Source organism: Rhinolophus sinicus, linkage group LG04 (assembly GCF_036562045.2).
Source record: "Rhinolophus sinicus isolate RSC01 linkage group LG04, ASM3656204v1, whole genome shotgun sequence".
Lineage (NCBI taxonomy): Eukaryota > Metazoa > Chordata > Mammalia > Chiroptera > Rhinolophidae > Rhinolophus > Rhinolophus sinicus.
Window position 1 is genome coordinate 56029895 of NC_133754.1, and position 72089 is coordinate 56101983.

The 72089-nt window shown below is 38.5% G+C and overlaps 1 protein-coding gene across 4 annotated transcripts; it reads left to right on the plus strand.

The window, feature by feature from the left end:
- The first annotated feature begins 7488 nt into the window (after positions 1-7488).
- Positions 7489-48986, plus strand: LOC109452793 (arylamine N-acetyltransferase 1). Of its 4 annotated transcripts, XM_074329575.1 has the most exons (6): positions 7489-7703; positions 9980-10077; positions 26994-27231; positions 31322-31458; positions 38307-39162; positions 48488-48986. In XM_074329575.1, the coding sequence occupies exons 4-6, from the start codon at positions 31456-31458 to the stop codon at positions 48532-48534; spliced, it is 906 nt and encodes a 301-aa protein (XP_074185676.1). In that variant the 5' UTR covers positions 7489-7703; positions 9980-10077; positions 26994-27231; positions 31322-31455; the 3' UTR covers positions 48535-48986. The 4 variants fall into 4 exon arrangements, with proteins under 4 accessions (XP_074185676.1, XP_019597576.2, XP_074185677.1 ...); XM_019742017.2 differs by lacking the exons at positions 7489-7703; positions 9980-10077; positions 26994-27231 and adding an exon at positions 29625-29701; XM_074329576.1 differs by lacking the exons at positions 7489-7703; positions 9980-10077; positions 26994-27231; positions 48488-48986 and adding an exon at positions 29625-29701 and having other exon boundaries at positions 38307-43266.
- The last annotated feature ends 23103 nt before the right edge of the window (positions 48987-72089 follow it).

Genomic DNA, 72089 nt, shown 5'->3' on the forward strand with positions numbered 1-72089 from the left:
AATCAACAGGGTGAAAAGGCAACCTAGGAAGTGGGAGAAAATATTTGCACATACTATATCTAATAAGGATTAATATCCAGAATCTATAAAGAATTCCTACGACTCAATAATAGAAAAACCAAAAGGCAAGATTATGTCATAAAAATGGCGGGGTGAGGTGAGCCTCTTGAAATCTCCCTAGGAATTTACAACAAATTGAGCAACTATAATTCCACAAAGGATTCCCTGCACAGAAGACAGGCAAGACTAAGAGGCACGCAACAGAAATCATCTAAAGGTGGGCAATTTGGGTGAGGAGGGGAGGAGGGTAGGGTGAAGTGTGGAGACATGGGCCGCCAAGGCGAAGGAGCAGACCAGAGCTTGGAGATCCCAGTTCCCTGCATTCTGGAGCTACCACAGGAGAGGGAAGAATTTGGATTGCTAGTGCTCAGCTTATGGCCCACAGTCTTGTCTGAGGGATCAGCATATAATACCACTGAACCCAACGCTCATGGCAGAGACCTTGGAGCAAAGACTGAGAGAAGAAGGCTGAAAACGGTGGTTTAAGCCCTCACTGCCAAGCAAAGGATGGAAGGCATAGCATGGAGCCTAGATGCCTCCTCCCCCTTCCCAGAGCTTGCCCCACCCTTACCCTCCCAGTGCTAGAAGCAGTGTCAGATCAAAAGAACAGAATACTTGCACTTCTGAGAACTACAGCCTGCAGCCACAGACTTGCAGCCCAACTAGTTCTGGCGAAGGGGAGGAAGCCTTGGCTGTGCTGGTAGTCACCACCACTGCTCTGGGCCACCTCTCACAACTCACCATGTCCCTGTCCTCACCTATCTTGGCGGATCCCTGTAGGAGTAAACATAGCCACTGAAACACATAGGCTCTGAAACTGGTGCTTGAAGAGCTTTGGAACTGAAATAATAGACAGCAACAAAAAAGGTAAAGAAACAATGGAGACACCATCCTACCAGAAAACCAGAGATAGAATGATAGAATATTATCATATATCAATAATTACCCTAAATGTAAGTGGACTGAACTCACCAATAAAAAGGCACAGAGCAGCAGATTTGGATCAAAAAACTAAACCCAACCATATGCTACCTCCAAGAGACACATCTCAGCTACAAGGAAAATATAGACTCAAAGTGAAAGGGTGGAAATTGACACTCCAAGCAAATGGTATCCAGAGAAAATCAGGTGTATCCAGACTGATATCAGATAAAACAGACTTCAGGGTGAAAAAGGTAACAAGAGACAAAGATGGACATTTCATAATGGTAAAGGGGACTATACAACAAGAACATAACAGTCATCAATATTTATGCCCCAATCAGGGAGCACTGAAATATACTAAGCAACTACTAACAGAACTAAAGGGAGAAATTGACCAAATCACAATTATAGTAGGGGACATAAATACATCATTGACAGCTATGGATAGATCATCCAAACAGAAAATAAATAACGAAATAGCAGCCCTAAATGACACATTAGATGAAATGGACATAATTGACATTTATAGAGCACGTCATCTTAGAACATCAGACTACATGTTCTTTTCTAGTGTACATGGAACATTCTCAAGGATAGACCATATATTGGGACATAAAACTAGCCTCAGCAAATTTAAGAAGATTGAAATCATCCCAAGCATATTCTCTGATCACAAGGCTTTGAAATTGGACATCAACTGCAAAAAGAAAGAAGGAAAACCCACAAATATGTGGAGATTGAACAACATACTTTTAAAGAATGACTGGGTCAAAAAAGAAATAAGAGGAGAGATAAAAAAAAATACATAGAAACAAATGACAATGAAAATACATCCTACCAAAATTTTTGGGATGCCACAAAAGCAGTTTTAAGAAGGAAATTTATATCATTACTCGCCTATCTCAAGAAAGAAGAAAAATTCCAGATAAATAACCTCACGGTACACCTCAAAAAACTAGAAAAAGATGAACAAATGAAACCCAAAATTGGCAGAAGGAAGGAAATAATAAAAATCAGAGCAGCACTAAATGAAATAGAGAACAAAACGACAATAGAAAAAAATTAGGGGTGGCCCAGTGGCTCAGGTGGTTGGAGCTCTGTGCTCCTAACTTCGAAGGCTGCTGGTTCGATTCCCACATGAGCCAATGGGCTCTCAACCATAAGGTTGCCAGTTCAACTCCTTGAGTCCTGCAAGTGATGGTGGGCTCCGCCCCCTGCAACTAAGATTGAACACGGCACCTTGAGCTGAGCTGCCTCCTGGATGGCTCAGTTGGTTGGAGCATGGGCTCTCAACCACAAGGCTGCCAGTTTGATTCCTCGAGTCCCACAAGGGATGTTGGGCTGCATCCCCTGCAACTAGCAACGGCAACTGGACCTGGAGCTGAGCTGCGCCCTCCACAACTAAGACTGAAAGGACAACAACTTGAAGCTGAATGGCACCCTCCACAACTAAGATAGAAAGGACAACAACTTGACTTGGAAAAAAAGTCCTGGAAGTACACACTGTTCCCCAATAAAGTCCTGTTCCCCCTCCCCTATAAAATATTAAAAAAAAAAAATTAATGCAACAAAGAGCTGGTTCTTTGAAAAAATTAATAAAATTGACAAACCCTTGGCTAGATTCACTAAGATAAAAAGAGAAAAGAAACAAATAAACAAAATCAGAAATGAAAGAGAGGAAGTTACCACAGATGCCACAGAAATACAAGGGATCATCCAAGAATACTATGAAGGACTATATGCCACCAAATTTAATAACCTAGAAGAAATGGACAAGTTCTTAGAAACGTATAGCCTTCCTAGGCTGAATCACAAAGAACTGGAAAATCTAAATAGACCAATCACCAGTAAGGAAATTGAATCAGTCATCCAAAACCTTCCTAAAAACAAAAGTCCAGGACCAAATGGTTTCACTAGTGAACACTACCAAACATTCAAAGAGGCTCTAATACCTGTCCTACTCAAACTCTTCCAAAAAATTGAAGAAGAGACAATAGTCTCTAACTCATTTTATGAGGCCAATATTACCCTGATACCGAAAACTGGTAAGGATAACACACAAAAAAGAAAATTATAGACCAATATCTCTGATGAAAACAGATGCAAAAATCCTAAACAAAATTCTAGCAAATCGAATGGAACAATGCATTAAAAAGATTATACATCACGACCAAGTGGGGTTCATCCCAGGGGCACAAGGATGGTTCAACATAGGCAAATCAATCAATGTGATACACCACATAAACAAAATAAATGACAAAAATCATATGATTATATGAATTGATGCAGAAAAAGTGTTTGACAAATACAACATCCATTTATGATTAAAACACTTACTAAAATAGTTATAGAAGGAAAACACCTTTACATAATAAAGGCCAAATATGACAAACCCTCAGCTAATCATAATTAAAGGTGAAAAACCGAAGCCCTTTGCTCTATGTTCAGGAACACGACAGGGCTGTCCCCTATTCACCTCTGCTTTTCAACATAGTATTGGAAGTCCTTGCCAGAACAGTCAGGCAAGAGAAAGAAATAAAAGGCATCCAAATTGGGAATGAAGAAGTTAAATTGTCACTTTTTGTCGATGACATGATGCTATATATAGAAAACTCTAAAGACTCCACCAAAAAGTTATTAGAAACAATAAACAAATACAGTAAAGTTGCAGGCTACAAAATCAATGTACAAAAGTCCATTGCATTCCTATATACTAACAATGAAATATCAGAAAAAGAAATCAAACAAACAATTCCTCTTGCAATTTTAACAAAAAAGATTTTAAAACCTAGGAATAAACTTTACTAAGAATGTAAAAGACTTACATAATGAAAACCATAAGATATTTTTCAAAGAAATTGAAGAAGACACAAAGAAATGGAAAGACATTCCATGCTCATGTATTGGAAGAATCAACATAGTTAAAATGGCCATATTACTCAAAGCAATATACAGATTTAATGCAATCCCCATCAAAATCCCAATGGCCTTTTTTAAAGAAATAGAACAAAAAATCATCAGATTTGTTTGGAACCACAAAAGACCCCTAATAGCCAAAGCAATTCTAAGAAAAAAGAACAATACTGGAGGTATCACACTCCCTGACTTTAGCTTGTACTACTGGGCAACAATAATCAAAACAGCAGGGTACTGGCAGAAAAACAGACACACAGACAAATGGAATAAAATTGAGAACTCAGAAATAAACCCACATAAATATGGACAGATAAATTTTGACAAAGAAGCCAAAAACATACAATAGAAAAAAGATAGCCTCGGGCCGACCCGGTGGCTCAGGGGGTTAGAGCTCCATGCTCCTAACTTCGAAGGCTGCCGGTTCGATTCCCACATGGGCCAGTGGGCTCTCAACCACAAGGTTGCCAGTTCAATTCCTCAAGTCCCGCAAGGGATGGTGGGCTGTGCCCCCTGCAACTAGCAACGGCAAATGGACCTGGAGCTGAGCTGCGCCCTCCACAACTAAGACTGAAAGGACAACAACTTGACTTGGGAAAAAGTCCTGGAAGTACACACTGTTCCCCAATAAACTCCTGTTCCCCTTCCCCAATAAAATCTTAAAAAAAAAAAAAAAAAAAAAAGATAGCCTCTTCAATAAATGGTGCTGGGAGAATTGGAAAGTCACATGCAAAAAAATGAAATTAGGCTGCTATCTGTCATCATGTACCAAAATTAACTAAAAATGGATCAAAGACCTAAGCATACGATCTGAAACAATAAACTACATAGAAGAAAACATAGGTACTAAACTTATGGACCTTGGGTTCAAAGAGCATTTTATGAATTTGACCTCAAATGCAAAGGAAGTAAAAGCTAAAATAAATGAATGGGACTACATCAAACTAAAAAGCTTCTGCACAGCAAAAGAAACCATCTACAAAATAAAGAGGCAACCAACAGAATGGGAGAAGATTTTTGCAAATAACGCCTCCGATAAAGGGCTAATATCAAAAATATATAAGGAACTCATACAACTCAACAACAAAAAAACAAACAATCCAATTAAACAATGGGCAGAGGACCTGAAGAGACATTTCTTCAAAGAGGACATACAAATGGCCAACAGACATATGAAAAGAAACTCAACATCACTAATCATCAGAGAAATGCAAATAAAAACCACAATGAGATATCACCTCACCCCAGTCAGAATGGCTATCATCAACAAGACAAACAGTAACAAGTGTTGGGGTGGCTGTGGAGAAAAAGGAACCCTCATACACTGTTGGTGGGAATGCAGACTGATGCAGCCGTTATGGAAGGCAGTGTGGAGGGTCCTCAAAAAATTACAAATAGAATTACCATATAACCCAGCAATCCCTTTCCTGGGTATCTACCCAAAAAATCTGAAACATACATTTATCCATAAAGACATATGTGCTCCAATGTTCATTGCAGCTTTATTTACTATGGCCAAGACATGGAAACAACAAAAGTATCCTTCAATAGATGAATGGATAAAAAAGCTGTTTATATATACACAATGGAATACTATTCTGTTATAAGAAAAGATGAAATAGTACCATTTGTGACAACATGGATGGATCTTGAGATTATTATGCTCAGTGAAATAAGTCAGACAGAAAAAGTAGAGCACCATATGATATGTGGTATATAAAACAAAACAACAAAAGAAAAAGACAAATAAAGAAACAAAAACTCATAGACACAGACAATAGTTTAGTGGTTACCAGAGGGTAAGGGGGAGGAAGGTGGTAGATGAGGGTAAAGGGGATCCAAGATACCGTGATGGAAACAGAACTGACTCTAGGTGATGAAAACACAGTGTGATATATAGATGATGTATTACAGAACTGTACACCTGAAATCTATGTAACTTTACTAACAATTGTCACCCCAATAAACTTTAATTTAAAACAAAAAACAAACAAACAAAAAATAATAGAAAAACCAAATAACTCAATTAAAAGGTCAACAAAGGATTTGAATATATATTTCTCCAGAGATGATATATATACAAACGGCCAAGAAGCATATGAAAAGATGCTCAACATCATTAATCATTAGGAAAATCAAAATCAAAACTACAATGATATTATTTCATACCCATTAGAATGGCTACTATAAGAAAAACAAAACAGAAAATATGTGTTGGCAAGAATGAGAAATTGGAACCCTGTGCATTGTCGGTGAGAAAGTACATTGTGCAGCTGCTATGGAAAACAGTATAGAGGTTTCTCAAAAATTAGAAATAAAATTACCATATGATCTAGCCATTGCACTCCTGGGTATCTACTCAAAAGAATTGAAAACAGGGTCTCCAAGAGCTATTTGCATCCCCATGTTCACAGCAGCACTATTCAACATGTCCATCACTGATGAATGGATAAATAAAATATGACATATACATAGAACGGAATATTACTCAGCCTTGAAAAGGAAGGGAATTCTGACACATGCTACTATATTGATAAACCTTGTGGGCATTATGCTAAGTGAAACAAGCTGATCACAGACACACACACAAAGTACTGTATCATTTCCCTTAAATGAGGTATCTGGAGCAGTCAAATTTATAAAAACAAAAAGTAGGATGGCAGTTGCCAGGGGCTGGGAGTGGGGAAGGGAATGGGGAGTCATTGTTTAATGTGTACAGGCTTCAGGAGATTTGTTGTCCAACAGTGTGAGTATACTGAACACTACTGAACTGTACACTTAGAAATGGTTACGATGGCAAACTTCATGTTATATGTACTTGGTCACAATTTCTAAAAAAGTTTATAGCGACTAAGATGCTCTCATTTTGTTATATTTTTCACATCCCCCTCCCATACAACTCCTTCCTTACCATAGTAATCCTCAACCTTTTATAACAAGTAGAGAACAATTTTCATGAGAGGGAACAGCGTGAGCTTTGGCATTTGCCTGTGTGACCTCACCTAGTGATCTGGAGGACACTTGATAAAGTACACAGGAAAGTCCAATCTTGATGCTCAGGATATATAGTCCCTAAATACCAAGATTACAAAAACCCCACATGAGCATACTTAGGAAGGGTGTAGGACCCAGTTCTAATTATATCCCAGTCACACAGAAAAGCTGAGAAACATGCAAAAGTTCAATCCAGAATGCAGGCTGACATCTGGTGGAGTGTTACCATTCCCCAAAGCATTTCACATCAGTGGAAAAGACTCTTAGCAACAAAAGGGAAAATGAATGAACTCCATGTCCACTGGAAGACCTCTGCCCATTGAACTAAGGACCCATACAAGCCCCCGATTCTGTCTGAATGTGCCCCGTCCCCAGCCCAGCCCTGCTTAGTCCCTCCAACAATTGCCCTGTAGTACTACCTGAGCTTATAGCACTAAGTGCAAGGTCAACCAGTTACTGGCAGAGCCAGGACTAAAGGGTTCCTGACTTAGGGAGGGTAAATGACATGTCTCTAGAGGGCCTTAAATAAATTCCTTCTAAGTATTGTCCCATGGAAGGGAGGTGCAGTAAACTACCTGACCCTGGAAACTGCATAAGGGAATGTGCTAGAACTGCCTTCAGAGGAAATCCAAGGTAGACATGAGAATAGAGAATTGATACCTTGGAGAAAAAAACCATGACGAACTGACACTCACTTTGAGGAACAAGTTACTGACCATAAGCACCGTAGCAGCTGCTGCAGTAAAATTTCAGGAAACTGAAACTATGCACGGAGAAACTTCAGAGAGTCACTGGAAACTTTGAATCCAAGGGTAAGTGGGTAGGTAAGTAAACACAATGGTATGAGACAGATATTCCGAAGCCTCTATGCCTAACATTCCCACGCTGGAATAACTAATTATCCTAGTATTTGGGGAACAGTTTGATGTTGGGTTTTTTAATTCAGGGGGATTTTGGGTTGTTTGCATTTTGTTTTTTGCACAGACCAAAACCTGAGTTGAATGAGAACGCCAAAATCAAGGAATATGGGACAATGGTATCCTGAACATAGCTGAGGCCTTAAAACATATAATGTGGCCTGAGCTGCCTGTGACCTACTTAATGAGAGAGCCAACTATGTATTAGGCATTGTGGCAAGTGGGGAATTTTTTGGGTCAAATACACTGTTCAGGTATGGTCAGGAAGGACTGTGAGAAAGTACCCCAGGGCGTACTGACCATGGAAAGCCCCAGGCATTTTTGCTGTATTTTAGTCAAATCATACAGCCGTAGGGAGCTTTCCCCCTTGCCCTGGAATCCTCATAGAGATGAAGGGAAGCTGGGACCCTTGGTGGATGCTGATGTGATGAGCCTTGGGCCTGGATGCATAGAGACCTCACAGGACTTTTCCAACCTCTCCTCTTAGTCCCCTCCAGTCCTGAAGCAGAAGGACGAACACAAACCTAGATGCTCAGCCAAGTGTTCAAATGCTCTCCACCCACCAAGAGTCACAATTCTCAACTGTGGCTGCACATTAAGACACATCTGAGAAACTTTGAGAATATATCAGTGCAAACTGAAAGCAAGATGGTGGCAATAGAGGCATCATTTTTTCATCTCTCTGAATCCCCTCACATTCCCTCAACAAAAAAGGCAACTAGAAGGAACAACTAGGATAGCAAAAACAAACCAACGAAAAACCATGGACAACATCTTAAAGTGACGAGATATTCCAAATAACCCAAAATATGATTAGGGAGGGTCAAACAACCGGCAGTAGCAATATCCGCATAGTATAAGAAATGGTGCGGGAGGAAGAAAAGGCAAAGGAATTTTTGATGGCCCTGAGAACTTGGAAAACAAGAAATTGGTAATGAGCCTTTACCCAAAAGAAGGAGTCCAAATCAGAATACAAGGTTGGCAGGCCAATCTAAAAACAACAGCCAATTTGAGAGGGAGCTTAACAGGCTTGACTTATGGGATAAGTACAAAGGTTACAGGAAGGTTGGATGGAGTGAGTTGGGCCACAAGAATTCACAAAACACATTTTCCGGGGTATCAGCCAGTCACCTGGTGACAGATATAGTAGTATTAACCATCATAGTAGGCGCAGCACTTTGTTCTCACTGGAATAGACACTGAACTCTGAATACAGATTTGCCTTCCCTATCTGCAAAGTTTCTGCTAGAACCACTATCCACTGACTGCCTTATTTATCTTTATGTTATTTTATATAGAATTACTTCTTCCCAAGAAACTCATTTTACAGCAAATGAAGTGCACCTGTTGGCTGTTGCTCATAGAACTTACTGGCCTTACCATGTTCTTTATTACCCTGAAGCATATGGCCTGATAGATTTGGAGAATAGACCTTTAAAGACATAGCACTAACTGACAGAAACACCTTGTGAGGCTAGAGAAATATCTTCTAGGATGCAGTATAGCCTCTAAATCAATAACCAGTATATGGTGCTACTTCATCTGCCATTAGGATTCCGGACCTAAGATCCAAGAGGTGGCTTCTAAGAGAGGGGATCCTCTGACTACTGCCTGTAGTGATCCATTAGCATCTTTCCCAACTCCATGACCTTGGGCTACGCAGGTCCACAAGTCTTAGTTCTCAAGGGAGAAATGCTTCCAAAAGGGGATGCAGCAGTGGTAGTTGAGACTATTTACCACCAGAAATTCAAGAGTTTGAAACAGATAGGAAACAAATAATTACAAACATGAGTGTTACAAAAAAGTAAAGTATTGGCTATTTCATTAGATCACTTAATTCTCTGACTGAGATTAGGAACCTGAAGGAGGAGAAGCGTGATTAAGAGTGATGAACTGTTCTTCTCCACGGGGAAGACTTTGGGGCAGGCATGCCACAGGGGCCTGAGCACCCTGGGAGCAGACAGATGTAAAGGATGCATTACTGGAAACGTGACAAGATGGAGGAAGTTAACGCTACTAGAATTCCTCAAGAGAGTTGAAAGTAATTACCTGATAAACTGCTTAGGCTGGGTACCAGGTTGGAAATCTCTAAGGGGAATGCTCAGATACGCAAACTTCTACTTAAGGAGGGTGGCTCTGGTTCATAGCAGGAATCTTGTCTTGCTGAATAGGTTTTCCTATTGGGGCCAGAATGGAATAGTGATGGACAGTAGAGGACAGGCTGATGTGGTTCCTGATGGCTGTCCTCTACCCTTCCACATGGAGCACAGTAAGTCTCTCTGTTAAATAAGTATTGAATGACTTCACACACACACACACACACACACACACACACACACGCACACACACACGCACTTGTACACACTTTAAAGTACCTGAAGTTATTGGTCTGGTCTGGGTGTGAACTTACTTCAGTCTGATCCTGTTTGGGAGAGAGGGACATCAAAAGAGAAAAGGCACAGGCAAGAGAGTGAAACAGGTCAATAACTTGGAAGACTTATAGTACTCCAAATTATTGCACAGAACAGTGATCTGTCAGTGGAATTTTCAGAGGCATCAAGAATCTCCTTGATCAGTAATTGTATGGAAATCCCTATGGGCCTAAATTTGGAGACAATTTCTCAATAAATGTGTGAGTGACTCCACAGTGGGAGGCTCCCCATTGAAGAAACATAAATGCTAAGTAAGGAAAATTTGTTATAAATTATTCCATTAATAGCAAAGAAAATTTAAGGAGTTTTTAGGAAGGGTAAGTTGTAGTTATAGGCCTATAGAAGGATACACAAAACATATGCTAAGCAACTTACACTGTTTGGTAGTTACTCAACATAAAGAAGTGGTAAGTTCTCTTAGCTATATAATCTTGGGCACGTGACAACCTCCACAGGCCACCAGCACACGAGTAAAATGAAGGGTTGATTTCTGCAGCCAGTGGTGGCTGTGAAATCCATGGGGCAGTGATTTTCTCATCAGGTAAAGGTTAATTTTAAATTTGCTGTCACATTCCTTTTTTCTCTTTGATGTTGTCTAGGCTCTTTCCTATTGTAGGTCATTTCAGTGAGAAACAGGAACCATTTGCCCTCTAGATAAAGTATCTTTACTTCTTCTACACATTCAAGGCACTCCTGCAATCTAGTTCCAAGGCTCCAGCCCAGACTTGCTTCTGCTCCTGGTGCCACATGGCAGCCTCCCACTCTCAGAAATCTGGGGTCATTTTGGACTTCCCTCTCTCCCTCCCTCGTCACCCAAATTAAAACACTTTGTAGATGTTTTCAAAATAGGTCTCTATATCAACAGCCACCACCAAGTACAAAACATAATTATTGTCCAAGAAAAAATTATGAACAAGTTTGGTTAAAATTTTACTTGTGTTGCATGGGAGCCAGACCTTCAGAAAAAGTGGCTTCCTGAATAGAGAAAAGAAGCAACACTCCCAGCTCAATTCTTATATGGTAGGCTATAATCCTGTTTGCATAAATGATTGTGTGAGTTTTAATAAAATTTACCTTGGGATGCAGAACTTCTAATCTATGACACATGGTGTTCATTACCCAAAATGATGGATGAGGTTAATTTAAGGGCAGGGTGTCAATTTTCCTTTTATCATAATTTTTCACTTGAGCAATTATAATAGTCTCCTAACTGGTCTCCCAGCATCCATTTTGGCCCCCTCCAATCTGTTCTCTATTCTTCAGGCAGAATAAACTGCATAAAATTGTGCTTCAGGCCACATAATGGCCCTAGAATTCCCTCTTCCTGGAATACTCCATCCTCATCCCATCTCCTGTTTAAATCCCATTCTTTCTTCAGGTTGCAACTTAGTCATGTCTCCCTTGGGAAACCTTTCCTGATCACCCCCCACCCACACCACCCATCCACCCACACACACTTAGATCCCCTCTTAGGAGCTTTAACCACATCTTCTTATTTAGCCCTTTTGTAGTTCACACTTGTTTATTTGAATTTGACGTGTTACTTTGCCATTTCCACTAAACTGTGAGTCCCACGGGAGCAAAGATGGGGATGATCTTATCCATTGCTCTATTCCAGCAACTAGCACAGTGCTCAGTCCATAGTGAGCACTCAGTAAACATTTTGCTTCTATCTTAGACTCCCTTCTGGGAGGGGCCCCACCATTCTTTCCAGTAGAGATGTTGATGCTGAAGTCATGAATGACGCATAGCGCTGTCCCCACAGTTCCCAACAGTCCCCCATTCTGCCAACCCCAAGGATGCTCAGGGTCCTTCTGTCTCTCTCCCACAAGGTGCTTCTAGGCACAACAGTATTAATAATAAGATATTGATCATTCTTTCCTTGATAAAGGCTTCTCTTCCTCTGACACCCACACAGCAATTTTAATCATTCCTTCAGGCTGCTTTCTCTGTGTGACAGGATGTCTCCATCTTCCAGTATTGGGATAACTGCCTTCACAAAAAACAATCAGAGGCAGCTATGCACTGCCAAAGGGAGCCTGAATTTCAATGAAGTGCACTCTCTCTTTTCACATGTTGCTGTTTCCGTTTTTCCATTATTAATAGAGTAATTTCTACTCATAAATATTTCAGATATTTCATTTACCTAGTGCCTGAAGATAGAGATGAGGCAGGGCAACTGCCTACAGGGCAATTATGTATCTGTTGTAGGGAGTAGCTTTTGTGTTTATCACTCAACTGCAGCCCCAGAATTGAGTTATGAGAGCAGAATTCAGGGGTACCAGGAAGTATGCAACCCATTCCTACTATCCCAGTGTCAACAACCTGATTTAGATTGCTTAAACTCTAGGTAGAAGTTTACAAAGCCATTTCCCACTGGCATCAGGGGACCAGTCACCCACACAGTACTGAAAAACTCCAGGTAAAAAATACCTATCTCCACATTCTCCTTATTACTCCTTTAAGCAGAATCCTGCCTCTTTACCAAATACATTTGGCACCCATTTTTGCTCAATATGGAATTTTTACTGTTCCTACTGTCAAAGAAAAACCAGAGGTGGATAGTATTAAAGCAGTGAAAACAGATTTTATTCAGGTCTATAGCTGCAGGGGAAAAAATACCTCCGTATAGAACCAGGCTCAGTACTGAATACAGGATGGGCAAGTGGGAATCTGCAGCCAAGGGGCAGGGTGGGCTTAGAAAATAGGAAATTGCTAAGAGGAAACATTAAGAGTACGGGAGATTCTGGTTAAACTGGTCTAATAGGATCTCTGCAGAAGGTAGGCCAGGGTGAGGAAACGTCCTCTGGCGGCTGGTGGAGGATGAGGAACCCAATTAGATGTTGAGGGTAATCAGACATGGAGAATGGGAAACTGGCAAACTGACTCAGCAGGGTTCTTGCTAAAACTGAATTGTATAAGGAAGCACACACATGGGCCTAAAATTCAAGGACCCTGACTAAGGTTTTGTCAAGCAAAGAATCTTTGTCACTCTGTGGCCCCTACGGCCCATTCCAGGCAAGATCTGGCTGACATGGATGCTTTGCATTAGCTGCGAGAAGGGTCAGAGCTAAGGCGTGGCCCACGTCTCCCAAATATACTGCAGCTCATTACGCAATGTGTACTGACCTCGCCCCTGACTTTCCCTTCTCTTTTCTAGTCTTATTTTTCTTTTGTCCTTCTCCATTCATTTTACATTTTATTTTATTTCATGTGTATTTAGAGAAGCCAAATTAAAACTTTCCTGGAACAAAGCTATATGTATAAGAAAATAATAAATACATGATATGATCTCAATGTTTTAGTGGCAAAAAAATGTCGTACCAGGGATGTCCCCTATCACCTCTGCTTTTCAACATAGTGTTGGGAGTCCTTGCCAGAGCAATCAGGCAAGAGAAAGAAATAAAAGGCATCCAAATTGGGAATGAAGAAGTTAAATTGTCACTCTTTGCAGATGACATGATGCTATATATAGAAAACCCTAAAGACTCCACCAAAAAGCTATTAGAAACAATAAACGAATACAGTAAAGTTGCCGGCTACAAAATCAACGCACAAAAGTCCATTGCCTTCCTATATACTAACAATGAAATCTCAGAAAAAGAAATACAAAAAACAATTCCTTTTGCAATTGCAGCAAAAAGAATAAAATACCTAGGAATAAACTTAACCAAGGATGTGAAAGACCTATGTGCTGAAAACTATAAGATATTTTTGCAAGAAATTGAAGAAGACACAAAGAAATGGAAAGACATTCCATGCTCATGGATTGGAAGAATCAACATAGTTAAAATGGCCATATTACCCAAAGCAATATATAGACTTAATGCAATCCCCATCAGAATCCCAATGGCCTTTTAAAGAAATAGAACAAAAAATCATCAGATTTGTTTGGAACCACAAAAGACCCCGAATAGCCAAAGCAATCCTAAGAAAAAAGATTAGTGCTGGAGGTATCACACTCCCTGACTTTAGTTTATACTACAGGGCAACTATAATCAAAACAGCATGGCATTGGCAGAAAAACAGACACATAGACCAATGGAATAGAATTGAGAACCCAGAAATAAAACCACATAAATATGGACAGATAATTTTTGACAAAGAAGCTAAAAACATACAATGGAGCAAAGACAGCCTCTTCAATAAATGGTGCTGGGAGAACTGGATAGCCACGTGCAAAAGAATGAAACTGGACTGCTATTTGTCACCATGTACCAAAGTTAATTCAAAATGGATCAAAGACTTAAGCATAAGACCTGACACAATAAACTGCATAGAAGAAAACATAGGTACTAAACTTATGGACCTTGGGTTCAAAGAGCATTTTATGAATTTGACTCCAAAGGCAAGGGAAGTAAAAGCTAAAATAAACGAATGGGACTATATGAAACTTAAAAGCTTCTGCACAGCAAAAGAAACCATTGACAAAATAAAGAGGCCACCAACTGAATGGGAGAAGATTTTTGCAAACAGTGCCTCCGATAAGGGGCTAGTATCCAGAATATACAAGGAACTCATGCAACTCAACAACAAAAAAACAAACAACCCAATTGAAAAATGGGCAGAGGACTTGAAGAGACATTTCTCCAAAGAGGACATACAAATGGCAAATAGACATATGAAAAAATGCTCAACATCATTAATCATCAGAGAAATGCAAATCAAAACCACAATGAGATATCACCTCACCCCAGTCAGAATGGCTATCATCAACAAGACAAATAGTAACAAATGTTGGAGAGGCTGTGGAGAAAAAGGAACCTTCATACACTGTTGGTGGGAATGCAGACTGGTGCAGCCGTTATGGAAGGCAGTGTGGAGGTTCCTCAAAAAATTACGAATAGAATTGCCATATGACCCAGCAATCCCTCTCCTGGGTATCTACCCAAAAAATCTGAAAACATTTAGAGATAAAGAAACGTGTGCTCCAATGTTCATTGCAGCTTTGTTTACGGTGGCCAAGACATGGAAACAACCAAAATGTCCTTCGATAGATGAATGGATAAAGAAGTTGTGGTATACATACACAATGGAATACTATTCGGTGGTAAGAAAAGATAATATAGGAACATTTGTGACAACATGGATGGATCTAGAGAGTGTAATGCTGAGCGAGATAAGTCAGACAGAAAAAGCAGAGAACCATGTGATTTCACTGATATGTGGTATATAAACCAAAAGCAACAAAAGAACAAGACAAACAAATGAGAAACAGAAACTCATAGACTCAGACAATGGTTTAGTGGTTGCCAGAGGGTAAGGGGGGTGGGGGGTGGGAGATGAGGGTAAGGGGGATTTTATATATGGTGATGGAAGGAGAACTTACTCTGGGTGATGAACACACAATGGGATTTATAGATGATGTAATACAGAATTGTACACCTGAAATCCATGTAATTTTACTAACAATTGTCACCCCAATAAATTAAAAAAAAAAAAAAAAAGTCGTACATATTCATCAAATGTTGAAAGTAGCTGCCTTGAATGGCGAGATTATGGGTAACTTTTTTGTTTTCTATATTTTTTTCTACATTTTCTGCAACAAGGAGGACATTACTTTTGTAATTTTAAAAACAAACTTTAAGCCAGTTTAATAAGAAATTTAGACAATTGCTTAGCATGATGTATAAGTGAGATTAGCAGGAATGATATCAGCATCATGGCAGAATAAAATGCCCCTTGCCTTTGTCGCCTCCTCATCCTACCACAGGCAAAGTGCTTTGTGGGAGCTATACGCCAAAGGACCCAGAAAGAGTCTCACCCACCTCTGTGTCAGGTAATACCTGGGTCCTGGCTGTGGACCCAGTGATGGCCTGGGAACCAGCTCAACCACCCCTGGTCCGCAGTCCAGGAGCCTTGGGGAACAGTGTTTTACACAATGACCCAGGCCGTTGTAGAAGTGCAGGTTTTCAGAGAACTTTCAGCACACCACTGGAGGGAGAGAGAGAGAGAGAGAGAGAGAGAGAGAGAGAGATTGGACACATTAGAGGGTAAATAGAACAGCTTGACTTGACCCACATCATCCCTCCCTCAGAACAGCACAGCTTATGGTCAAGAAAGTACAATGTTCACGTTTTAGGAACAGTGGTTGCAACCACACATTATAAGAAAAATTATGGCACATCGAACACTTCATTGTTTTTTGAGAATTTTAAAAGTGATTTCTTTAAAATTACATAATAAAAGAAAACAGATTTGTGAAATGCTGTAGTTTGGGTCTTGATTCTAGAGGTCCTCCACTGGAAATGCTGTAATCTACCCCAGGTTGTTATAGAATTAATGTGCTGACATGGTAGCATAACAAATTCTGTAAGTATTGTCTGCATAGCGATATAGTAACTCTGTGTTGCATGCATGCTATGTAGAACATTCATTCTCTTTCCTCTCCTTGTTTCTCATCTGTCTGGACAGGTTTACAGACACCTTGAAAACAGAAATGCGAGTCCAATTTTTTATCTAGGACCAATAAACAGAGGCTCTATTGACTGCTATCTTCTAGAGTACACTGCAACCAGACTCCTCCAGAGGAGACCGGGGAGGGCTCTCTAAGGCCAAGCACTCATAAATCCCCCTTTAAAACTATATAGCTTTCCTTTTAAATGGCTGGGTTTTATGTCTAAAAAACTTTAGAAATCAAATGTTTATTGTTGGTTTGTGTGAACATATTTCACACAAACTTACTTAAATGGATCTCCTGTTTTTATACTTTTTCACTTAACACAATCGTTTTTGAATTCTAATCTCTACGGCTTTGTGTACATCTATTCATTACTACTGACTCTATGGTATGCAAGCACCCATTTTATCCACCTATTCTCTTTGGCTGTTTCCAACTCTATCACTTCACCATTACTGTAAACAAATGTCTTCATTATCCTTTATGGACCTGGTGAGTATTTATACTGTATCTCAGGAGCAGAATCTATAATCTATTATATGTTATATGAAATGATCAGAAATTCTGCTTCTGAAACATGTTTTAAATGAATTCTCACCCAGTTTCCTAAGTGTGTGTGTAGCTTAGTCTCCAGAATGACTGTCCTAGTCTAGCCTCACACATGTAATTTCCTCCCACCTTTATTTAAAGATAAATAGGTAAGGAATCCTGTGGCCTTACCCAACTCACCTAATTGCTGTTTTAATTAGTAATTATTCGATTACTAGTGAATTAGAGTATCTCTTCACATGCTTTTAGCCATTTACAGTTTCTCTTCTGTAAACTTTCTGCTCATAATCTTGCCTTTTTCTGCTAAGATTCATATCTCATTCTTGGTGATGTGAAAGAATATAGTACATATTACACAAGACAGTCCCTTATCAATTCTGGACATTGTAGATATTGTCCCCCACTCCATTTCTTGGTCTTCTTTGTCCCTGGTGTGCTTAATTAAATACATGTCCAGATATCTTTAATTTTGAAGGAACCCAAATTCTTCAAATGTTTTGTTCTAAATGTTGTAGGGTGAGAACATTGTGGGATGAGATTTGGAGACAGATTACCTTTAAGAGGATGTTGTTCATTGGTCTTATCTTCACTGAGACGCTGAAAGGGCTTGCCCAAGATCACACAAGTAGTCAAGGCCAGTGTCCATGCCTTATGGCCCAATGAAGAAAGGGAAAGAAGGTCGGGGTAGAAGTAGAGAAGTGCTATCAAAGGCAATCTACAGTAGCAGTCTCTAGATTTCACAAGTGTTTGAGGAGAGGAAGTCCCACTATTAACAGAGGTAGTTGTCTGAGAGCAGTTGAAATCCCTAACACTACAGTTCTTATTCTCTCATTTCATCCCCCCCACCGCCACACCCATGTCTTCCTGCTTCAGATACTTTATTGCTCCTTCTCACCATCTCATCAACCATCTCTCTGTCTTTTTTTATTCCCTCCTTCAACTTTATTCTGCAAGTCCTGGCTAATGCAAAAACCTAGGGAAAAGAAAAATAAATACAGAGATATAAACATCACAATCCTCCTCTAAAGAGAGATAGATACATTTATATACATACAGCTGTGGACAAAAAAGGCACGCTGTAATAAATCTGACCGAAAGTAACCTCACAGGGTGATCTGATCATAAATTCCTAACTGGGCAGGTCATGGTGGGGCAGTCAGACCCCAGATATACAATTTATTTAGTAAAAGTTTCAATCTTTGCCTTAAGCAAGCTCTGTTCATTATTTCTGTATATATACACCTTTGAAATGACTCTTTTCAGATCCCTCAGAAGTGTAAACACCCTCAAGAGAGAACATAATCTTGTTTAACGATCCTGTAATCAGATCCCCACCCACTTGTTATCTTCCACCTCCCAGTAATATTCCTTACGTTCCAGTCCTTAACTCTAAGTGCATAAAACAAGCAGCAAACTGCCATTCTGAGAAGCATTTTCTGTTTGTTGAGATCTTGCTTCCAGGCATATCCTCTGAGTTCCTCAAGGGAATTTTTATAAAAACTCTCTACAGGTTTGGACATTCTTATGTCGATAGAATACAGTTGATTTTTATTATGTATCCTATAAAGGGAGAAATAAAGGGATTTTATACAATAAACATCTTATGGAAAACTTTCCAAATATCCATTTTAGACATTGTTTCCTCTACCCAATGTTCCACACTCAGGGTAGCTAATAAACATTTCCTCTGCTCTGTCATCTACTGAAGTTCTGTTTCAGTACTACTCTCCTCATTCAACTCCTTCCCTCTCCGTCTCCTCTGCCACTTGCTGCAACCACAAGTTCTGCCTGCCTGGCAGAAGAAAGCACTGGGACTTCCATTCCTACTAGTAGGTACTGTATGCACTAAATTCCCTAAAATGGTTGAGGGCCACATGACTCCTTTTCACAAAGAACCTTTGGAAAGAATAGTTCTTTTCTCACCCTGAAATCACCTATAGGATGAAACTTTCAGTGAAAGCACATTCTTCATGTATTAAAAATAAGTTTTAGAACCGAATCTGGCATTTAACACTATATTTCTTGATATTTTAATAGGATGTTTACACAAATACACATGCTGGGTACTTCATATAACCAGCATGTACACTTTTTACATTAATGGTCAGTGTCTGTTGTTTCTTGGTGAATAGTGTGAGAACTGCTGTGTAGATACTCAATAACAGGACTGTAGATATACTCAACTATCCAAATCTGTCAGAATAGGCTTATAAATCCCTCAACCCCAAACATTTAACCATAGATGCTCTGAAATTTAGGGAGAAAAAGAATATGAAATAACATAATCATCTCTGGAGGTTGTGTGTGTGTATATTCTGACACATCAGTGTTTTATGTCCTCCTCCTGACTGAAATAGAATGATGAGAGTTGACGACTCATGTTGGCAGTTATTTTATAGCACTCCCAAATATGTTCTTTTATCCCACATCATTTTCCAAATATAAATGTTAATTTACTTCCCTTTAAAATGGCTTTTAAATATTAAGTGAAAAACATTAATTTTGAGATGTCCCTGAAGGATACTGTGCTAGGTGCCTTAGCTTTCAGGAGACAGGAGAAGGCCATAGAATAAAGCAAAAATTCAAAGGGCAACACGATATGGCTTATGTAATTTTTAGGGCTGATTTCTATGTTCTTTAATTCTATCCAAACTCAAATAGGCAAAAAACAGAGGACTCTGTTTGATTTCCTATGTAAAAATGAGAAGCACCAAACAGAAGCCATATTTCAGAATCTATAAATCCATTCTCTCTATGACTGAGAGCCACACTTACCAAACATCTAGATGGATCTCAAATATCAATCAATGAAAAGGAAGAACTTCATTTTACAAAACTGATGAATATAAACTAGAACGTAGAAACATCTATTTTTACCGGGCATGAATAACTACATGAAATCAGTCTTTTCCTTCAAAATGATATATGTTTTCTGTATGTCCCATGAGTTTCTTATAATTCTTATTATTCTTAGAATGCCTTAAATCAATCATTCCCAGACACAATAGTTTTTGTAGTGGGTCATTATATCAAAATGTTTTATAATTAATATTTAAAGATATGAGTTATTAAATAATAAATTATTGATTTAAAAATATAAGAAGAGACAAAATTGTTGGTAAACTAAAACAACTACTTTTGAAAAATGAGTTTTGAAAGTACACTGGTGAGGTCTTCTTCAACTGATCCTTTAGCCTATCAGGTTTTCTTTGTTCTTCACCATTTTAGTCTCATTCTTATCTTCCATTAACACTCTGAGCTACTAATCCAGACCCAAGAATTTAAATAAAATGTGTAGAGCAAAACTAAAAGTACGTTCTTCAGTTTAAGGGAAAAAATAATCTTTGAGGAAGATCAATTTCATATTGTATTTCCTAAAATCTGAGCATGAATAAAAGGGTAACATCAGCCAAAAACTCATCAGGAAGGGAAACATAGCCTGACTGCGATGACAAGCCTCACAATATGCTAGCACTTTGTCTCCCTGGAGGACATCTGCCTTCTCCTCCTGCTTGCTAGGCAGCATTTGTGTAAGCCAGGATGTGAGGTGTGTTTGAGACAATGTACGTGTAAATAGAATTCCCTTTCACCCTGTGGGAGAAACACATTTTTCAATTTAAAAATTAAAAAGGTGGCATTTTTCCATTACCTCATTCTTCCAAACCAGCAAGCTCCAGTCTACTCCAGGTTTAAAGAGCAGTCCCCACATACAAGAGTTTGTCCTTGTACTGATTTAGAGTAATTTATTATAGCAGTTCTGTTAATTCCCAAGTGATCCACAGGTTATCAATCAAGGCAAAGATAATAGTTTGAATTATAAGTGCTGTCAAAATCCACATTATGATTAAGAGTATGACTCCTACAACAAGAAATACTTGTGAATATGTCTCCTATCTGTTTGGCTCAATAGAATGAGTTTGTTTTGGCCTCTTTTTGGATATTTGGTATTTTTAATCATAAATATTTTTTGAGCATCTTTTTTGGTTCTAAGATTAAAAATAAAACAAAATAAAATAAAATAAAATAAAAAGCAAGATAGTTCCTGACCTCTAAGAGTTCAGACTGGGTGAGGGCAAAGAAAGGATACATACACATACATACACACACACACACACACACACACACATATATGCACACACACACACACACACACACACACACACACATTTCAGCATGATATATGCTCTGACAGAGGCCACGATAAAATTTAAAAGTCATTGCTCTGAAGTTCTAAGTACGTAAGGGCCCTAACCTTCATTTCATATGGATCCTAACCTCCTAGAACCAAAAAAGGAAAGCCCATTAGATTATCACTAGATTTTTCAGCAGAAACTCTATAAACTAATCAGAGATATAGAGGAAAAATTGAGGGTTGCTAGATGGGATGGCGGGTGGGGATAAGGGGGAAGGTGAGGGGATTAGAAAGCACAGTCAGTAACCACAAGATTGCCAAGGGGTTACAAAAGTCAATTTGGGGAATGCAATCAATAATGTTGTAAAAATCCTGTAGGGTATCTGATGGACACTTGTCCCATTAGGGAGACCACCTCAGGGAAGATGTAGATGCCTGATCACTGCACTGTACACCTGAAGCTGAAGCTGAGCAACAATGAATGTCAACTATAATTATATATATTTACAAGAAGCAGAGTACAGCATTAGGAATAGAGACAGTGGAAATATAATGGCTGAGCGCAATGTCAGAGGGATAGTGGATGGGGGGAGGGGGGTTGACATAGTGTGAGGGATATAAATGATAAATGTCTCATTATTACATTGTTTTATGCACCTGAAACTAATAAAAAAATACATAGAAACAAATGAGAATGAAAATACAACATATCAAAATTATGGGATGCTGCCAAAGCAGTAATAAGAGAGAAATCTATGTCATTACAGGCTGATCTCAAGAAACAAACAAACAAACAAAATCCCAAATAAACAACCTGACATTACATCTTAAAGAACTAGAAAAAGAAGAACAAATGAAACCCAAAGTCAGCAAAAGGAAGGAAATAATGAAAATCAGAGCAGAATTAAATGAAATAGAGAACAAAAAGAGAATAGAACAAATTGATGCAACAGGGAGCTGGAGCATTGAAAACATTAATAAAATTGACAAACCCCTGGCAAGACTCACTGAGGAAAAAAAGAGAAAAGACACAAATAAACAAATCAGAAATGAAAAGTTAGGATGGATACCATAGAAATACAAAGGATCATACAAGAATACTACGAAAGGCAATATGCCACCAAATTCAATGACCTAGAAGAAATGGACAAGTTCTTAGAAATATATCACATTCCTAGACTAACTCACAAAGAACTGGAAAATCTAAATAGGCTGATCAACAGCAAGGAAATTGAAACAATCATCCAAAACCTCCCCAAAAGCAAAAGTCCAGGACCAGATGGCTTCACTAGTGAATGCTAACAAACATTCAAAGATGACTTAATACTACTAATCCTTCTCAAATAATTCCAAAAAAATTTAAAGAAGAAGTAATACTTCCTAACTCATTTTATGAGGCCAACATTACCCTGATACCAAAACCTGGTAAGGATAACAGAAAAAAAGAAAAGAAAACTACAGACCAATATCTCTGATGAATACAAATGCAAAAATCCTAAAGAAAATGCTAGCAAATCGAATATGACAATACATTAAAAAGACTGTATACCATGATCAAGTGGCGTTCATTCCAGGGGCACAAGGATGGCTCTTCATACACATATCAATCACTGTGATACCACATAAACAAAATAAAGGATAAAAATCATATGATCATATCAATAGATACAAAAAAACATTTCACAAGATTCAACATCTATTTGTAATTAAAAAAACATAATAAAATGGGTACAGAAGGAAAGTACTTGAACATAATAAAGGCCATATATGACAAACCCTCAGCTAATATCATATTTAATGGTGAAAAACTGTAAGATTTTCCTCTATGATCAGAATCAAGACAAGGATGTTCCCTCTCACTACTGTTATTCAACATAGTATTGAAATTTCTAGGCAGAGTCAGGCAAAGAAAGAAATAAAAAGCATCCAAATTGGAAATGAAGAAGTTAAATTGTCACTTTTTGCAGATGACATGATTCTTTATGTGGAAAAACCTAAAGATTACACCAAAAAAAAAAGAAAAAGAAAAAAAACTATTAGAAACAATCAATAAACTAAACACTGCAACACTAAAGTTGTAGGATACAAAATCAATGTTCAAAATCCATTGCATTTCTATATACTAACAATGAAATTTCAGAAAAAGGAAAAAACACACACATTTATTTTGCAATTTAATGGAAAAGAATAAAGTATCTAGGAATAAACATAACAAAGGATATGAAGGACCTATACACGGAAAACTACAAGACATTATTAAAAGAAATAGAAGAAGACACAAAGAAATGGAAAGATATTCTGTATTCAGTAATTGGAAAATCAACATAGTTAAAATAGTCATATTAGCTAGAGCAATATACAGATTTAATGCAATTCCCATCAAAATTCCAATGGCATTATTAATAAATAGAATTTAAAAAATCAGATTTGTATGGAATCACAAAAGACCCCAAAGAGCCAAAGCAATCCCGAGAAACAAGAACAAGGCCAAAGGTATCAGACTCTCTGAATTCAAATTATATTACAAAGCAAAAATAATCAAAACAGCATGGTATTGGCAGAAAAACAGACACAAAGACCAATGGAATAGAATTGAACCCAGAAATAATCCCATATATATATATAGGCAGATAATTTTTGACAATGGAGCCAAAAACATACAATGGAGAAAAGAAAGCTTCTTCAATAAATGGTGCTGGGAAAATTGGAAAGTCATGTGCGAAAGAATGAAACTAGACTGCTCTCTGTTATCATACACCAATGAAGTCAAAACGGATCAAATACCTAAATATAAAGACCTAAAACCAAAAATTCCATAGAAGAAAGCATAGGTACTAAACTTATGGACTTTGGTCTTAGAGAGGATTTTTGAATTTGACCTCAAAGGCAAGGGAAGTAAAAGCAAAAATAAATGAACAGGACGATATCAAATTAAGAAGCTTCTGCACAGCAAAAGAAACCATCAACAAAACAAAGAGGCAACCAACTGAAAGGGAGAAAATATTTACAAACAACACTGCTGATAAGGGGCTCATATCCAAAATATATAAAGAATTCACCCACTCAACAACAACAAAAAACAATCCACTGAAAAAATGGGCAGAAGACCTGAACAGACTCTTCTCCCAAGAAGACGTATAAACAACCAACAGATATATGAAAAGATGCACAACTTCAATAGCTATTAGGGAAATGCAAATCAAAACCACAATGAGACACCACCACATACCTGTTAGGGTGGCTATTGTCAATAAGACAAGTAGTAAAAAGTGTTAGAGAGGTTGTGGAAGAAAAGGAACCCTCATACACTGCTGTTCAGAATGTAAATTGGTACAGTCACTATGGAAAACAGTATGGAGTTTCCTCAAAAAATTAAGACTACTATTACCGTACGGCCCAGCAATTCCTCTTCTGGGTATCTACTCAAAAAATCTAAAATATTTATCTGTAAAGATATGGTTAACTCTATATTCATTGCAGCATTATTCAAGGTGGCCAGGACATGGAAACAACCAAAGTGTCCTTCAATAGATGATTGGATAATGAAGATGAGGTATATATATACAATGGACTATTACTCGGCCATAAGAAAAGATGAAACACTGTCATTTGCGACAACATGGATGGATCTTGAGATTATCGTACTAAATGAAATAAGTCAGACAGAAAAAGTTGAGAACCATATGACTTCAGTCACATGTGGGATGTAAAACTGGAAGCAACAAAAGAACAAGACAAACAAACAAACAAAAACTCATAGACACAGACAACAGTCTAGTGGTTACCAGAGGCTAAGGGGGAGTGAGGATGGTCAAAGAGAGTAAAGGCGGTCAAACATATGGTGATGGAAGGAGAACTGACTTTGGGTAAACACACAATGCAATATATAGATGATGTATGATAGAATTGTACACTTGAAATCTATATAATTCTAATCACCAATGTCACCCCAATAAATATAATTTTTTTAAAAAAGAATGCAGCGATAAGAATTCAGGGGAAAAGGAAAATTAGGGAGGGAAAGAATACTTTAACTTACACATCTACTCAATAGTATTATGGAAGTTACTAAGGTAAAATGAACTAACTAAATTTTTGAAAATATTCACAGATTTCCCATTAGTGCCTTTAACTGAGCCTATACATTCCAGAAGTATAGAATTGAGGCCCAGTCCACCCTCACTACAATCTCCACCTCTTGTAGCTGCAGCGTAATCCCAGCTGCCAATCTGAAAGAAACCAGCAATCAGAGCAGACACAGCCAACAGAAACAAATGTCACTCAGTGATGGTCAGTGGCACTGTGTTCCTGGATAATTTCAAACAGTGTCTCTGTCTAGGCCAGGGGTGTCCAAACTTTTTCCAACGTTTTTCACCAAGGGCCATATGTGGTAAAATACACAAACAGCCGGGCCACTCACTCGAGGTGAAGTACGTATTGCCTCACCTGGTTTATTTAAGTAAACTAAATATAGTTTTGGAATTTGCTGCGGGCCAATTAACAATGGATTGCGAGCCGCAGTTGGCCCGCGGGCCGCAGTTTGGACTCCCCTGGTCTAGACCATGGATGTGCTCACTGAAAACACCTCCATGTCTAGCTACTGGAAATGAGTAAATGAAGCAGTCTGTCTAGAAAAACAAGTGGAATGTTGCTTCAAAGAGCTTTCCAATGGTAAGAGGTAAACATAGTGGAAAGTTCTTAAAGACAAAAAATAATCAGGGGAGTTAATTTACTGCATTCATCAGTTTAAATTCTTTTTCAACACCAGACAAATATGCTTAAACTGTCGGGATGGTTTTTTCTCTGGCAGGCCCCCGCTAAGAGCTCCATCCCCCTTATCGGAGCTGTTTCCCAAATACTAACACAATTTCAGTTGCTTTTTTGTACCAATAATTAAACCTAAACACAGTGATTATATTCTAAGTAAACTTCCTCATCTTTGGTAGAAACAAAAGAAAGTAAAGTTGTTATTCTGAACATTTAGAAAACTGTCATATTTGCAAATAACCTTATATAGATTTTTTCAAGTCTATGCAATGTTTCTTCATCTTAATCTTTCTATAAGCTTGTATATAGTTTAAAATTTGGAGAACAAAATTCAGTCACTTGATTTGAAACAACTTTTCACATACTCGATTTAAAATGAAGATGGTGCCAGGAGGAAGCAGGGATTCATGACAGAAGTCGTCAGTGTAATAGAATAGTTCAGGATTCCTTGGATAGTTGGCAGAGGAAAAAAAATAATAAAAATACTAATACTTTGCTTTATGTCCTTGGAAGTACAATTTAGCTACACCTATTTAACTAAGAAGTCTGCAACTTGCATAACAACTAGCAAAATCGAAAGATTAGCTTTACTGACATCTTTGATGCTCATTTAATTGACAAAGGGAAACTTTGATTACAGTGGTTTTGATACACAAGAAAATCTGGCATAATTTCAAGGTATTTGTAATATAGGTTTTCAGTTAAAACTTGACTATCCTTTAAAAAAAAAAGTATTTCCCAATGTTTTCCCCCTAAGGTGAGGAAGAAATGCTAGAGAGGTTAGAGATGGGTATTTTCCTTACCTCACTTCAACTAGGTTCTTATAATTTCCCTTGAGGGAAGGGAGAGAAGAGAATGTTCAGAATTTACTTCAAAATGATTATATTTTTCTCTTTCTATCGTAGGCACCAAAAGCCTTTTCTCTGGTCCTCGATTCAGAACATGGTGGGGTTCCTGTAGATAACACTCAAAACAGGGTGGAAGCCTCCCTGACTCTGCGCCCCCACAGTTTTTAACTTTCAAACGAGTCTACACTGAATCTCCAGGAAATCATCAAATAAAGGTTTTCAGTGTTCCGAATTATGAGCTTCAGCAATGGTCTTCTAACCCTGAGCTTCAGTTGCTGGTAACCTGTGATTCTATGTATGTATCCGTTTGTCTCTCCAGTTTTTCAAGAAAGCAGTTTGATTCATGACCTTGATACTCTTATGGATCTGTATTATTTTAATGAGTTGTTGATTTTCTGTGGGAATGTGAGTGTTGACTTCAAAATCTTACCTGTTGGAGCAGAAACTGAAAGTCTTGGCAACCAAATATTAAAACAGATTTATTTGGCAAGAAAATCTTGAATTAGAGGCCAGTGTCTTCCATGGATTCCATCATCAAACAGGAAAGTTTTACTTCAATCTTCCTATCTTTGCAACAATAAAGCTCTCTTTTTAAAATTTTTTTCAAGGAAATAATGACCTCACATACTTTAATCTTTAAAATAAAAAGATTTAGCACATATTGTAAATATTATAATACATGAACTAATTCTATTACTTTATATTTAGTTTTTAAAAAGCAGTATGCTTCTAACCTTTGCCACTTCCACATGTTGGAATTGAGGGAGTTCACCTTCATGTTGTCACTATCACTAGTCTTAGCCCACTTCCGTTTCTGTTCCTTCTACTGTGAGGAGAGTGCTCAGTGACAGTTCAAGTATTTGCCAGTTCTGCTCTGGAAAAAGAAGGAAGCACTGAGATGTTGGCTTGATGGTTCAGACAGACATTCTGCTGGTGGTTCAAAGTCCTCCAGCCCACTGACATCCCAGCCCTGTAACCTCACGGATTACGGCCATCAGACAGCAGGACACACACCCTTAGTCACAAGCCTCCTGATCTCAGATTCCTGTAACAGTTCTTGCTGGAGATCCTCAAGGGACTCTGTTACTTTAGCTGAAATGATAGAATTCTAAAACTTATCAATTTGCCATGCGGATTTTAATTCCAAGTGTCAAATTTCCATCAGTCAAGAGGACAATAGCCTTGTTCTATTGAACAATTCCTCTTGCATACTTCATGGCAAAATAGCCCACAACCAAAGTTGCATTCTGGCGTTATATCTTTCTCGAACAATGCTTTTCTAGCAAGATCTGCTCTGCAATCCATCCTTCATCTCTGCCATGTCCTGCTTACTGTATCAGAGGAGTGCTTGCTCAATACCTTGCCATTTAATTCACAAACAAGAAATTGGAAGAGTCAATATGAATGTGAAGAGCTGCTTAAAATCATTAGTAGTCAGAGCAGTGCAAATTAAAACAACACTGAGCTATCACCTTAGACACATAAGATCCATAGACATTGGAAGGTAGTAACAGAAAGTGTCCATCAGATATGAGGAGAACAGAAAACTTTCTACACAAGAGGACAGCAATGTTAGGGAAATTGAGTACACATATATCCCCCAGCATATACCATTCCTGATATATATCCATATAAAGTTCTCATGTCCACATACAGGGCATGTGTAGGAAAATATTCACCACAGTGGTGTTTGTAGTAACCAACAGTTGGAGGTCACCTAAATGTTCTTCATTAGTGGAATTGGTAAGTGAAATGGTCTTAGGTTGGTTTCCTTTAAAACCAGATTTTGAGATGAAGATTTGCATTCAAGTGGCGTACTTGGGAGGTGATTTAAGGAAACACCAGAATGAGAGTGGAAACGGCAGGGGCAGTTCGAGAGTCCATTAAGGGTAATTTATTGGCAGTTCACCTCTGCAGACAGGGGGAGCTTAACTCATTGGAGGACATTAGGAGGCAGTGTTGTCGATGCCCCGTGAATAATCCCACTTGAGTGGTAGAACACGGCGGTATTTATTCTCCAACTCTCATCATGCTGGGCTGAGTGGTGGTCCCAGGTCCATCTAGCCTACCCAAGCACAGGCCAAGAGAAAGACTTCCCAAGTTTATGCAGCAGACCAGAAGTATGAACTAGAACTTGTCCCTGAGCGAGTGCATGAGGCAATGCTTGTGTCATGTAGACAAGTTTTAAAATATAGTGTAGATGGAAATGCATAAGAAACAGCAAGAGTTATAGACCAATGTCATAACTATCAATTAAAGACACAAGCAGAAAAGCAACACTACATTACTGTACATGTATCATATTCGTACCATATACATGCACTCGTTACACAGGACCTTTGGTAGAGTGGAGTGGTGAATGGGACTGAAAATTGATTTAAAACATCCATCTTCTTCTGCCTCTTCTTTCTTGATGGATCCTCTTTTCCTGGAACCCTCAAAACCCTCACCTGCCACATTACATATAGGACATTTGGCTTCAGGTTCCTAAGGCAGGAACTGTGTCAAATGCAAGGTCATACCCTCCACAGGCTCATCAGATAATATAGATCTCTACTGTTTTTCTGTGAATAGATTTGAAAAAGAGGTACACAAGGAAAACGTAAAGCCCAACAACTACATTTCCCAGAGATCTCTGGGTGATTCTAACTAGACTCCAGGGGAGGAGCAGTTAGGAAAGTCAGTGAGGGCACTTCCTGTGCTGGCCTTTGAAGTGGGAGGAGTGAAATCAGCCTGGTTCCTGGTGTGGGTCCTAGTGAAACTCGGTGAGTGAACTCACTTCTGTTTTGAAATCGGGGCTTAATCCTATGTCAAATGTAAGTCCAGGAGACTGGGTACTACACTGTGCCTGAATCTCAAGTCCAAAGGTGATTCAGAAAGTTTGGCTGGCATATACTTTGAAAACTTATGCTGTAAGGACTATACAGTGCAGTGGTGAGGATAACAGACCCTTGATTCAAACTGTCTGGGTTAGAGTCACAATCACACCACATCCTAGCTGTGTGGACTTGGGCGGGTCACTTAGCACATCTGAAAGTCTGTTTATCTGTCAGTAAAATGAAACCGACCAGAGAGCTTATTTAAAAGGGTTGTTGTTAGGATTATAGAAGTGTAGAAAAGATAGCTAATGTGTATAATGTATGTTTCAGGGAACTAGATTTCCCTCTTGGATAGCTGAAACAGGAGGTCCAGCTCCTCTGTCCAGTAAGGTGTGTCCCAATGGGTCCGGTTAGTCGTGCCAGCAGCAGGTTCATAACCTTTCCTGCTCCTTCCACATTAGCTGACCAGAATGTCGCTACTCATCCCAAATGGTCAGGGATGTCTGCAATGTTTGAGTGAATTACTGGGGCAAGTTTCATACTGTTTGAAGGAGACTTAATGGGGAGGGTCTCCAGAAGCTATAAAGGACAAGAATTAAGTGCTTCCCTGTCAGGCAGACTGAGGACTCTGCTTCCTGAGCACAGATGTGTAGAATGCCATAGGAGCAGGGGGCTGCAGATGCAGACAGCGCCAGCAGGAAGGGCCCTAAGGGCTCTCTGCTCCAGGCCTTGCCCCTGGCTCTGGCATGATGCCCACAACAGCACCCAGGTGGGCTCTTTTTTTGATAAACTGCTCTTTCCTTTCCCCAGGGCCCTCATTTTAGTTTCTTACTCACAAAATGGCTGACTTCATTCTCTCTCACTGAAAAGGAAGGAACAAATTCCTGTCAGCTTTTTAGGTGCCCCCCGACTATATACTCATTTGTTTGCCTTTTATGGGTTTAAAAAGTTTAGAGCCTATTTGAAAAATAGACAGACATTACCTGCATGTGTGAGTTTCTGCTTCTCCTGAGGAGGGGGAAAATAAAATGAAACAAACAAACAAAAGCACTCAGAACTTGTCAGTTGCGGTAACAGCTGATTTCCATGCATGGGGCTTTCTGGGCTTGCTCCACAGGCTTTCACTGCACTCAGCACTATTGAAGGATGGTGTGTGGGTGAGGCTTGCCTGGCAACTTCTTTGCCATCTGGAAAAATCACTGGATGGGCCACTTGCTCCTGGAAGTAGGCTGGGTTGTAGTGTCCTTGCAGTGGGCCTCAGAACCAAAATGAAAGCAATGGGAGGGGAATGGAAAGAAAGGAAAGGGAAGAGAGAGTAAAGAAAATAAAAGCACACACACACACACACACACACACACAAAGCCACTCAGAAACACTCCTTAAAATTCCTCCAATATGGTGATGGAAGGAGAACTGACTCTGGGTGGTGAGCACACAATGTGATATATAGATGATGTGTTACAGAATTGTACACTTGAAACCTATGTAGTTTTACTAACCAATGTCACCCCAGTAAATTTAATTAAAAGAAAACCCTTTTATTCAACTTGGCAATTCTATTCCTAGGTATGTGCCCCAAAGAGTTGAAAGCAGATACTGAAAAATGTACTTGAGCACAAACCTTCACAGCCTCATTAGTCACAATAGCCAAAGGTGAAAACAACCCAGATGCTCACCAAGGAAGGAAGAGGTAAACAAAAATGGTATGTATCCATACCATGAAATATTATTCAGTCATTAAAAGGAATGAAAGATTGATATATGTTAAAATGTATATAAACCTTGAAAACATTGTGCTAAATGAAAGGAGCCAGCTACAAAAGTCCCCGTTTTATATGATTACATTTACAGGAAATAATCAGTATAGTTAAATCCATAGACAGAAAGTAGAGTGGTGGTTGCCAAAGGCTGGAGGAAATGGGGAGTAACTACTTCACAGGTATGAAGTTTTATTTTGTGGTAGAGCTATTTTGGCACTACATCGAAGGGGTGATTGCACAGAATTGTGAATGTACTAAATGACACTGAATTGTTCCCTTTAAAATGGTTAATTTTGTGTTGTGCGAATTTCACCTCAATTTTAAGAAATCTATTCAGTAATACCAGCAATCCTGGCGTAGCGTTTAAAGGTTCCACCTCAGTCGAAAAGTGTACTTGCACTGTTTGTAGCCTTGAATATGATGGTAGCGCTTATTTCCTTCCCCAGGGCCCTCATTTTCATTCCACAAGCACAAAACAGGAGACGCCACTCCTTCCTTCAAAAGGAAATTGTTAGCTCTCAACCCCTGTTGCTCCTGAGACTTATTTTGTTTGTCCTTTACCATTTTCAGCTGAGCAGCTGTTTCCCCTGTTAGACTGGCTCTCCGGGCCTGCTCTGTGTACCTGCAGTACCTCCCTGACCTCTGCAGGCATTAATTCAGAGCGCGGGCTGAGGTGCAGGCTCTCGGTACACTAAGGTCTGTTGAACCATGGCTTTAAAGAGAGCTAGCCTAGCAACTTCCATTCCATCCAGGAAGTCACACCTGCCCCTGTGTTGTCCACCTGCCCCTGTGAGAGGGGAAGGGTTGTAGAGCCAATCCAGCGGGGTGCCGTGGCTCTAACTGGGACAGAGAAAAGAAAAGAGAAGGAAAGGGATGAAGAAGGAAATAAAAAAGCACCCACAGAGAAAACCACTCACTATTGCTCCTCAAAATTGCTCTGTTCTGCAATGCCAGCAATCTAGGCAGTCGGTATAGAAGATTCCATTTAGTCCGTAATTGTACTAGTGCTGCTTTGTAGCCTTGAGGTGTGACAGCAGACTCCCATGGGTGGACTAACTCTGGATCAATCTGTTTTTAATTCTTCTAGTTAGGCTCTTGCTTACAACTTCATTTGGGGAAAAAGAACAAGGGTTTCTTTAGCCAAAAAAATAAATAAATAAATAAAATTGAAAACCACTGCTGTATATGAAAGATGTAGAGATCCTAGATACTGGGAACTGATCAATGAGTTCTGCATAGCAACCTGTTTTCCAAGGGTACATCCCAAAAAGGAGTTTGTAATTGAAGTACCGTGTCACGTAAGGATAAATTGACCATTCAGCAAAAGAACAAGCATCTTTTGATCTAGAGAAAAAGGCAAGTCTCTTTTGCCTGACATTCAAGGCCGTCTGGAAGTTGCCTCATCCCGTGTATCTTACGTTTCTTTCACACAACTCTCCAGAATGACCACCAATATAACTTAAATCAGGTTCCCCAGAATCAGTCACGGAGGCAAAGATCCTCGAGCAAGTGACTGATTAAGGAAGTGCTCCTGGGAGAAACCCAATTTCAGCCTAGAGGTGAATTCTAAGTCAAAGTGTGTTCAGGCTCCAGGCATGGCCCTGGGCTTTCAACACCTCCCACCAGTAATTCATTGATTCAAAGCTGCCCTGGCAGGACATGAGTTCCCTGGCTCCTTCAGCTCTCTGCATAGAAGGCAAAGCAGCTCCCGTCGCTTTCAAGGCATGCTCCAAAGAGAGTCTAGGGTACAGGTCCTTAAGCATAAGAACAGGAAGGCAGGCCAGGGGCACAGTGAAATGGTGAAAGACATCAGAAGGGATCTGGGTGATACTAGCCTTAATCCTGAACCCTCACGAATCCCATGTACACTCAAGGGATTTGCCCTCTCTAGGTACACTGAGCATGCTCTGTTCCTTCCCTCTCCGGACCTATGGTGGAGGCCTATATGTCTAATGGGTACCATTTGAGTCACATTTTAAAAATGGTTTTTAATTTCTTTAGCCATAATTCTCATAACTTTTCTACTCTTTGTTCTATAGCAAATGGAATCAATGTTACCCGTGAATCCTTTATTTTGGCCCCTCTCTTCCTCCTTTTTTCATTTTGATTTACATCTTCACTGGCCAATGGAGAGGTAACACTTTATCAGGGTAGCTCATTATTGCATTGCTCAAATTCTTTCATGTTTGAGATTATCTTTACATCCACGATGCTTTTATGATTAATTGACATACTAGCTGAGAATAGTATTTGGGGACCAGACTTTCCTCTTAACTTTGCAGAAATATTACTGCGGAGTATTCTGGTGCCAGCCTGATGTTTTCTCCTTTAAAAATTGTTTGGTTTTGTGCCAGATACTTGAGTAGTTTTCTTTGATTTTGAGTTTCAATGTTTTAATGAGAGTGTATTCCAGTGTTGAGTATGTTGAATCAAACTTTCCTGAAATCCTGTTCTATTTCCCAGATTCCTTTTTTGCTTCATTTCAGGAAAACGTTTGTTTTGCTATTTCTTTACATACATTTTCCCTTATACTTTTTGAGTTCTCTTCATCAGAAGCACTAATTGCCTTCATAATGGATTGTATGTGGTATGTGAAATGGACATGGAACATGGTTCACCCATCCTTGTCAGAATATATTCCAATGTTGAATATGTTGAATCAAACTTTCCCAGAATCTTGCTGTTTTTCAGATTCATTCTTTGCTTCATTTCAGGAAAGTGTTTTTGTTGTTTTTTAAAGTGCATTTTTCTGTTGTGCCTTTTTGAGTTTTCTTCTTCAGAAGTACCAATTGCCTTGATATTGGATTGTCTTGACTGCTTGCTATGTCTATTAGCTTCTCTCTAAGTGTTTAGTGGCTTTGCCTTTTTATTAACTTTTATTATGAGTGTCAAGTTTCTCTTCTTCATACGTGATTTGATATGATGCTGTATCTATATTGTCCTTTTCTGTTTATAATCAATTATACATCAGCTTTGTTTTTGTTCTTAGTTTCCTAAGGTCTGAAATCCTTCTAACCATAATCCTGTGGTATTTTATCACCTCATTTTTTTGGCTCTGTGTTGTAAGTGCATTTTAAACGTTCTTTTGCTCTAAGTACCTACAAAAGTTTCTTTCCAGTCTTCAATTAATTTTTCTCTTTGAGTTGGTTGTCTTTTTTTGTCTCTTTTTTGTACATTATGTCATTTTCTTGTTATCCCAATCTCATAGTATATTTGCATTCAGTTTTTTCATTATAGTCATGCATATATAGCTTTGTTTTCCCCTTTTTTTTCTTGAACCTAATGTGACTGGTGAGATTTCTAGCCGGGATCAGGCTTGGACTCACTCTTTTCAGTGGAGATGAATATGACAGGAGGTATTTTGATGGCTGATCTTCCCTGTATAGATGGTTCTTCTTCTTTTCTGGTGATACTATACATTAAGAACATTATGCCTTGTTTTTCTGCCTTAGTAGCCCTAATAATGCTTTACACCTAAAGGAAGAACAGGGGCTACCACCATTACTTACTGGGCTTTGCTGTGTTTGGTTAAGTCTGGTAATAGCAATTAGGGGCATGAAACAAGGCTCACTGCATCTTGCTGATCCCATGGCAACTAACTGTCTGGCTGCTTGCTTCTGAGCCCTCTCCTGATGGCTTCCCAACCTCCGTGTCAGTGCTGCTCCAGCTCCTGTGGTTATACTTTCTGCATTCTCTCCTATGCAACTCAGGTGTTCACGTTACTCTTCAGTCTGATCCCTCTGTTTTGTGATTTTCAGGGATTTTTTTTTCCATAATTTAGGCTCTCCCAAACTACCTTTTTGTTTTCAAGGGAGGTCACATTATGTTTCACTATCTTTTCTATTATTTTTAGAGTTTGGGCCAGGAAGAAGAAATTTCTTCTAAGTGTTCTGAATTAAAACTGAAAACCAACCTACATCCAATTTACTTAGAAAGATATTAAGCGCCTTTCTGAGAGTTCTCAGTAGGCTTTCTGTGTTCACTCTGTCTAACCTTGAGTTTTTTCTTCTATTTATCATCAAGCTGAAAGGAAAGGGTAGTGTTCTTGGTCCTCTATTTCCCTGGCAACTACATTCTAAGTGTTACCAGTATTTCACCTTGAATCCCAACTTTAGTAATATACAATCGCTTATGTTTAGTCACAGAACATTCAAGTATTAATTGGTTACAATGTGTTGCTTGCATGCAGGCCATTAACAGAAACTGGCTTCTTTTGAATGGACTTGCAGTTACTAAATTCTAACTCAGTATTATATCTTTAAAAAAAAAAAGAAGGAAAGAAGAGTAAGAAAAGGAAAAACGAGGAAGCAAACTATAACATTTAAAAAGAAATATTTAAAAACTTCCTAGTAGAAGGAATAATGGTCTAACTAAGAATCCAACAGGCAGACTCTATAACACCCTATTCCTTTTCATCAACCTTCACCTCTTTTCTTACTTACTCATTACAGGTTCTGGATCAGGGGCCAAAAAGAGTGTGGGGCTGTCTGTCTACATATCAGTTGTTCTCCTCTGCCTAGGTGGTAGAGTTTTAGAGCTTTTCTGAATGTTGAGAAAGATGCTGGTGAGATGAGAAGAAATGCAATGAAACTAATAGATTTAAGGAAATAATACTACAGATATCAAGAAAAGAAAAATTGGAAATACTGACAAAATTGGTTCAAAAAAGAGAAATAGAAGAATCTGAAAGAAATGATATGAGGAGAGAAAAGAGAGATGCTTAGCTTATCACCATTAAACTTAGGGGCTGGGCCCTTTGTACTATGTCACCTCAGGCTGTGCCATGGTACAAAGCCGTTAGTCTCGAGCCTGTGTACCACTGTTGCAAATCAAAGTCTCAGTAGATTAAGGCTCTTTGGGAGCAGGTGAAAAAAACCTTGTTGAAATGGCCAGGTATGTCTAAACCATATTCATTCTGTTCCACGTCACCTGTCCTCCTGACTTACTCAGTATTGCTTCTGGATGTCGAGGCAGAAGAGGGTTTGGATTCGTCTGGCTAAATCACCGTTGCTCTCTCTGTGTCTGAGTGGTAGAGTTTTAGTGCTTGTGCAGATGTTGAGAAAGAATACTGATGCAAGTTAAGAAAATAAATGAACTTCATGGATTAGGGGGAAACAATGTTGCACACATCAAGAACAGAGAAAGTTGGAACACTAGCAGAATTGGGAAGAACAGCTGATTCTCACTCCCCCCCACCCCCCAAAAAAAGAAATAGGAGAATCTCAAAGAAATGGCGTTTAGGGCAATAGAATGAATTAGCTTATTACCATTTATTTACCTAGGGGCAGGGCCATTTGTACCATGTCAGCTCACGCCATATTACCAATGGTAATGTACCATTGTTACAATCGGTGTCCATACTGGATTAGGACACTTTAGTAGCAAGAACAGAAATCTTTTCTACATGGGATTTAACAAAATAAAGACTTTTTCTTTTTCTTTTTTTGGTGGGGAGGGGAGGGGGTTCGTTTTACCAGAATGTGTGGAGATAACTTGGGACTTGATTTAGGTCTTTTCTCATCTTCCCTTCACCTGCTTTTCATTCCTCAACTCCATAAATTCTTTGGTGATATTATTTTTCAGCAAGATCTCCCAGTCGCTTTGAGCCAATATCCTCCCAGCTTCTAGCCCAGTGGTAGAAAGCATCTGCTTAGGTTTTAGGAAATGTTCCTCATATAGTCTCACTGATCTGACTTGGGTCACATGCCATCCATGAGCAAAGCAATAGTCCTAGAGCATACGTGCTTTGACTTGGTTCTATTTGGGTCACATGTCTGTCCATTCAGCTCAGAAAGAATGAGGAGTACAGCTCATTCTCCATGCAATAACCAGAAATGCCAATATGATTATTGTACACTTTGCTCCAACTGCAACCTTCTCACAATGATTTTTCTTCTCAGAGTAAAAGCCAACAGACTTGGTTTAAGGCTACTGTTATGTCAGTACACACTCCCTCTCACTCACTCTGCTCCAATCACCCTGACTTCCTAGGCAGCTTCTACATTAAGGCTTTTTAACTTTCTATTCCTTCTGCCTGAATGGTCTTCCCCACACATGAGGACATGGCTCATTCTCTCACATCCTTAAGATCATGTGAGGCTTTCTCTGACCATGTTATTTGAAATCAAATTTGTGTGCACATCTTACCTTTTTTTGCTTTAGTTTTTCCCAGAGTACCTATCACAATCTAAGAAATTGCGTGCTTTATTTATTTATTCAATTCACTAAAATGTGAGATTTCTGAGGGAAATACTAAATCAGTAGCAAGTGCATACATAGTAGGTTTTCATGAATTTGTATTGAATAAATCAATAAATCAATGTGTGAATGAATGTAAATCTTTCAGTGTGAAACTTTGACTTGGTTCAGCTAAAGGAGAAATTGAATGGATCAGGCGTCAAGAATACAAACAATGTCCTTTATAATTCTCCTGTTTATATTAGAACTATTTCTAAACGCTATTTTAATTAATACCAATTTGAACCTCCTTTATTCATCACAGGGTTGTCCTTTCGCTCATCACTTAATCTGAATTTCCAACTTCTCTTGCTTACAACATGGAACAGTTGATAATATTTTTCTTTCAGGGTTACTGAAACTGTTAAGTGAACTGAAGCAGGTAAAAGCAATTAATACAACAAAAGTACTAAACAAAGGATTTATGATTGCAGATATTTATAACCATTGTTTGTATTTACATATTTAAAATACATTAGTTATAATTAGGCTAATCAAAGAAATCCAAGTGCAAAAGTAATACTATGTGTTTTGTTTTGTTCTCCTTGCCTTAGGGGATCATGGACCTTGAAGGATATTTTAAAAGAATTGGTTATAAGAACTCTAGGAACGAATTGGACTTGGAAACATTAACTGACATTCTTCAACACCAGATCCGAACCGTTCCCTTTGAGAACCTTAATATCCATTGTGGGCAACCTATGGAATTGGGCTTGGAGGCCATTTTTGATCAAGTTGTGAGGAAGAACCGGGGTGGGTGGTGTCTCCAAGTTAATCATCTTCTATACTGGGTTCTGACCACAATTGGTTTTGAGACTACAATGTTGGGAGGCTACGTTTACAATACTCCAGCCAACAAATACAGCAGTGCTATGATTCACTTGCTACTGAAGGTGGCTATTGACGGCAAGAACTACATAGTCGATGCTGGGTTTGGACGCTCTTATCAGATGTGGCAGCCTCTGGAGTTAATTTCTGAGAAGGATCAGCCTCAGGTGCCTTGTATCTTCCGCTTGACAGAAGAGGGAGAATATTGGTACCTGGACCAAATCAGAAGAGAGCAGTACATTCCAAATCAAGAATTTCTTAATTCTGACCTCCTGGAAAAGAAAAAGTACCGAAAAATCTACTCCTTTACTCTCGAACCTCGAACAATTGCAGACTTTGAATTGGTTAATAAATACCTTCAGGAGTCTGCAGCGTCTGTGTTTACAAGCAAGTCGTTTTGTTCCTTGCAGACCCCAGATGGTGTTCAGTGTTTAGTAGGCTTCACCCTCACATATAGGAAATTCAATTATAAGGACAATATGGATTTGGTCGAATTTAAGACACTGAATGAGGAAGAAATAGAAGAAGAGCTGAAAAATGTATTTAATATATCTTTGGAGGGAAAGCTTGTGCCCAAACACGGTGATAAATTTTTTACCATTTAGAGTAATGAGTAAATATGGTCTTCAGTATTATTTCAGGCACTGAAATGTTTTATTAGAAAAAATTCAACATATATAAAAGTAGAGAGATTAAAATAATAAACCCCTGTTTATTTATCACCCAAGGTACCAAGTATCAAATGATAGCCTATCTCTCATATTTCCTCAATGATTCCACATGATAGTAAGAAAATTCTAGACATCAAGTCATTTCATCCTCGGAAGTGTGAGCATATGTATTTAGATAACATTTTGAAGAAACATAAGCACACACCTTTCAAAATTAATAATAATAAAGATATTTTATGGATTGCCTATGGTTTTCTTAGGAGAAAATAGTGATTTCTGCTAGAAAAACTTCCAAACTTGTTGAATGTTGAATTGATAGAAAATGTTTACCTGTGGTTCAGTAAATGGAATTTTGAGGAAATCGTTTTTATTAAATTCAACCAGCATTTATCTAACGTCCAACTTTTACAAAAAACCCACATGTATAATTTAGGATTAGAATGCAACAAGGAAGAGTGAGACATGACACTGCTTCCAAATAACCTGATAATTCTCAGCACAAGGCTTAAACCAATGCATAGCAACATGTGATTAAGTACCAAGAAAGTGACACAACTAATAATTTCTTACATGGTTCTTTTTTGCTACCATAGTTCTTCATGTAGCCTTTTTCTTAATAAAGGAACATTGACATTTAGAATTTTCCAATTCCAGAATTAAGTAATTTATGTATAAAAGTAATAATTATTTGGAATTTAAAAATACTTATTATCTGCAAAAACTTGGTGTCTGAACTGTGTGTTAAAACATGTTGGCTAATACAGTGTCACCACAAAGTATGTGTTTGGCAGAGTTAGGATGTAATGGGGCTAAGTTATTTTTCTGCAGTGGAGTCTTTCTCATATCCACTTTCTTATCTCCCAGTTATATTCTTTTACTTCCTTTTGTACTTTGTCATAAAAGAAAGAGTACGACCTTCAAAGTATATAGCTCTCAGTTCTAATCCTGTGGACACTGGGTGAATTACTTGATGAATCTGTGGCTCTGATTCGTCAGGTAAAATGGGGATAATACTTACAAATTAAGTGCCAGACTTAGAATAAACTTTCAATAACTATTTGTTAAAAGAATGCATGAATAATGCCAGTAATGGTTTTGATACTGAGTCAGCATTTGATAAAACTTCTTCCATCTTGCTTACTTTTCTTAGCTTGAAACCCTGGTCCTGAATCTGCCTGCTTCTTCCATGATTAAATAGTGAATAATACGATATCAGATGGCCCAAATCAGACTGTGGCTTTGTGCTTCAGAATTGGAGTTTTTACTTACTATAACTCATATTTTCTGTTTGTGAATTCCAGAATTCAGGGCTCTAATTTAAACTGCAGACTTCTTCTTACATTATTCTCCCTCTTCAACTTATGATTATCACAATGATAAGGAAAAAATAAAATGGAATAAGCATTTCTAAGGGAATCACTTAAAATAGAGTCGGGAGGCTATCAGGCAAGGAAGGCCTGTGCAGCCTATGCACATCTTGTGCCTTAGTTCTCAGAGATGCTATTAAGTTGCTAACTTGTTTCTTAAATGTCCTGGAACTACTGGTGTATGGACATACACTGAGGACGTATTTCCTCCTTGTAGTTTTTGCCTCTTTGATTTGCATATTGGAACTAACCTATCCCTGTTAACGTAGTCTTCAATCCTGTAGTCACATACAAGAATTACACTTTCTGGGTTTTGCCTTTATAAATGTTGCCTTTCTTTGTCCTCTGGAATGCGATTTGGGTTGCTCCCTGAATCTGCATTTCCCAAATTATAATCCTTTTGCTCAGATGAATGCCTTTTGTTCTTAATAATGGCTTGATCCTCTTCTTTGGTTAACAATAAGTTTAAGAGAAGAGCAGAGACTGGAGTGGAGAAACGTTAGTAAAAAGCGTAAGTCACTTAGGCTCACGAGTACTTCATATACTGACGTGACAGTTGGGAGATACTGCTCAGGGTGGAGATCCTAGAGAGAGGTGGATCTGAGACCTGGCCTGAGTGGGAAGGAAGGATAAAAGATATACGTGTATTTCAGTATTTGACAGCTTGCCATCTTCCTTACCTTACCTGATTGGCCTTGTTCAGCCCTGCTGCTACCTTGCAGCAAAGTCAGGTCCCTACTGGTTCTTTTGGGCAGAAAGGATTTTTTCACATTCTGACTAAGATCATGTCAATGAGATGTAGGCAAAGACAGAGCAGATTAAAAGGTGGCTCAACGAAAAACATGCTGTTTGGTACCAATGAATTAAGGAAGTCACCTTGTATGATAAATATCCTGAAACGATGCAGTAGTTTTTCCTTCAATACATCTATCACATGGAAAAAAAAAGCCAAATATTGTGAATGATTCAGAGATAAAATTTAGCTGCCAGATTGAAGAATTGTGCCTCACAGTGCAATGTTAACTATTCTCCAATAACATTTAAATGAAATAATAATAATAACCTTTCATCTGCCAAAGTTGTCATATGTTGTCAAGTATCATTTCCAGGTGAAGTTAACCCTCAGTATTCCCTTTGCAACAGGATTTAAGATATAGTAACATATTTCTCCTTTTTAAGAATTCAGTTCTTTGTTTTTTCTCCCCTAGACAGGATTTAGAGATGAGTAATTGTAGCTGCTAGGCTATTATTATTTTCTCTCTTACTGACTCTAGTTCTGACCTCCATCAATCTGCTGATATCAATGTCCACCTGAAAACTCAGCTCTCAGGCAAGGAAGCCATTTATATGCAGGGTATGTCACTACTGCCTTTCCACAACTAAGGGAAATCAGGGGCAGGTATCCAAACCCTGGGATGTTGACCTTATAACTGTCATTTACCCACTGGGTAATCATTCACTCTGTCTCTATCAAAAATCAACATATGTGCTTAAAATTCAAGTTGTTTGGAGTAAAGGACTGATTAAACCAGTTAGAATCAAGATTCAGTAGGCATTACATATTTTGATCCACTTTCTCCTTAACAATGTTTTCCTTCTGTGATACAGATATTGTGGTTTCTTCAAATTTTTTCATAAAAGTAATCTTTGAGAGGTTTTCAGCCAGACAGTTCTCTGAACAGGCTAGTCATTTCTTGCACCTCTGCTTCATTCCCTCCACCTCTCTTCTCTGCCTTGGGCTGGCATAGCCAGAAAAAGCATCATCTGGGTCTTGAACAATGGGCTGAGTTTAGTTACATACACTATCATTAATTCACCTACAAACTCTGCAGAATGTGTGTCATTATCTGTATTTTATACGTGAAAGTATTCCGACTCATAGAGACTAAATAATGCATCCAAGTTTAAACAGCCACTAGATATTGCAGTCAATCATGTTCGTTAGTGTTATGGGTTAAGGCTAGGGTTAGGGTTAGTGTTAGGTCTAGCTTCTGTACCACTAGGCTTACCTGTAGCTCGGCACTCTGCTATACTAGATACGGACCACAACACACTCTAGCACCACCAACCCCCACCAGCCGATGAAAGTCTTTCCTTACCAAAGTCAGTCTATAAATTCTGGAAGAGGTGACTGCTTCTTTAAATGCACAGACACCTCTGCAAGCCTACAGGGATCACAGAGAATTAGGGCAATATGACACCCAAAAGGAACACAGTTAACTTCCAATAATTTAACACAAAGAAATGGAGATACATGAGTTACCTAACAAATAATTCAAAATAAATAGCAGGAGTGCCAAAAAAACTTATACAAGTGGACACTTTGGTCAACGTTGCTCAAGCAGTAGTTTGCCATAATCAGAAGTGCCTCGCTGATGGTAACTACTTTGAGCACCTCTTGTAATTGCAGAAGTCAAACGTGATTTGAATTCATCTTTTGTTATCAGTATATATTGAGGATTACAATTTTAATAGTTTTCCTTTCTTAAAATGTGTATACATTTTTTTGGCACCCTCTGTATTCTAAAGATACTTGGAGAGCTACAAGAGAATGCAAACAAACAACTTCATGAAATCAACAAACAACATAAGAAAACAATGAGAAGTTCAACAAAGAATTTTTAAAAAACAAAAAAGAATAAAACAAATTTTGGAAATGAAGAATACAAAACTAAATTGAAGAGTTCAATAGAGAACTTCAATATCTGACTGAAACAACATAAGAGAGAATCAGTGAGCTGAAAGTTAGATCATTGGAAATTATCTACTCAGAGGGGCAAAATTTAAAAAAGGAAAGAAAAGGAATGGGGAAAGCCTATGTGATTTATTAGACACCATTTAAAAAACCAATCTACACATCACTGGAGTCCCAGAAAGAAAAGAGGAGAAAGGGAAAATGTATTTAAAGAAATAATGGTAGAGAATGTCCCAAACTGGAGGAGAAAGATGGACATCCAAGTTAATGAAGTTAACAGGTCATCTCATAATTTCAATCTAAGTCAATTTCCTCCAAGATGCATTATAATAAAGCTGTCAAAAATCAAAAACAAAAAGAATTTTAAAAGGAGCAAGAGAAAAACTAATCTCTCATAGAAAGGGACCCTCATCAGGCAATTATCGATCTCTCAGCAGAAACTTTGCAGGCCAGGAGAGAATGGGATGATATATTCAAAGCACTGACAGAAAAAGAAAAAAGCAAACAAATAATCCTTTAATCAGCAATGTTGTCTTTCAGAAATGAAGTAGGGATATTAACTTTCCAAGAAAAACAAAGGCTAATGGGATGTATCACCATTAGACTTGCTCTACAAGAAATGCTGAAAGAAGTGTTCAAGCTGAAAAGAAACATGAAAACATATAAAAATATTCCACATACTGATACAGGTTAAGTATATAATTAGATTCAGAATACTCTAAAATGGTAGTGTGTTAACCACTTAATTCTAATATAAAGGTTAAAGAACTAAAGTATTAAAAATAGCTATAACTACAACAATTGGGTAATAGATACACAATATAAAAAGATGTAAATTGTGACATCAAAAACATAAAATGTGTATCAGGATGGAAGAATACACTTTTTATATGTGGTCAAATAAAGTTGTCATCAACTTAAAAAAGACTGTTATATCTATAAGATGAGTCAAGTAAACGTCATGATAATTGCTAAGTAAGAACACATAGTAGATACAAGATAAAGAGAAGGTAATTAAAATATACCACTATGGAAAATCATCAGTTCACAAAGGAAGATGGCAAGAGAGGGAGAAAGGAACAAAGGAACTACAGTTAGAAAACAATTAACGAAATGGCAATAGTAAGTCCTTACCTTTCAGTAATTACTGAAATGGATTAAATCCTTCAACCTAAAGACATAGAGTGGCTGGATAAATATAAAAATCAAGACCCAACTGTATGTAGTTTACAGGAGACTCACTTCAGGTTCAAGGACACATACAGACTGGAAGTAAAGGGATGGAAAAAGATACTCCACACGAGTAAAAACCAAAAGAGAGCAGGAGTACCTGGACTTATACCAGACAAAACAGACTTCAAGCTAAAAATGATACGAGACAAAGAAGGCCATTATATAGTGGAGAAAGGTTCAATTCAAGAGGATATAATTATTGTAAATATATATGCATCCAATATTGTAGCACCTAAGTGTATTAAAAAATATTAGCAGATCTGGAGAAATTGACACTATACAATAATAGTAGGGGATTTCAATACCCCACTTTCAACAATGGTTAGGTCATCAAATAGAAAATCAATAAGGAAACACTGGACTTCAATTATACTTTAGAACAAATAGACCTAACAGACATATGCAGGACATTCCACCCAACAGTAGCAGAATACACATTCTTCTCACATGCATATGAAACATTCTCCAGGGTAGACTAGATCATATGTTAGGTCAGAAAACATATCTTATACAGTTATAAAAGACTGAAAGCATACCAAGTATGTTTTTCAACCACAGTGGTATAAAATAGAGAAAGATCTCAGATGAACAACCTAAGTTTACATGTGAAGTAGAAAAAGGAAGTAGAAAAAGATGAACAAATTAAGACCAAAGTTAAAAGAAGGAAGGAAATACTAAAGATCAGAGCAGAAAAATGAAATAGAGAATAGAAAAATAATAGAAAATATCCGCAAAACTAAGAGTTGTTTTTTTTTTGAAAAGGTAAACAAAATTGACAAAATTTTGCTAGACTTACCAAGAAAAAAAATGTGAGAACCCTAATATATAAAATTATAAATGAAAGAAGAGACATTATATGCCACAGATTACAAAGGATCATAAGAGACTATAGAAGAACTGAAATTGTCTGTTTACTGATGGCATGGTCCTGCATACAGAAAATTCTAAAGACACCACCAACAAAATGTGAGAACCAATAAACACATTCAATGAAGTTGTAGGATATAAAATCGACATACATAAATCTGTTGCATTTTCAAACATTAACAACAAAACAATCATAGAGCAACTAATTGAGTAACCTATGGGGGAAAAATGGATATTCCTAGAGAAATATTAAACCTAAAAAGACTGACTCATGAAGAAATGAAAAATCTGAACAGGTCAATAACACGTGAGGAGATTGAATCAGTAATGAAAAAACCTCCCAAGGAAGAAAAGACCAGGACCAGATGGTTTTCTTGTGAATTCTACCGAATATTTATATGAAGAGGAGAAAATGCTTCCAAAATTATTTTATAAGGCCAGAAATACCCCGATACCAAAGCCAGATAGGGATAATACAAAAAGAGAAAAGTACAGAACAATATAACTGATGAATATAGATGCAAAAGTTTTCAACAAAATATTAGCAAACCAAATTCAATACCATGTTGAAAAGATCATACACCATGATTGGTGGAATTCATCCTTGAAATGGAAGGATGATTCAACATATGCAAATCAATAAATGTCATATATCACATTAATAAAATGACAGACAAAAATCATATGATCATGTCAATAGATGCAGAAAAACTATTTGTTAAAATTTAATATTTTTTCATGATTACAAATGCTCAACAGATTGGGTATATAAGGAATACAACTTAACATAATAAAGCCCATATATGACACACACAGCCAACATCATACTCAGTGGTGAAAATTTGAAAGCTTTGTCTCTAAAATAAGGAACAAGACAAGCGTGCCCACTCTCACCATTCCTACTCAACACAGTACTAGAAGTCCTCACCAGAGTAATAAAATAAGAAAAAGAAATAAAAAAGACATCCAAACTGAAACAGAAGAAGTGAAATTATCTGTTTGCTGATGACATGGTCTTGTATATAGAAAATCCTAAAGAATCCTCCAAAAACTGTTAGAACTAATAAACATATTCAGTAAAGCTGCAGAATAAAAAAATCAACACACATAGAGCATTTGCATTTCCAAACACTAATGGAATGTTTTAAAAAGAACTTCACAATAATATCAAAAACAAGAAAATACTTAGGAGTAAATTTAACAAAGGAAGTGAAAGATTTATACACTGAAAACCATAAGACACTGATGAAAGAAATTAAAGAAGACAGAAATTAACGGAAAGATAAATCACGTTCATGTATGAGAAGAAGTGATATTGTTAAAATTCCTTACTACTCAAAGCCATGTATAGATTCAATGCAATCCCTATCAAAATTCCAATGTCATTTTACACAGAATTCTTTTTTTTATTCTAAAATTTGTATGAAACCACCAAAGACATTTAATAGCCAAAGCAATCCTGAGAAAGAAGAACATAGCTGGAGACATTACACTTCCTGGTTTTAAACTCTACTACAAAGCTATAGTAATCAAACCAGTATGGTACTTGCATAAGAATACACAAGTAGACCAATGCAACAGAATTAAGAGCTCAGAAATAAACCCATGCATGTAAGCTTAACTAGTATCTGACAAGGCAGCCAAGAATATTTAATGGGGAAATGATAGTCTCCTTAGTATATGGTGTTGGGAAAACTGGATATTCACATGCAAAATAGTAAAATTGGATCCCTATCTCACACCCTTTACAAAAATTAACTCAAAATAGACTAAGGACTTAAACTTAAGACCTGAAACCATACAATTACTAGGAGAAAACACATGGGGAAGCTCTTTGACATCAGTGTCAGAGATAATATCAAAAGCACAAGCAACAAAAGCAAAAACCTAAAGTGGGGCTACATCAAACCCAAATGCTTCCTCACAGCAAAGGAAACAATTGACAAGTGAAAAGAGAACCTACAGAATGGGAGAAAATATTTTTAAACCATATATTGGATGGGTTACCAAAATATCTAAGGAGCTCATACAACTCAATAGCAAAAAAACCAAAGAATCCAAATAAAAAATGGGCAGAGGACCTGAATAGATATTTTTCCAAAGAAATGTCTAACAAGAATATGAAAAGACGCTCAACATCACTAGTCATCAGGGAAATGCAAATCAAAACCACAATGAGATATCACCTTATGCCTGTGACAATAGCTACTATCAAAAACTCAAGAAATAACAAGTGTTAGCAAGGATGTGGAGAAAAGGGAACCCTTGTGCACTATTGATTGGAATGGAAATTGATACAGCCACGATGGAAAACCATGTGGAGGTTTTTAAAAAATTAACAACAGAATTACCAAAAGATCCAGGAATTCCACTTCTGGGTGTATATCCCATGTTCATTGCAGCGTTATTCATAAGAGACAAGCAAGACATAAAAACAGCCTAAGTGTCTCTCAACAGATGAATGGACAAAGAAACTATGCTATACTCATATACACGCAATGGAATACTATTCAGCCATATAAAAAAAGAAGGAATCCTAACTTTTGTAATCACATGGATGGGCCTTGAGGGCATTACGATAAGTGAAAAGGTCAGACAGAGAAAGGCACATATGCTATGATCTCAGTTATATAGGAAATCTAAAAACATTGAACTCATAGAAATAGAAAATAGTCTGGTAGTTGACAGTGGCTGAAAGTTGGGGGAAATGGAGAGCTATTGGTCAAAGAGTACAAACTCTCAGTTATAAGGCGAATAAGTTCTGGGACTCTAACAGCATGATGACTACAGTTAACAATGTTATACTGAATTGTAAGTTGCTATGAGACTAGAGATACTGTTCTCATCATAACAGCATCACAATGATACCAACAACAAACATGGTAACTATGTGAGATAAAGGATGTGTTAACTAGCCTTACTGTGGTAAACATTTTGTAATATTTATGTGTTTCACATCATCACATTGTACACCTGAAACTTGCACAACATTATATGTCAAGTATAAGGTAATAAAGCTGGAAAAAAAATACAAATTTGTTACTAGAGCTTAATCCATCATGTTTTCATTCTAGGAACAGAAAGAAAAAGGCACAGAGAGAAGCTCATCCTAGATAAATGAGACTAAAGAGACTTCCCAGAAGTTGCAGCTCTTTATCTGCTGAAGAGAAGAAATGAGAACCTGCGCTAGGTGGTAGCAGTGGGACATAACAAAGGGGACTGTGAAAGCGACTGTGGAGGTAAAGACTCTCTTGGATACAGGAGATAAGGGCAAAGTAATACACAAGAACTCCTGGACTTGTAATTCCTCACCACCTTGCAGTGGTGTCCGGGAAGTAGGAAGACTGAGACAGGAATGTGGATGAACAGCACTTTGTCCAGAAAGGGGCTGCAGTTAAAGGAAATGAAGATAAATCTCAAGTGCTGGCTGCCCCAGCAGTTCCGACTAATGACATTAACTACCAAGACCACATCCCCAGGACTCTTGAAGAGCTTGTCGGATTTCATTAAATGACTGGAGATGTAAGATCGTTTAATGTGGTGCTAAAAAATAAAGAACTTTAATCACAGACAATAGAATTATGTATTCATAAATTCTACTTTTCTTTCCACTACCCTTCCTCCCTCCTCATCCTTAGTTCTGTATTTGGTCTCCTTGCCTCACATGGTAATTGATTTCAAATACTCTTTAAACAAACAATATTACGAGTGTATCAAATTAACACATTGTACAATTTAAAAGTACAGAATGTTGTATGTCAAAGATATTTCAATTTAAAAAATGAAAATAAATGAATAAATAGGGCAACCTGGTAGCCTCAGGTCACACCACTATGCGGGAAGTGGCGGGCAGGCTCTGGGCTCATGGCAGTGTGAAGAAGTGACAACTAGGGAAGAACTGTGGCTCATCTGGTGTTCCCTGCTGATTAGCCTCCGGTGGCCCTTGTATGGTAAACAAAGCACTCTCCTGTCACTTTCCTACTTCCCCAGCCTCTCTAGTCACTCCAGCTCGCTCCCATTCCTGATCCCGATTTGTGTTTTTTATACCCTAAGGAAACAACCAAGGCCTAGAGGAGTATACAAAAATTCCTATTCATTTTTACATCTTTGTTAAAATGCTCCTTTTCTGTGAAACTATTTTCTGGTCTCCCAAACAGAAATAATGGCGCTTTTCTTTGTGTTCCCAATTGTAGCTCGTACGTATGGCTATTCTACAGAATTTATTACGATGTGTTATTTATTTATTGGCCTAACTTCATCTCTGACTACGTGGGGAATGCATGCAGTTGATCAGAGCTTACTGGGTGCTAACCATGTAGCTAGCATTCTGTTTGATAAAAGGACATAGAGATGAATACATTTTTGTTAAATAAATGTGCTGAGGCTATAGAAACAACACTGCACTTGGGCATGAAGATAATAAAGAATATGGAGTGGTTCAGGAAATGGCTGCTTTGATGTCGTAGTGCATAGCATTATGATGGGAGACAAGGCTGGGAAGAGAGTCAGCAAATGGACCATATATTTCTTAAATACAGCATTTAACTTTAATAAGTTTTAAATCTGATTTTCTGTAATTTAGGAGAGCATATGAAACATTTGAATTTAAGTAGTATTTCAGATGCCCCAGCTGAACGTTTGCCTCGTGGGGTCGTATTCCGTTTGCCATGTCAGTGGGAGCGCCAGCTTCAACTTGGTTAATGATGAGCGAGTGTTAAGTCAAAAAGTCACTGATGGGCCTGCTGCACTGAACGATAATACAATGGGCGCTGTTCCTCTCATTGTCCACAGCGTTCAGCTCAGCTCCACAGTCCAGCAGGAGCTTAAGTGACAAGCCCATCTGGGAAGCTGCAGATGTCATTGGTGTGGAAATCACCAAGTGCTGGATTCAAGTTGATAGCTAGATGCAGCAAGGGGAAACCTTTCCGAGTTCTGGGATCCAGGTGAATCACGTTGTAGATCTCCTTGTTACTTTTGCACTGGTCTTCTTCACTGCACTGTGTTTTGGTGGAGATGCACACCAAATACAGAACTTTGGGCAGGGAGGAAAAAGACCATGGAATTTATGCAAAAACAATTCAAATTCAGGGTATTCAGCCTCCAAATCATTGAGAGGTGGTTTGTAGGCCATAAGCAGGCAGACTTAGCACACTTTTTCATAGAGACCTGGGGAGCTCAGAAGATGAAATCCACTGAAAACGAGCTAGCAGAAGTGGCTGCCATTGAAGCATTCGGGGCTACCTATATTTACCAAAAGGCTATCAATTCACATGTAGAAGAATGTCTATAACCAAAAGGACAGCTAAGCGTTACTGAGGTTGTGGAGAAACTGAGCCCTCATACATGGCTGGGGAAGAGGAATGGGGAGTGTCTCTTGGGGACATGGAAATTGGATTGTGGTAATTGATGAGACAAGTAGAATTAACAGAAGCTGGCCTGCGAGCTGGCAAGATGCGATGGCCAAGGAGTTAACAAGAGCAAGCTGCCAGGAGCGAGCTTAAACATTAACCCCTTGGCTGTGACTCCCCTGGCCAGCACTGCACCTGCCAGCTGACAAGCACCTTACATTCCTCATAGATGGGAACAAAATAGTTCCCAATCGCAACAGCAGCCCCTACAAGCTAACAATCACCCATCATAGATGGGAAGAGAACAGTAAACAGTTCCCAATCGCAACAGCAACCTCCTGCAAGCTTACATCCATCATAGATGGGAATGGGACAGTTCCTAGGAGAAGACAATTGTAACTGCAGCCCCCATGCAAGCTGACAAGCACCTTACATCCTGCTTAGAAAAGTATAAAACCCCAGCATTCCTTCTCATTGGGGCAGCTGTCCCTATTTGGCTCTATCTTGGCAAAACTTCCCTTTGCCAGAACTGTCTCTCTTTGCCTTTCAATAAATCTTTGCTTACTCTTGTAGAGTCTCACAAATTCTTTTTACATTCTGCAAATGACCAGGGATTAATTCTACACCAAGACAGTAACGGTTTCACAACTCTATAAATAATTTTCTAAAACAGTGAATTGTACACTTAAAACAAGTGATAAGTTATATGTCTATATAAACTATTTTTTAACTTTCAAAAGACACAGATGTGCAAAAAAATGTATACACAGTTTAAGAAAGGTGTCACTTTGGTCAACATTGCTCAAGCAGTAGTTTGCTTCAATCAGAAGTGTCTGGACTCTGATGGTAACCACTTTGAGCATCTCTTGTAATTGCAAAAGTCAAATGTGACTTGTATTCATCTTTTGTTATTGAAATACATCGAATATTACAATTTTAATACAGTTCTTTTCCTTTCTTAGTATGTGTATACATTTTTTTGGCACCCTCTGTATATGTGTATGGGTGATAGATATACTAGATAGTTGACAAATGATAAGATCGATAGGTAGGTAGATAGATAGATAGATAGATAGATAGATAGATAGATAGATAGGCCAGATTAATTTAGGTCAGTTTGCAACATCTGGCAATGGATTCATCTGTGAAGAGTTTACACATAAACCAAATCTTGCCAAAGTGTTAACTGGTTACTTAGTAATCATTTAGTAGAATGGCCAGGAAAATTTTGATAGGGAAGGACAGAGTTGGGCAACCAACTAAAAAATCATGGACTCAATTGTGCCCTAAATATTTCCTTTTAAATATTATAATTATCAGATCACTGAACATTATCATATTATGAGCAAACATTAAGTATATCTGGTAGGGGGATGAATGAGGGAAGCAGCAGTGGTGTGTGCTCACGGGTGTTAGTGGAGTGAAACAAAGGTTAATCTACGCTAGGCTGCCTGCTAGGCTGCATGTGTAAGCTAGGTTAGAAAGGGTGTGACCTGAAAGACTTCAGATGTGCGATTGCCTCAGCTGAGAGAGTGAGGAGTAACTTTGAATGACTTACTGGTGAAGGTGATGAATAGCTAAGAACTTTGAGCTCTCCGGTTATGTCAGAACCTTGCTGGATCTGGAGCAAGTAGAAGAGCTCTTGGTTTTGAGGAAGCAATGCCAACAGGGACAATGGATAACTTTCTCAGTGGTAGCTCTGCCTTTGGCCAATGCCCAGAGAGGACTCTCCTCTATCTTGCACATATGATATGGGCCAAACGAAAGGGCTTCTCATGATAAAAACTTTACGTCTCTTTTTCCCTAGTCTCTTAGCTCATTTTATTTTAGCTCCCTAGCCTCTGGTTGTAATCAGTTTTCAAATCAGTTTGTTAATCATAAACAATAGACTGTTTTTAACCTGAATCATAGAAATCTCCTACCTCCTGCTTTAAATAATTACCCTAAAGCTTGTGACTTATGCTTGTTGACTAGTCATTGCAGTACAATGTTCTTTCCAGGCCTAACTCCCGGGTGAACAATAACTGAATGGCCGGTTAAACCAGAAGAAAGGCCACAGGCTCCATGAAGCTGAACAAACTTTCCATCACTCAGTCACTCTGCATCACTGGCTTTGAGTCCTGTTTCTTCGGCCAACACTTTTAACTCTATTAACTAAAATCTATCTCTCCTCATGTAGGGGCCATTAGGATACAAGAGATGCCCCCCGCCCCCAGGACTTCCAGTGCATCCCCACCATAGAGCTCAACATGGACAGATCTTCTGTCCCTCAACTTCCCATAGAGATTTATGGGGATCACGTCTCTCAAGGGGGATGTAAGGCAGGCCTCTAGAGATAGGAATTGGGCCTCTGAGATGCCTGGATACGTCAGGTAACATTGATGCACGTCCAACATAATCTACGGCAAATGATTGCCCAAAAGACCTCCACTCTATGCTCAAACTTTCCCTTGTTTACCATAACCAGTAGCTATTGTCAAACGCAAGTATCAATCAAGCAGCCCCACAATTAGAGAGGAGTAACCCATTCTAGAAGAGAAGGAAATAAAAGCTCCAAATCTCACCAGTCAGCGCCTGTTGAGCCACTCTGCTGCTCAGGCCCACTCCTATCTCTTTGGAGTGTACTTTCACTTCTAACAAACTGCTCTTTCACCATTGTATTTCTGTGTCTCATTCAATTCTTTGCTCGAGGCACCAAGAAACTGAACACCATGACGAGAGGGTCTCTTCTCCTGTAACACGCCTATTTTAAATGGTAGTTTCCCATTATGTTTTCTAACTGGTTGTATTAGTTTGCTAGGGCAACATATTACTGACTGGGTGGCTGAAACAACAGAAATTCATTTTCTCACAGTTCTGGAGGCTAAAAGTCCAATATCAAGATATCAGCAGGTTTGGTTTATTCTGAGGCCTCTCTCCTTGGCTTGTAGATGGCGGTCATATTCCTGTGTACTCATATGGTCTTTTGTGTTATCTGTGTCCTAATCTCCTCTGCTGATAAGGACACCAGTTGTACTGGCTTAGGGTCTATCCATGTGACCTCATTTTATTTTGATTATCTCTTTTAAAGCCCTATCTCCAAATATAGTCACATGCTGAGATACTACTGGTCCGGAATTCAACATATGAATTTTGAGGGTGCACAATCCAGCCCATAACATTCTTCCCTCTTGCCTCCCCAAATTCATGTCCTTCTTGCCTGCAAAATACACTCACCCATCCCAATTGCCCCAGAAGGTTTAATCCATTCGACTCCAAGTCCAAAAATCTCATCTAAGTCAGGTATGAATAAGCCTTGAGGTATGATTCATCCTGAGGCAAAATTCCCCTTCAGCTTGGACCTATGAAATCAGATAAGTTATCTGCTTCCAAAAGACAGTGGTGGGACGGGCATAAGACAGACATTCACATTCCAAAAGAGAAATCAGAAACAAGGAAAGGGTCCCAAACAAGTCTAAAACTTAGCAAGGCAAATGCCCATTAGATTTTAAGGCTGGATATGAATCCTTTTTGACTCCATTTTCTATCCTCTGGGCTCACTGACCGAATCTCAGAAGTCTGATATTTTTCTTTCATTTCGGGCCATCTCTATTCCCTTCACTCCAAACTGGCAGTATTTCTGCTGAGATGGTTGGTTAAATCCAGGAGTCACCCCATAATCTCTTTGTGGAATATTTGTCTACGTACACCCTAGGTTTTCTCTCCGCAACACACTGTCTCGTGTTTTGAAATATAGATGAGAATTTTCCAGATCTTCCAGTTCTGCTTCCTCTGGGTCTAATAGCTTCCTTCTCAATTCAATGAATCACATTTTACTATCAGCAATAAGAAGAAACCAGGCCACACCTTCAACACTTTGCTTAGAAATCTTCTCAGCTAAATATCTGAATTCGTCACTCACGTGTTCTGCCTTAGAACACAATTCAGCCAAGTTCTTTTCCACTTTATAACAAGGACTGCCTTCCCTCTGTTTTGAGGCCTTACCAGAAGCACTTTTAATGCCCAGGTTTCTACCAAGGGTCTCTTCAAGGCAACCTGGGCTTTGTCTGGCATCCCCCTCAAAACACTTCCAGCCTCTACCCATTATGTCATTCCAAAGCCAATTCCACATCCTTTTAATATGGAGGTTAGCACTTCAACACATGAATGGGGAGTGTGGGGAGAACACAACTCAGATCTGTAACACTCGTTCTTGCTGAATACTAAGAACATGTTTGACTTTCTAAGATTTAATTTAGATTTGATTATTTTAGTAAGCTAACTTTTCACATCTAATGGTTTTACTTCTAGTGAATTATAGGTGTTTTAGGTAGCCATATCTGCAGCAGCCACTAAAATGTTTCTTCCTCTATTCAAGTACTGATAATGTGCGTTGGGCCCCATTCTCACTGCTTCACATCTATTCACTCATTGAACCGGCACAAAAACTGCACAACGGCTTCAGGAAGGTCTAGGACCCATTTTTCAGATAGAGAAATGGCCAAGGTATTAAGTGGAGAACTGGTGTCTGAAACCCAGGCAGTCCACTTCCAGTGGGGCAACCCCCAACCTCTGCAGTATACCACCATTCATGCTTCAGTAAAAAAAAATGCCACCCAAATGAGCCAAGAAATTCCCACCAGTCTACTCACTGCAAGCTAAGGTTATGTAAGGGTAGCTCACGACATCCACCATACACAATGCACCATTGTCTATAAACATGACACGGAACAGCAGCTAGCGGTGAGCCACGTCACTGCGTGGTAGTTGACGTCGCAAGACCGCACATATCCTTGGCAAACCAGGCAGTATTTCTCTTGTCATCCATAGCCACCCTGGCCCTTTCTGCTTTTACCTTCTCTGTGAGGTGTCTCTGTAAATTCTCCCTAAGGCAGAAATGCCTGTTGTTCAATCTCCCCATCACCTTAGCCATTCTAGTTCTCTTTGGTCCTTCCTTCACCAAGAGACTGATGACAGCTCCCAGTGGCATTTACCTTGAAGGAAGTGGCTCTTAACTCAGGTTGATTTTGCCCCCAACAGGATATTTGGCAATATCTGGAGACATTTTTGCTTATCACAATCAGGGGACAGGGTACTACTGGTATCCAAAAGGTACAGGACAGGGATGCTGTTAACATCCTACAATGCACAGGTCAGCACCACAAAGAATTACTCAGCCTGAAATGTTAATACAGTCATGTACCCCTTAATTATAGGGATACGTTCTGAGAATTACATCATTAGGCAATTTCTTTATTGTGTGAATATTATAAATGCACTTACACAAACCTGGGTGCTATTGCCTACTATACACCTGGGCTATATGGCATAACCTATTGCTCCTAGGCTACTAACCTGTACAACAGGTTACTGAACAACAGGACACAAGATTGAATCACGCACAGGAGAAAATGATGCATTCAATAGATGCAGTAAACACAAAATGTATGAGGCCACTGCCAGCATAACAGGGCATACTGTTGTACAGCAAACTTTCATTTTCATAAATAGAAAGAGTACACTCTAAAATAAGAATAAAAATATAGTATAGTAATACATTAACCAGTAACAGTTGTTTATTATCACTATCAAGTTTTATGTTCTGTACATAATTGTATATGCTGTGCTTTTATGTGACTGTCAGGGCTGTAGGTATTTTTACACCAGCATCATTACAAACACATGAGTAATGTGACACTATAATGTCATGAGGTGATAAGAATTTTTCAGCGCCATTATAATCTTATGGGAGTACCATCTGTATATGCGGTTCCATCATTGTCTGAAACCTTATGTGGTTTAATACAGTAGCGCCAGGGTTGAGAAGCCCTGCTAAATGTGGGTCATGTGTTAAGTAAATTGTATAACTTTAGGCATCAGATAATGAAGTGGGCATGAAGAAAGGGCCTTTTAAATTCTACATCTTTCTACTTCTCCTCAAATGTTGCTTTGCGGACGACCCTAGCCGTGTACCTGGCTCTGTACTCGGTTAAGTGATGAGAAAGAAATGCTGTCTTGATTTTTTTTTTGTCCACATAAGTAGATTTTTGGAGAGGACTCATATATAACGTTTTATAGAATCCAAATTTCTGGCATAGCTTGGATTTTCCTTGTACGTGCATAAAGGAAAGATGTTTATGATTCCTAAAAATATCACTGAGCCATATAATTACTACTTTCAATGTCAGCATGGAAAAATGATATCTAACTTTGTATGGTTATTTGGTACAAAGTTAAGTGTGTAGAATTCTAGTGATTACCCAGGTGTTAGTATTATTTTTAAAATCATTCTGGATCAAGGAGAACAGATACTCTTATTCATTTTAACGTTAACAGAAAAAGCCTTTACAAGTACTTCCTCCCAATTACTGTTCCTAGAAATAACTTCGTGTCCTATAACAGACCTGTATTCAACCATCTAATTCTCTCCCAGAACTTAAACAATTCCTTTGAGGCAGATAAACTGCAAATCTACATCTTAAGCTTCAAACATTCCCCTAATTTCTGATGCCTCATTTACCTGTCTATCAAACTCCGTATCTGAGTATCTAACCAAGTATCTCAAACTCAGTATGTCTAAAACCCTATTTTTATCATCCTGCCCTCAACAAGCTCTTCTTCCTCATTTAACCGTTTTTTCCCAGTTACCCACAATCAGAACTCTTATAGATGCCTTTAAATTCTACCTTTCCCCCCCTTACCTCCTTATCCAATCCATTACCATATACTGACATTGAACCACCAGTGTTTCTGGCATTGTTTCCCTCCTTCCCATTCCCAGGGCTGCCACCCTAAGTTCTGGCCCCATTTTTAACTCTCCTGGACCGTGGCAGGAGAGTTCTCACTGACCCCTCTACTCCAGTATCTTCCTGCTGCCAGATGTCTCATCCCAGGTCCGATTATGTCACCGCCTGCCCCAAAGCCTTCACTGATGCTTGCTGCTAAATGCTTCACCCTCCTTTCCAGGATGTGTAAAATAAGATATAAAAATGTCCTTTAAAAATGAAAGAAAACTATTTAAATTTAATTTACTGACAACATTGTTTATTTTTATTGTTTCATTTTTGATAAAAATCCAGATAACCCTTTGCAGAAATAGGCCTCAGGGAATGGATTCCTTGAGGGATTGTATTTTTTTTGAAAACCATGTTTGTAGAAGAGTTATATTGGAAAGCAATTTTGTAATATGAGTTCTCATTAGGATGGCACTTAATAGGGCCACTCCAGACCTCAGTTAGCTTGTTGTTTGGAGCCTGCTAAAATTTAGGGATTGCTACACCAGACAAGATGGCCAAATTGTGCCCTTAAACTGGAAATTTAGAAATGAAGAAATTATTTAAAAATAGTAGAATCGTATTATTGATAAATTCTGTATAGCTTGACTAAACAATTACAGTTGATATTTCAACCTATTACAGTCAGCATGCATTGTCCTCCTTCAGGAGGAAACTGGAATATTAATTAAGTAAACCTGTGAGCTATTTAGTGTCCTCTTGCTGACTCCCTTCCATCTGGCAGAGGCACCACGGCCTCAGAAACAGGTGCTTGGAGGAGATACCTCCAAGAAACAGAAGTAAAGAAGATAGAAGGAAAAGGAAAAGAGCAAGAGCAAGAAGGAGCTGTAGTTTCTCCCCACCTCCTTTCCACTAATCTCCTACCAGTATCTCATATTGGTAAAACTAAATAGGAAACCACTGGCAAAGAATCTGAGAACTACCTTTTGCAGATTCCCACCCCAAATTACCAAAAGAGCACAAAAGGACGGTTGTGAAACTGAAAGAGGTGAACATCCAGAACCCCTCACCAAAGGGCCCCAAAGAAGTCACTCTGTCTCTGCAGTGTCTCCAATTCCCCCACCTTGATACTTTCTACTGATACAGGAGAGCCCCTCATTGTAAAATCTTTAAGTCTTCTTTTCCCTAGTGTCATAGCTCCCTAGCCCCTGGGTGTAATCAGTTTTCAAATCAGTTTCTTAATCATAAGCAATAGATTGTTTTTAACCTGAACCATAGAAATCTCCTACCCCCTGCTTTAGATAATTACCATACAGCTTGTGACTTACGCTTGTTGACTGTAGCCACTGTAGCACAGCATTGTTTCCAGGCCTAGCTTCTGGGTGAACAATAACTGAATGACTGCTTAAACCAGAAGAAAGGCCACAGGCTCCATGAAGCTGAAAAAATTTTTCATCATGCAGTCACCCTGCGTTAATGACTTTGAGTCCTCTTCTTGGGCCAATACTTTTAACTCTATTAACTAAAATCTATCTCTCCTCATGTAGGAAATGGTAGGATACAAATGATGCCCCACCAGGACTTCCAGTGCATCCCCACCATAGAGGTCAACATGGTCCTCCAGGTGGATCTCGAGACCCCTTTCCTTCATCTAAAATAAGATAGGGTAAGAGTCCTGTGAAGCCCCGATAGGTAGGGACAATGGCCACATTCAGCAGGAAGCAGATATAGAAGAAGAGATCTCCTGTTCCTTAACTTCCCATAGAGATTTATGGGGATCATGTCTCTCAGGGGGACATAAGGCAGGCAATCAGAAACAGGAATTGGGTCTCTGAGATGCCTGGATACGTCAGGTAACATTCCTACACATCCAACATGGCCTACAGAAAGTAACCACCCAAAAGACCTCCCCTCTCCACCCAAAAGTTCCCTTATTTACCATAACCATTAGGCACTACAAGGAAACTAAAGAATACTAAATACCTAACGAGATTAGACCAGTCACTCACATCTGTCCAGTAAAGGCAACCACGATCTTCATCTCACCTTAGCTTTATTATACCGTCATTATAATATCATACATATGCTGGGGAGTTCATTAATATCATTATAACAGACTGAATTTTGGGAAGGAAGATGTGCAGTCTAAAAAGATAAGACAATAACCTTTTGTCAATCACAGGTGCCAATCATGTGGCCCCACATCCAGAGAGGACTAGCCCATTCTAGAAGAGGAGGAAATAAAAACTCCAAGTCCTCACCAGCACCTTTTAAGCCACTCCTTTGTGCTCGGGCCTGCTCCTACCTCTTTGGAGTGTACTTTCACTTCTAATAAGCTGCTCTTTCACCACTGTGTTACTGTGTCTCATTCAATTCTTTGCTTGGGGCACCAAACACCTGGACACTGCACTGAGAAAGGCCTGCTCTCTGGTAGTGCTTCCTTTCACAGCTACAAGACAATGATTAAAGAGGACCTTTTCTCACAGCAAATATCATTGTTCCAGAAGAAATCCTTTTAGCATTAGTTATCGTGGAACCTTCTCCTACCCATCACATTTGGGTTATCTATTATCCTATGTGCAATAAAAAATCATTTTATAAATCATAGAGCGCATGAGGACTGAAGGCATATTTTTTTATACTATAAAGCAAACGTGCATGTAATTGTTGTTATTTTTCATGTTCATCAAATATATAAGCATGCAAAGGAGAACATACAGAAATAGAGTAACTAGGGGAACGGGGGGAAAAAAAATTCTGACCCTGATTCCACCTCACCAGACCCACCCTCCTATATTTTTTATCTCAGTCAATGGCACCACCATTGAGCAAGACAGAAACCTGGGAATCATACTTAACTTCACCCTCATATTTTTTCAGGCATCAAATCCTGTGGATTTTTCTACCTGAATATTTCTTAGACATGTTTCTTCACCACATCTGGTACACACTAGGCCTTCATCCTCTCTTGCCTAGACAAATGCAATAATAGTTCTCTCAGTGGTAAACCAACAGAAACCCATGCTCTATTGGGAAACACACGTCATGAATCCCTTTAGAGTGGGGACTGCCTTATTTACTTATGTATACTGAGCCCCTAGGACAGTGCTTAGCAAATAGATTGTCAATAAAGGATTTTGGGAATAAATGGATCTCTCCTTTCCATTGGTGGGAATAAGGTTTATTTAAGATATTTTAATTACTGGGATAACTTTGTATATTTTGCCAACAAATACCCTCTGGTCTTTAGCCAACCTAATACTCATTCCTCCTTTGTCCTTTCTAACAGAAATTTGACTCTGTTTTCTTATCCTCCTCCTCACTCCCACTTCCAAAGGGGAGCCTGATTCTGTTGTTTCAAGTGGTTGAAGTAAGGCATTTCCTCAGCCACTATTATTGGTGCAGGGGTGGGCACCTGCCTAAAATGAACCAGACTCTCCCCCAGGCTTGGACCACTTTGCTCTTCCTTCTTTTTGATGTGAACAAGAAAACATGTTGACCCATTTACTTGTGGGAGTAATTTTATAACCACGAGTATGTCCAGCATTAGAATAAAGCTAATGTTTTGAGCAAAAGATTGAGAGACAAAATAGTTGATGTTCATCTTTCAACCAGTGACACTATCAATTCTGAAGTCTTTGCTATGTCTACCCTTTCTATTTTGTGAGATAGTAAATTTCTCACAAAAAAAACTCATTAAATAGAGTTTTGTTTTTTTTAAATTAGTTATAACCAAGAGATTCCTAAGTGGTTCATTTGACTGTCATTTCCTAAATGTCTATTTTCACCTCTAAAGATTGTTCTCACTGCTTCTAACTTGATTAAAACATTTTGTCACAGTGTTTGGAATTCCATTCTGTATTATATAGGGGACGGGAAAGTGAGTGGGGGAGTGAAGGTTTCAGCCACCACGGGGGGTGGAGGCGAGAAAAAGATCAGTAAATATTTCTCATACATAATGAAACAGGAATTCAAACAAATGTGAATATACTAGTTAATAAGACACATTGTTGGGAAAGTTTTTTGGGTTGTTTTAAATCCATAATCTTGCCTGGGCCATAGGTACTACGGTCACTTGCTGCCTACCGTAATGGGGGTACGTTTTGAGAAATGCATCATGAAGCAATTTCCTTCTTGTACAAACATCATAGATTGTATTCACAGAGACTTAGATGGCATAGTCTAGGCTATATGGCATAGGCTATTGCTCCTAGGCTATAAACCTGTACAGGATGTTACTGTACAAAACAACACGAGATTAAATCAAGCCCCAGTAAATGATGTAATCAAGAAATGTGGTAAACACAGATGTATGAGGCTGGTGCCAGTGTAACTTGGCATACTGTGTTACAGCAAACGTTATTTTTATAAGTAGAAAAAGCACTCACCAAAATAATGAGAAAAGGTATAATAAAGACATAAACCAGTAACAATCATTTGTTATCATTATTAAGTATTATGTCCTGTACATAATTGTATGTACTACACTTTTACATGAGTGGCAGCACAGTAGGTTTGTCTATACCAGCATCACTACAAACATGGGAGCAATGCGTCACCCTACAACATTATGATGTCACTAGGTGATAGGAATTTTTGAGCTCCATTATGATCTTATGAGACCACCATCCTATATGCAGTCCATCATTGGTCAAAATGTCATTATGCAGTGATGACTATAATATTTTCAGACAGTTGGCCTAAAGTCAGGGCAAACTCCTCAGTCATAGAGCTAAGTAAAGTTAATGTGATGGTGGGAAATCAATATTTATCTCATTAAATTAGTACCATCTTCTGAGATAGTAAGACAATTTACCCATAACTAGAATTCCACCATTAATGTAGGATTTAATCTCTGAGCCAGACTGACTTCTGATCATGGGAAAGGATTTTATAGCACAAAGCAAATTAGAACATTTTACGTCTTTTTCATCTAATTTCCACATCCATGTACTACTTCGACAATTTTTTTTTCTTGTCTATGACATGCTCTTCTTTCAACACAGGAAAATAGTTTTATAAATGTGATTCACCCTGAGAGATTCAATTTGATCATATAAGACCTTTCTATCCCTTGTTTTGAATAAAGGCTAGAGAAGGTGATAGGAATCTCCAGAGAATTTTTTATATAATGACATTTCTTATATGTATTACATCACTTAAATCAGTCAGTAATCAAAATTTTATCCCTTAATACTCCTTGACATTTTCCCTCCAGAAAGCAATTATTCTAGAACTAAAAAAGGAAAAGATAAAGGAAAGAAAGGAATACATTAGAAATAAGCCAATATTGTTTTAATTTCAAAACACCCTCAGAAACTTCTAAGAGCAAGGTGAATGGCAGGATAATAGGCTGTGGTTCGAATCAAAGACAATGATTCCCCACTCATGGTTCATCAGTAGACAACCAGAATATACCGTCTTTAAGAACCGTTCCAGCTATCCTGATACCCAACAGTTTCCCAGTGTATTTTATATTATTTGCCCCTGATATTAGTGGATATGTTAAATGACTTATAGACAACTATTTTCAATTCAGTTTTTACACTCTTTTTTTCCCTTTCTTTTAATAACATACAGTTTTCACGAAGGACCAATCCCTGCTCTTGAGGATACTAAGGTCCAGGAAGGTTAGACAAGCTTCAGTCTTTCCCTTTAAATCCTGGTTTCCCCTCTCCCAGTCTATTCTTGTTCCGTGACATCATTTTAGGGTCAAATCACAGAATATTGACATGACGTGACTGACATTCCAAAAAGTTAATCCCCATTCTCTAGTTGGGAGGCAGAGGGGTAGGGATTTAATTTTTTGAGGAAGAATACATCATGATTCAAGTTATTATGCTAATGTGATTATATGCCCCATGTGACCTGGGTTAAGACATAGTTCATCGGAGTTTTAGCAAAGCAGCTTAGGCAGGAAAAAAGGCCACAGAATCCACAGGTAATTGATGGCCCTCAGCTCTTTCCTTGAGATCTTACAGGCTTCATAAATCTTTACCGAAAATGAATTTCTTGTTGTTGCCTTATTTTAGCCCATTTTTGATCCTGCTCATCCATTTTTCTAACAAACCCAAAGCAATGGGGTAGCAAGTGATTTTCAAGTTTTATGTTTTTGCCTTCATATTCCAAACATGGGCCTAAATGAAAAAGCATTTTGGTCAAATAAGTATCTCTCCCACAAAGGAGCAGTGTTGGAAACTCAGAATGTTCCAGGCATTGGCCTAAATTCATCTCAGTCCAAACTTCAGTTTGCGATGGTACTATTAAAATGGAAATTGTACAAGTCTGCGTGCTCTGCTAACTTGTTTTATGAAATTAATTATATTTCCAGAAACAGTCAAGCACTGGCGATATGTAGTTATTATTTAAATCTGAGATAAAAAGATGCCCACTTTTTAAAAGGAAAGAACTATGAACAAACCTTGTGTCTTAAAAGATGAATATGAGTCAGCAGAATGAGATAATCTTACCCCTGCGGGGGAGGAAAGGGCTTTTCCTTTTCGGAAAGAGATGAAACATTTAAAAATAAGAATTCAAAGCCTCAATCCTCTTGTGGGGCTTTGTGACGCAGAATTGAATTTATTAGTCTGACAAATTGGTTTTTTGCAGATGCCTTGATTTGAAAACCAAATGTACTGTTTGGCTGATAACCTTACAGAGGCCACATGTCTTGCTGAAATGCCTGTGAGCGACCTCCACTGTGTTTATACAGGTGACAGAGGACGCACAAGGGGACTGCCTCCCAGGTCATGAAGTCCATGCCAAAATGCCATCCTTATCAACCTGCATGGAATTGGATGGTCTCTGCTGCTCTGTACCGGGAACTTCCTTACTGAACCAGCACCTCCTATTGTGTCCTAACAAAAAAGAAGAACAAAAAGGAACATGGCAGCAAGATGTGATAGAGATTGTACAATGGAGTCCAAGCCAAGACTGGCAGCCAGAACTCAAAGTCTGGATTTGTTGGCTGTATAATTCTAGAGCTATCACTTCTCTTATGCTTCCCATGAAGTAGAGGAGAAGGGGTGATGTGGCTCTGAAGTCAGACACATCTGGACTTGAATCCTGTCTCTACCATGTGCTGTCTGTGTCCTCTTTGAGCCTCAGTTCCCTTATCTGTGAAATTAAGTAATACTACCTCATTGTCAGAGTTCTCCTGGGAAACAGAATCAATAGGATGTGTGTGTGTGTGTGTGTGTGTGTGTGTGTGTGTGTGTGTGTGTGTGTTAGACAGAGGCACACACACACAGAGATTTATTATAAAGAATTAGCTCATGTGATTATGGAGGCCAGCAAGTCTAAAATCTGCAGCATGGGCTGGTAGGCTGAAGATTCAGGAAAGCCAAGGTTCCTGTTTGAGTCTGAAGGTCGTTGGCTGTAGAACTAGGAAGAGCCGATGTTGCAGATGAAGTCCGAAGGCAGTCTGCTGGAGAATTCCTTTTTGCTTGGGGGACTTTGGTCTTTTTTTTATTTTTATTCAGGTCTTAAACTGTTTGGATGAGACCCACCCCGTTATGCAGTGCAATCTGTTTTCTACAAAGGCCACCAATTTAAATCTCAGTCTCATCTAAAACAATCTCACAGAAACATCCATCATAATGTTTGACCAAATATTGGGGCAGCCTGTGGCCCAGCCAAGTTGACACATACAGTTAACCATTACATTCATGGAATCCTCACAACAACCCTATGAAATGAGTATTATTTGAGAAGCACATCTTCCACGCTCATATAATAAACAGTCATTATCATCCCTTCATGCATCAAATAGAGCCAAAGTCAGGAGTGACTGCAACTCTCTCTTGCTCTCAAGACATTTTCAAATGAACCCCTTCTCCTCAGTGTCCTCTCCATATAAACTCATTCACTGTTTTTGTTTTTGTTTTGTTTTTAGAAAAGCTGAAACTTAATTTTATTTCTGTTCTAACTGATTCACTGCTTCTTGATAAGGGAGCTAACAGATTCAATCAAGTGAATTGAGAGTGCATGTATATTTCACTTTCTGACAGTTCCACCATGATGTCATTTCTGAGGTGCATAGAATCATAAGAGTGGGCACTAACTCCTTGCCCCCCAAATCTTTCTACTTTAATAATTATTTTCTCCCATCTACTCTCTCCTTTGAAAGATCCCTCTCTGTTGCCTAGAATGAGAAGGAAAAGAAAGAAGAGGGCAAAGTGCAGTGGAGAGAAGGGCAAAAAAAAGGGGGAAAACTTGAATACAAAATAAATATACAATCAAGACAACCATGTCAATAAAACGGGCAGATCAGACCATCATCTTTCCCTGGCTTAATCCTCATGTCCGTAAACCAGGAGTGTGGGCCCTGGGGAAGAACCCTAACAATCCGTTTTGAACAGCCAGGCAAACTGACTCACTTGTAGTGGTTGAAAGAACAGGTACTTGGACATTAGAAGAGCTGACAACAGTTAGACCCTCTGGTCACATAGCAAATCTTGTCCTTCACACCCACATCATTCCCTGCCACGTGGGCTCAGCAGTCCTGCCAACTTGCTGGGTGATCATGGTGATTCTTCGCAGGCTTTCTGAGGCCTGCAGACTGCAGGGTGTGGTCCAGTATCATCAGGGCCGCCATCATGCAATCCTCACATATTCTTGCCCTAGTCTGAGACCGTTTGTGAGGAAAGTGCCATCTGTGACCACCCTTCCATATTCCTTCTCATTTGAGGAAGACTCTCCAGTCTTGGTAAAATATTTTTATAATCCAGTTTCAGCATATGGTTTTCATTGACGCAAAACTAGAAGGAACCTCAAAGATCTGAGTCCAACTCCCTGCCTAGTACAGAAAACCCTATGACAAATTTCTACCAGATAATCATTGAACACATCTTTCCCATGTCCTCTTGAAGGGAATGATTTGATCTGCTGGTCACCCCAGAATGAAAAACTATAACGAGGGACTCAAGAGTGTAATCAAAACAGTTCCCTCGTGTAAATGATGATAGACACTAAGGACTTAGATTTTTTATTACTAAGAATATTAGTGAAAAAAATTTATGAAACTTTCAAATCTCGACTTACTCTGAATTAGGAAAATCTGTTCATTATTTAAAAGAAATTAAATTCAAAGATCTATATAGATTAATCTGAATTGTGGAAACAATGAGAATCTAAATGCTTCTTCTTCATATGGGGCTGACCGATATTAAGGGACAGAGATCTAAAGACTGTTTTCGGTTACTTAAACTGGAGTATTGTTGACTAAATCACAATAAATCAGATGGAAACAGTCACTAAGCCAGGAATTGGGAGATATAGGGAGGAAGAAGCCACAGGAAACGTCCTTCACAAAACTGATACCCAGACACTCTCTAACAAGATATGCTCGCTAAATACCTAGAATAACTGGTGGGACAATTGATAAAGAAATAAAGCTTATTACAAAATGGAAAGAAAGGCTGTTATGATCAACCTCATTCAGCAGAAAACCTTCAATGTGTTTTGAACTCTGGTTTAAAAAAATAAATAAAAAGATTCTAACTTTAAGTTACAAATGGCAGTTTTTAATGCTTTTCCCATGAGATTAGATACTCCACTGACCCCAATATGATTGGCATTCTTTTTTCATAACACAGTTGTAGGGAGTCTTAGCACAAAACAGCCAGCAATGAGAACTATCATTAAAGATTCTTAGGCAATAGGAGAGGTTACGTGTGCTCCAGGAAGCTTAAACACAATTTCAATTCAGCTAATATTTTATAGGCAATATTTCAGGTTTGTTTTTATCCAGTGTAAAAAAATCAATTCTACAAACACTGAATGTTTTTCAGCTGCCAACTTTGTTTTAAAGAGTAAAATAAATAGCCAGGGAAAATACTGCTTTTGATTTAATTCTGACTGAAAAGAAAGAAGCTTTGGGTTGTATTGAGAAACTGAAGAGAAAGGAATCACTTTTTTCCCCTGAATCTCATGTTGAATTAATTGCACTTAGTTTATGGCTAACAAGCATCTTTTGTCCATGCAAGGCTCCATACTTGCATATTGCTTTATTCTTTTTTTGAGTTAGAAAAACTTAGTTCCAGCATCCTGTGTCTTTCTCCTTTACTGTCACATTACTGGCAAACTCACAATACTTCTGACACCAGGTGTGTGGGTTTTTGCTCCCCACCAAGCAGTTCTCTATAACACCAACTGCATGTCCTATAATTTAACTCAGTTCTGACACTACCTGGAGATAGCATCAGATCCCACAGGTTAAGGGCGTGGTCTCCCAAGACTGCCCCCACCCCACTTTAGATGCCAATCTCAAATCCAGATCGTCACCTGTGCTTTTGACAAATAGGTACTGATGACCCCCTCCTCGGGTTTGATTAATTTGATAGAGCTGCTCATTGAACTCAAGAAAACAGTTTATGTATGTTTACCAGTTTATTATAAAAGGATATGACAAAGGATACAGATGAACATCCGGATAGAAGAGATGTGTAGGGCAAGGTAAGTGGGAGGGGCTTCCATACCCTCGCTAGGCACCCCACCGTCCCATTATCTCCATGTGTTCACCTACCCAGAAGCTCTCCAAACCACTGCTACTAGGATTTTTATGGAGGCTCAGTCACAAAGGCATGCTCTATCATCAACTCCCTTTCAGCCCTGTTCCCTTCTCAAGAGAAAGGGGAGTGGGGTGGGGCTGAAAATTTCAAGCTTATAATCATGACTTCTTCTTTCTAGCGACCAGCCCTCATCCAAGAGCCATCTGGGAGCCCATCCACAGTCACCTCATTAGAACAAGACGCTCCTATAATCCAGAAAATTGCAAGGGTTTCAGGAACCCTATGTCAGGAACCAGGGGCAGAGACTTACAAGTACTTCAGTACATTGTTGGTAAGAATGTAGAAATGATACATTCACTCTGGAAAACAGAATTTGGAAATTTCTTATTCAACTAAATATGCAACTACAATTCAACCCAGCAATTGGACTACTGGCTTTTACCTCAGAGAAATGAAACACACAAAAACCTGTATGTAAATGTTCACAACAGCTTTATTCATAATAAATAAAAACTGGAAATAACCCAGATGACCTAGACTAAAATATGGAAGTGGGAGAGAACCGAAAGATTGGTTAAACAATAACAGAAAAAAGCAGTTAGTGAATGGTGAAGCGTTAAGGGTAAGTGGTTAAAACAAAACAAAACAAAACAAAACAAAACTGATACATCCTTACCATTTACTACCATTAAGCAACACAGAAGAATGAACTATTGATATATACAACAACTTGATTAATCTCCAAGTAATTATGCAGTGCGTGAAAAAAGCCAATCCCCCACTGTTACATACTGCATGATTCCATTTATACAATGTTCTTGAAATGATAAAAGTATAAAAATGGCCCCTCAGGTCCACCAGGACCCCAACTTCTACACCCACAGCAGCATATCAGGCACTTTCCTAACCAACCATAAGCCATATGTTGGCCTCCAGAAGCAGCTTGTTTTTACTCTGTTATGTTCAGCTTAAAGAGACCACTTGCATTAGAGTCTTAGTAACAAATGTTTGAATAAAATTTTTATGAGAAATAAGGAGGACAACGCACAGTGTGCACTTCAAGAATGCACACTAGACATATCTTACTACTTCTCTTTCCTATTCTTAAAATCATCGGGTCTCCTCTCTTCCTCTTCCATCCAAATCTCAGCCTGCTCTTTCCTGGACAGCAATCCCATCTTTGCCTCCATTCTCCCACCGCTTCTGCCAGATCCCTTCAACTTTTGTCTGTAGAACAATTTGACTTTCTTGCAGTTTCTACTTCCAAACCTACAACCCTCACCTTGCTCAGTAAAAAGAGGCCTTCCTTATATTTGATCACATCTCATCCTCCTTAAAAAGCAGACAGAGACGATAAATATGTCTTTTTTTTTTTTGACAGAAAATTTCTTTCCCTATGAGGAAACAATTTTTACAATGTAAAAATTTAAATCTTAGTTTTAAAAAACCTGTTTTAAATTATTTTCACTTCACCACATAAAAAAATCATATTTCTAAAATTCTCATCAAGTAGTGGAGAAGATCTGATGGATAGAGGCTATCTCAAATATCTCTAGGTCATTTGTGCAGCATTAATTGAAGCTCAACCTGAAGAGTAATGCCAATCACTGTTGCAATACATCTGCATTGCCCAGGTACTTCTGCAATATGGAGTTCCACTGTAGCCAACCAACTTTCTAAAACACAAAGCTCATGAGGACAACTACAATGTCAAATGATTTAGGGATTGAAGACATTTATTCTCTAAAGGAAGGCTTAGGAGTGGCAAAGCTATCTATCATCAAACTTGTTTTGCATTGTTTGGAGACAATTAAGGAAAAATTAGTGATAGCTAGATTTGGACATAGTAAAGAAGATATATTCTAACAAATTTATTGTCCAATAATGGAGTATTGTACCTCTTAAGATAGTGAGCATTCCAAATCTCTAACCAAAGATTATAATAGTTAAGATGGTGATGGGAGTATGAATTTCTACAGCAGGAAATTGTTACCATGTTTCCCTGAAAATAAGGCCAGATCTTATATAATATTTCCCTGACAATAAGACGGAGTCTTATATTAATTTTTGTTCCAAAAGACGCATTAAGGCATATTTTCAGGGAATGTCTTATTTTTTCATGTACAACAATCTACAATTTATTCTAAGACAATCATGTCATCTTCTTCTGGAACATTGTCATAACGTACTAAATGCGTCATCTGTCTGACGATCTTAATGGGGTCTTATTTTCAGTGTAGGTCTTATTTTCGGGGAAACACGATAAGGACCTGACAAGATGAGTCTAAATATAACCTTGGCTTTACTGAATGCAGGCAAGAGGAGGGGAATGAAAGCACCAGCTAGCATTTATGAAGTGCTTACTACGTATATTCCAGGCACTATGCTAGTGTCCTTATCATTCTTGTTATTAAAATATTGCATATTGAATAAGCTTTGCCAGTAAACTTGTACCATGCATAAGTAACATCTTTCACCAAATACTGCTTTCTCAAAATGATGAAGTGGTTATGAATAAAATCTGGGTAACTATGGGAACACTTGAGAACTTTTTTGCCCTGTATTAACAACATGTTGCTTGTTATCTGATGAGGTTAGTGTCAGTTGAACTTTCAAAACAATGGTAGTGGGAATGTCAAAATTAGGAAGTACAGATTCTAGTTATAATTTTTAATTGTCCTGTGTTACCTCTAAAATTTAATTAGATAAAAAAAGAACATTTTTTTTTCATTTAATTTTCTTTCAGATAATTTCATGCATATAGTTTTGAGGAAGAGCCTATGTGTTTTGAAACTTTCTTGAGAGGAAAATGTTTTGGGTTTAATAGAAGTGTCTGTAAGCAAAGATTTGAAATGTGCCTCCCTTGAACACTTGCCTTTCACTCTTGAATACTCCTTGTCCAAGGAGGCAGAGGGACATATGTGTGGAGTGGATCTGGACCTAACTTGTAGCCTCCAATCACCGCCGAACCCACCCTGTACCAATAACATCCTGCTGCCCCATAGATGCCTGAGCTAGAAATAAATGCCTATTGTTGAATGCCATTTAAAATAACAATTAAAAAATGCATTTGTTGGGCACTGCTGCATTTAGGTCTTTGATTATTTTGAGTTAATTTTTTATATCTGGTATAAGGTAAGACTCCAAGTTTATACTCTTTTGCATATGGAGATTAAACTGTTTTTTGTTTGTTTGGTTTGGTTTGTTGCCTGCAGAATATTATGTACAAGGCTTAATGCCCTAAAAAATTATCTCATTTAAAATTCACAATAAGACTGCAAAAGAGGTGTTAGAAGATCAAATAATGAATTAGGTCTCAGAGAGAGATAGATTTGCAGTAAACAGCAACACTGGGATTTGAACCCAAGTCAGTTTAACAGCAATTTGATCAACCCTGTTTTCAGGGCACTGTGCTATTTCTCCGAGCCTTTAGGGCTGCCATTTAAAGCTCTATACTATTTATTAAAAGCTTACTTTCCACACCTCACCTACTATTGCTACTTCCCCACCTGGAGAATGCTTATTTCTGAAATGCATATTGTTCCCTAAATATGTTATGAAAATGTCCATTTTTGAGAATTCTAGAGAATAGTGGCACCGCATAAGCAAACAATTTGTTTTTCATTTATTTCAATCCTACCTATCCTGCTTAATCATACTTAAGAAAGCTCTTCATGATGCTTTTCCTGCTATTCCAGATCACACTGATTTCTTTTTCCCCCAAACTTCTAGAGTACTTAGGACGTAGAGTTGTATAGACTGAGTCCCAGTGACAGAGACTACACCTCAATATCCATTCTTTTTTGTTTCAACACATTTAGAAATTTTATTTCCCAGCCTTCCTTGCAGTTCTACAGAGCCATCTGACTAAATTCCAGCCAATAAGATATACAATGAAATAGAGTGTGGGAGCTATAGAAATGTCTTCCTTTCATTTCATTTCTGATATTAGCAATTTGGATCTTTGCTTTTTTTAAAATTAATTTTGCTTGGCCAGAGGCTTATTAATTTTATTGATCTTTTCAAATAACCAGCTTTTGGTTTTATTGATTTTTTCTATTGATTTCCTATTTTTAATTTCATTGATTTATGCTCTAATTGAAT

Bases quoted from the DNA above. Each gene is read 5' to 3' on its own strand.
- LOC109452793 (XM_074329575.1), top strand. The intron at 39,163-48,487 runs GTGATAAATTTT...TTTTCATTCTAG, and splicing joins AAAGCTTGTGCCCAAACACG to GAACAGAAAGAAAAAGGCAC.